The sequence below is a fragment of the Heptranchias perlo genome, chromosome 5 (assembly GCF_035084215.1).
Source record: "Heptranchias perlo isolate sHepPer1 chromosome 5, sHepPer1.hap1, whole genome shotgun sequence".
NCBI lineage: Eukaryota > Metazoa > Chordata > Chondrichthyes > Hexanchiformes > Hexanchidae > Heptranchias > Heptranchias perlo.
This window is the reverse complement of record NC_090329.1, coordinates 14,518,773-14,590,861: the sequence shown is the minus strand read 5'-3', so window position 1 is coordinate 14,590,861 and position 72,089 is coordinate 14,518,773. Positions and strand designations below refer to the sequence as shown.

General features: G+C 45.5%; 1 protein-coding gene across 1 annotated transcript; it reads left to right on the top strand.

The window, feature by feature from the left end:
• The first annotated feature begins 27,158 nt into the window (after positions 1 to 27,158).
• Positions 27,159 to 64,981, top strand: LOC137321560 (collagen alpha-1(XIX) chain). The gene is made up of 6 exons (XM_067983957.1): positions 27,159 to 27,178; positions 59,457 to 59,580; positions 62,445 to 62,720; positions 62,914 to 62,994; positions 64,597 to 64,695; positions 64,787 to 64,981. The coding sequence occupies exons 1-6, from the start codon at positions 27,159 to 27,161 to the stop codon at positions 64,979 to 64,981; spliced, it is 795 nt and encodes a 264-aa protein (XP_067840058.1).
• Positions 64,982 to 72,089: the final 7,108 nt, after the last annotated feature.

The window sequence follows — 72,089 nt, the reverse complement described above, 5'->3', positions numbered from 1 at the left end:
ATGCCTGGGTACTTTTTAAACCTGGTTTGCACTACACTGAGTTATCGTCTATGTGATGTCAGGCCCGAGCAGTGTGAGATAAGGGAGTGCAAGTGACACTGCACAATCTAGCTCTGGAGTTATACTGTCACTTTGGGTGAAAGCCGAAACCATTTGCAGTGTCAATATAACTATATTTAAAAGGCACAAACTTTGGCACTTTCTTTTATTCTTAGTTTTTGTATGGTTTTGATTGTATGTGTATGTGTGTCCGTGTGTATGTGCGTGTGTGTATGTGTGTGTAAGTATGGGTATGTATGTGTGTGCGTGTGTATATGTATGTGTGTGTGTAAAACTTGTTATTCGCCCCTTCAAAACTGTGCTGATTTCTCTATTTCTTTGCAGATCTTTTGACCATTGCTCATATGAATTGAAGGAGAAATGAAGTACATGGCAATCTGGATCACCTTCCTTTGGATGACAATTGTGATTCGCTTATCCAGCGGGAAGATTGTTAACAAACGAGCAGGTATGACTCACAATATTACTGCCTCTACAATTAGAATTTGTCTGTCTTATTTTTCTATGTGTGTTGGTAACAATTATTATCCTCTATGGTTGCTAGTCCCCAACTAAACAGTGCAAAATCACAGCAGTTTTGAATAATCATAGGAACATAGGAACAGGAGTAGGCCATTCAGCCCCTCGTGCCTGCTCCGCCATTTGATAAGATCATGGCTGATCTGTGATCTAACTCCATATACCTGCCTTTGGCCCATATCCCTTAATACCTCAGTTACTAAGAAAGCAACATAAAGATAAAATCCTATTGTAATAAGGAATAGATTAGATAGGTTAGATTGTCCATTCATTCCAGGACCTGTTTAGAATCAAAGCTGGATTGATGGCGACAAGGTTTCCACTAAGCCAGTTACATCACGCAGCTTCCAAATGATGCACAGTGTTTTTGACCTCATATTGACGCAATGTAATTCAGGTACCAAGTCACCGTAACTACATTTAGACAAGAGATACAATAACACCTCTAGAAGGTAGCTTCACATTGCAATGACTTCATGCAACTTCATTAAAACTGAAAATGGTGCTGCACCAAGTTTAAATGGTCCCTAGTTTGCCTGGAAACCTTCTAAACTTAATTTGGAATCTAACCAATGTTAGCAGAGAGCTAACAGGATAGTTACATTCCTGTGCCACTCTCGTCCAGTAACTCTGGAACTCTGCTTGCGTGACTATGCAGAATTCAGTTTTCCCTAGCCAGAGAGCAATGCAGAACAAGCAGTATAGCTTGCATCTGGTGGTTCTGTGTCATTCTCAGCAAGTACCAGTCTCAAACTTGTAGGGTAACAGTACTGTTGTTTGGGTCAGTCTCTAAATGGTTAACAGGAGATGTGGAAACATGTTCCATTTCCCAGCACTGAATCCCTTACCTCGTGAACATAAAAATACAGATATATATATATATATATAAAGTCTGTGTATGTATATTTATAGATGTATATTTATAGATGGATGACAGACAGATAGACAGACAGACAGACACACAGATGGACAGACAGTCAGACAGACAGATAGATATAGATAACAATTTCTTCCAAGGAGTTGTTGAAATTGATTGATGATACAATCGTCCATTGTCATGGCTTTTTATATTTTTGTGATCAGCTCAAGCCCAAACTGTGTTTTGAACTTTCTTAATGATTTTAATTTGTTTAAGAGCTCAGCATCACTGGGCACTCCGAAACCCAAGCCCCAGAACCCAACCCTTCTGAACGCTCCTAGACAACAGGACCCTCCAAGACTCACGGATTCAATACCATAGTCTGCTCTTTCCCCTGCTAATTGACTTTGAGCCTCATGTATTCACCCCTAATGTCCCCAGACCCTTGCAGCTCTGAATGTCCCCTATCCTCAGAGGCTAGATTTCTCAGACCCTATGCTTTAATGATGATTCCCAGACCTTACTCTCCGACTTCTTCCATATCTTCAGTCTCCTATGTGCTGACCTCTCACTTCCTCCCAAACGCAGAGCCCCTTTTATCCTAACCACCACCACCCCCCCTCCCACAACCCCTCATTTCCTCTCCCACTGCACATGGTCCAGTGACTCATGAACAGACTTTCCCACCTGATTCCACAACCTGTCTCCAGCCCAAAATATATTGCACACCATCTTGTCGCATACTTACAAGGATATCTGTGTGAGCCATACAGAGATATTGGGAGATGTGCGGGACAGAGAGGAGACACAGAAAAGACTTGGACAACAACTGAAAGAGTGAGAAAATGAGATGGAGACAAGTAGAGGGATAAACAATAAAATAAGAAAAGTGAGTGGGGGCCATACAAAGATAGAGAGAAAAAAGAAACAGAAATAATTTGAGATTAGGAAAGAATAAAAGAGACATCTGCAGAAAGAGACAATTTTGTTCCATTTACTTTGTGAGATGAACTGGTGTAAATTAGACTCCATCAATGCTCAAAGAGTGTGGTGTGTAGTGTTCATTTGTCTAGGGCATCTATAACAAGGTATGTTTTTAACCTTTTTAACTTATAAACAAGGATTTTAACTGCAACTGGCTTTTAAACTCCTTATGTTTTGTGACTGGATTTAAAGAGTCAGCCACAAAGACAAAACTAGACAAAATACCTTATTTTAATCCCAATGAGATTTAAAACAAAAATACCACACATCAAAATTCACAAGTTCCATGGACTAATGCAGGCCTCCAATACCCAATTAACAGAACGGTAAAGTTAAAAATTTTGAGTAATGGAGAAGAAAGAAGGAAAGATGAGATTCATTTTCAACCAAACAAATGATTACATGGTGCTGCTTATGTATATTTAAACAGATGCCCAAGTACAACATTCTATTTTGAAAATTTTAATGCATCACCTGATCGTATGCCATGTGAAGCCTTAACCATTCCCCCTTCAAGTGATTTGTTGCTTAATATAACAAACACAAACATAGTATTTTTTCATCCGAGTTCATAAAGAATGCTTTGAATGTCCAGGCTTGTTGGAATAAGAATCAAATCTATTTGGCGGCTATTTTTGGGAGACACTTTTATCTGCAATATTCTATAATTTGCTGGACATACTTCATGCAGAACCCGGGTGGGCACATATTGAACCCAGCCTATGGTGAAACTAATTTCACTCATTTGTGCGAGCTCAGTGGTCTCTCAATTGAGGTTTGAGTCTGAATCAATATGTTGACACTGTTACAAGCTGGCCCCTGTGGACAGGCTGGCTTTCTCCACAAGGACGGTTTGGGAAGGGCTCTTTCTAATAAAGGAGGTGACTCCCCTCAGCATGAACAGGCACAGTGACAGTCCAAGCTTGAAAAACATAAACAGAAACGGCAGTGATTATTCATCAAGTAGTTATTTATGTAAAATGACTGTACTTAGAGCTGTCATGAGATGTAGTTGTTTAACGCACACACACAGACACAAAAAAATCTCATGAACAGAAGCAAGTTATAATTTGTATTTAGGATGAATTCTAGTATAAAAAGGAACAATTTTACTTTTCAAGTGAAAGTGGATATTATATTTAAAGAAAACGCTCGATTGTTAGTGACAGCATGATGTAGAGGGCGTTAGTTTGGATGTGGCTTTATGCCCAAGATCTTCCACAAGGCAAATTCCTGATTAAAGCCAAAAGGGGGGTATGGATGGGGAGAGCAAATTCGAAAGAGTTCAGGCTTTCTTCCATGAGGAAGAATTGGTCACCAGGAGTGCTCTGTGCATAACCTCTGGACGGTAGCTTAAGAGAAGATCAATGCCTGCACAGAAAAAGTGGAGTAAAATGCAGTAAATTGCTTACACTGTAACCTTACTTTCTTTGTTCATTAAGTCTTGGAAAGAGGCCTTGGCGTCAATTTTGACTTATGGGCGACTAACCAGCAGAGCCCGTACCCGCGGCGGAGAGGTGGCTGCAATTTTGAGGCCTTGGTCTCATTTGCATCAGGCCAGCGAGCAGCAGGGAACCAAACGGGCATCCTGTTGCAGCTAGCCAATATCGGACCGCACCAGCTGTCAGCTAGTTAGCTGCAGGGAGGGGGGTTGTGATCACGGAGGGGGCCCCAAGGCGGCAGGGGCCCAGATAATTTATGTGGAAACCCAGAGGTGCTTTCCTCTTTGCTTTTATCGTCTGTGGAACTGAACGGGGCGTGCTCGACGCACACTCCAATCAGTTCTCTCCTCTAATGGCAGTCGGGGTCCTACGTGTGTCATAGGACCTTCACTTGCATAATAAAAGGGGCCTTAAACAGGTAGGCCCCTTTCGGGCCGCATTGTCGGGGTTAATGGGACAATCAGGTTATCAACCCCATTTTGAGGCCATTACCTCCCCGTTAACGCCATGCAAAACAAGTTAATATAGACCTCTCTTGTGGGGGGCTTGGGCTATGGTAGATGAACAGCACCGGCACTAGCATTGCTACACAGGACCACATTATCAGCCCCAGTGTGTCACTCATCTTGTTCATCCTCCCTTCCCTTCAGCCCAACATTGGTGGCCATACCTTGAGCCACCTAGGCTCCATGTTCTGGAATTCCCTTCCCAATCCCCCCCCTTAAAATCCACCTCTTCGGCTAAGCTTTTGATCAACCTTCCTAATAGCTTATTCTTTTGCTCAGGGTCCATTTTTTTCCTTAGGCCTCGATGAATCGCCTTGGGACATTTTTCTACATGAAAACCTTTATATAAACAACGACCACAACTTGCATTTATATAGCACCTTTAATGTAGTAAAACGTCCCAAGGTGCTTCGCAGGAGCGTTATCAGAACAAATTTAGACACCGAGCCACATAAGGAGATACTAGGACAGGTGACCAAAAGCTTGGTCAAGGAGGTAGGTTTTAAAGAGCGTCTTAAAAGAAGAGAGAGAGGTAGAGAGATGGAGAGGTTTATGGAGGGAATTCCACTGCCTCGGGCCTAGGCAGCTGAAGGCATGGCCACCAATGGAGGGGTGGAGAAAAACAGAGATGCGCAAGAGGCCAGAATTGGAGGAGCGCAGAGATCTCGATGGGTTGTGGAGCTGGAGGAGGTTCCAGATATTGGGAGAGGTGAGGCCATGGAGGGATTTGAGCACAAGGATGAGAATTTCAAATTTGCGGCTTTGCCGGACCAGATGCCAATGTTGGTCAGCGAGCACGGGGGTGATTGGTGAATTTGGTGCGAGTCAGGATACAGGCAGCAGAGCTTTGGATGAGCTCAAGTTTACGGAGGGTAGAAGATGGCAGGTCAGCCAGCAGAGCTTTGAAATAGTTGAGTCTGCAGCTAACAAGGAATGGATGAAGGTTTCAGCAGTAGATTGGTTGAGGCAAGGGCGGAGACAGGTGATATTACGGAGATGGGAAGTAAGCGGTTTTTGTGATGGAGAGAATAAGAGGTTGGAAGCTCAGCTCGGCCAAATGGGATGCTGAGGTTGCGGACAGTCTGTTTCAGCCTCAGACAGGGAGGGGGATGGAATCAATGGCCAGGGAACGGAGTTTGTGGCGGGGATTGAAGACAATGGCTTCGGTTTGCCCAATATTTCATTGGAGGAAATTTCTGCTCATTCAATACTGGATGTTGGACGAGCAGCGTGACAAATAAGGTGCAGTGGAGGGATGAAGAGAGATGGTGGTGAGGTAGAGCGTATACAATCCGAGGTGTTCTTGGATGATGTCGCCGAGGGGCAGCACGTAGACAAGAAATAGGAGGGGGCCAAGGATAGATCCTTGGAGGACTCCAGAGGTAATGGTGCGCGGCTGGGAAGAGAAGCCATTGCAGGTGATTCTCTGCCAAAACTGGATAGATAAGAATGGAACCAGGCGAGCGCAGTCCCACCCAGTTGGATGACGGAGGAGAAGCATTGGAGGAGGATGGTGTGGTCAACCGTGTCAAAGGCTGAAGACAGGTCGAGAAGGATGAGGAGGGATAGTTTACCACAGTCACAGTTACATAGGATATCATTTGTGACTTTGATAAGGACCGTTTTAGTGCTATGGCGGGGCGGAAACCTGATTTGAGAGGTTCAAACATGGAGTTGCTGGAAAGATGGGCATGGATTTGGGAGGCGATAACATGTTAAAGTTGTTTCAATATCCATTCAAATAAGCTACTGAAAAGTTCTTTAAACACCAACACCACCTTCGCATTGAGAACTGCATCTGCTGAACTGATAGCCAGTTATGTAGGTTCCTCTAAAGGAACCTACAACTTTTCTTTATTCCTGGATTAGCAATCACAATTGAGAAGACATCTGCACTTAGAGAGGTTATCTAATGCCTCTTGAAAACACACCCAACACTAGTGCCCAAAGCATTCAAGTGTACATCCGAAATGTTAACCTGTCTTTCTCTTTCGGATGCTTCCGTGTATTTTCTATTTTTAATTCAGATTTCCACCATTTGCTGTTCTTTTCCTCTTTTATCTAAAGCATTAATAGTGACTTCCTTTGTAACTTCAGCTAGCTCAACCACAGGACTATGATTCCAGCCTTGACAGATGCTGAAGTTGATATCTGGCACCCAAAACCCTTAAGTATATGAGAGTAAAGCTATACCTATGGTCTTTTACTCCTTGACTCTAGACCAACCTGGCTCTCAGCCCCAAAACTGCCTGCTACCCATAGCCCCTGCTCTATCTCAGAGCCAGACTCACCAGTTCACGATTATGATCCACGACGTCCAAGAGGAGGTGAGAAAATGGGGAAGAGGCAAAGTTAGAAGGAGTTCAGGTTTCAAAATAAAGTGAGATGGAAAATGCTATGCCAGACTGAGGGTTTTTTCCTTAAATCCTGGGATCCCTGGATGACGCGGAGCATTACTGCATTGCTGTTATCCTAATTCTTGTGCTGCACAAACCTGCCATGAGAGGAGTTCTTATAAACATAAACAAACTGGCAGATCGAATACAACTTTGATAAGACAAGGTCAGTTCACGTGAATGTTTTTCTTCTGCTTTCAGTCCATCACTTATGATGCGCCAAGAGTGGGGGAGGGGTGTAATTTTGGGGCCAGCAGCCAGTAAAGGGCTGCTGACAGCCAGTTGAGCACTCACATTATTTTTCATGTGGGATTGGGGGCGGACAGGACAGAAATTTAAATTTTTTAACAGGGCTCCCCTTCAGCATGGGCTATGTACAACTGGAGTGCTGCTTGGGTGATCCAGTCAGATTACGGGGAGGCTCCTAATTTAAATTCTTTACAGGGCATTAATGAGTCTTACATGTGGCGTGTGTGCAGGTTCGCAGCATCTCTCATGGTGGCATTGGGGATGCGCTGAGCACCTCAGACCCAGTGAAGGCCTCAGGCTTCCACAGCTGGGAATAGGGAGGATGGCACTCGGTCCGTTACAGTGCATCAGACTGAAATCAGCTTGGGCTAATTAATGTACTAAATGAATATCGCTATAAATCAATTAAATTTTCTAGTGTCTATTGATTTTTATCACTCACTTAAAGGCAGAAAATATCTCCGACAGTTCCTAATAGAACTGGTAACACCATAACATAGCATACAGGATGTAAGAAAGGGTGAGCAGAGCAAGAGATCCACTCGTGCTGATGGACAGTTCTTGTAGCAAAGCCATGAAAGACTTTGTTATCTAGGGTGGCAAAGAAGAATTTCTTATTTCTGAATTTACTTACTTTCCTATTTATCAGCCTCTTTTTGTTTCCTTTCATTGCTTTCCAGCTTTCATCGCTCAGGTCTTGGCCACATGCATCTACACATTGACAGGAGGCAGTAGGTCAGCTAGTTTCCTTTAACCAATGACATTACTATTTCCATGCAGCTTGCTGTTACACAGAAATTGCAACATGGAAACAGGCCGTTTGGCCTAACCAGTCCACGTTGGTGTTTCTGAGCAGTAATCCTAATCCCATGTGCTTGCACTGTTCCCATATCCTATTACCATCCTTTCCTTCAACCGCCTATCTAACCTATTCTTAAACACTGATCTGGTTCCTGATTCTATCACCAACACTGGTAGTGCAATCCATAGTCTCACAGCCCTCTGTGTAAAAAAGCTTCTCCTGCTCTCTTTCCTAAAGCACTTGCATTTAATCTCATATCTAGGAACCTTCATTCTAGACCCTTCAACCACTGGAAATTGTCTGGGGGTAATTTTGACTTTGGGCAATACTATAAAATGGGTGAAATCAGATCAGGACTACCTGTTGGAGGACACCTGGAAACAGGTTATGCATCTCTCCCGGTGAAAATGAAAATGGGGAGAGATGTTTAATGGGCGGCTGATCTGATATCGCCTATTTTACACTGACACGCAAAATCAAAATTACTCCCTCTGTTTCTAGCTACCCTGTCCCATCCCTTCATAATTTTAAACACCTTTATCAAATCACTCCGTAATCTCCTCTGTTCTGAGGATAACAGCCCCAGCACAGTCACCATAACAATGATGGAATAACTAAAGAACCAGCACCAGTCTCATGCACTACCTGTTGGAGGATACCTGGAAAGCAGGTGTTCTGCTTATCCTTTTGGTCGTAGATTGTATGGAGAGGCTGCAAAGGGGAAGGGGAGGAAATAGCTTACAAAAATTGTGAGTTAAGGATGAGATTTGCAGATGCTGGTTCCTCGTATAATCAGTTAGTAAAATCAGGGGAAAGTGAGGATTGGGAGCAAGATGTTACCTTACAAGCAGAGGGTGAGACTTAGGGCTACTGCCCTGCACCAGCTCCTTGAATGAGATTGCCAATATGTGCCGAATTACAGGCACCTTTGTGCTGTGCTTTTCTGACCACGTTGCAGTGCGTTCTATGCATACTCATTTCACAGAAGACACTTGCAGCCAGCAGAGAGGGGAGACTTTCATCCCTCCAACATGAGCTCGATGTGAACCCAGCATCCCAGAGATAAAAGGACAATGCTAGCCCACCGTGCCACCCAGTTCCACTGTGGGGACTGTAAGGGTGCATTTATCACTCAACGTTTAGTGTCATGGGATAACTCTGGAATTTTGAGCTGACTTCAAAGAGAAGCAATTGAGATTCCCGAGAAAGAAAGAAAGAACTTGCATTTATATAGCGCCTTTCATGACCTCAGTACATCCCAAAGCGCTTTACAGCCAATGAAGTGCTTTTGAATTGTAGTTACCGTTGTAATGTAGGAAAGGCGAAAGCCAATTTGTGCACAGCAAGCTCCCACAATCAGCAGTGTGATAAATGACTAGATAATCTTATTTTTAGTGATGTTGGTTGAGGGATAAATATTGGCAAGGACACCGGGGAGAACTCCCCTGCTCTTCGTCTGAATAGTGCTGTGGGATCTTTTACATCCACCTGAGAGGGCAGACGGGGCCTCGGTTTAACGTCTCATCCAAAAGTCCCTGGAGGAGGCGGTCTTATCTTGCACAGGGTTTGACACGGTATGAGTATGAGTGGTGGCACGCCAGATTTTAAAAAGTGCTCAGTGGGTCCTTCTGGGCAGTTTTTAAAACTTTACCGAGAGTGTTATGAACCAACATTGGTAGATTTGAGGCAACTCTCATTTCAAACAGACACGTCTGTCAATGCCATCAGCTCAGATTCAACAGCTGCAGAATGTGGCTTGATTTTTTTTCCCAGTCGCTTGGTGGGGGGGTGGGGAGGGGGTGAGGTTTCCTCTGTGCGCTGGGTGGAGTGACACTGTAAACCTGTTGATTTAAATGTTTAGAAACTGCAGATGCTCACGCCTGGGCTCTGTAAAGTTTAACCCTTGTGAGACAAGCTCTGCTCTTGGGTTGTAAGCTCACATGTGGGTCATGCTCTGTTCTGGATAGCAGAACTACAGTCTGAGCTACGCACTATGAATAAGTTTCTGCCTGGCTGGAACCAATGCTTAGACCCATAGCTGCCATGTAAACCCAGCACCAGTTTACAGCTGTTTTACTACAGGCAAAATTTTAATTAAAAAATTACCTGCAGATAAAAATTAGAAGAAGTTGTGAATACCACGTATGATAGCTTCTAGAACTTGGCAGTTTCTTTGTTGGGTTGGGGGGGGTGGAGTTTATCACTAGGACACACAGCCTATCAAGCACAACACAAGAAATGTATCAGCTTGTGGTGTGTAAATAAGTTTTGTAAAATCTGTGTAAAGTACCTATGTATGGTACCCATGTACAGTACCTGTGCACAGTACCCACGTACAGTACCTGTATACAGTAACCATGTACAGTACCTATGTACAATACCCATTTGCAGTATTTACAGTACTTGTGTACCGTAACTGTATACAGTCCCTGTGTATAGTACTCATGTGCAGTACTGTGCATAGTACCTATTTACAGTACTGTGTGCAGTACTTGTGTACAGTGCCTGTGTACAGTACTCATGTGCAGTACTGTGTTTAGTACCTATTACAGTACTGTGTATAGCACCTATTTGCAGTACCTGTGTACAGTACTGTGTATAATACCTATTTACAGTACCGTGTGCAGTACCTGTGTACAGTACCCATGTGCAGTGATAGTGGGGAAGAATTGCTGAGGTCACTATAAATGCATTCGACAATGAATACAAAGAAGCTTGCTGTGCTTGGACTTCTGCTGCTGGCTCTTTCTCACCTTCTTTCTGTTGCTCCCTCCCTTTCTGCTGTCCTTCATGCCAGACTTCTGTCTCACCAAGTCCTGTTCACCCATTACCCCTGTGCTCACTGACCAACATTGGCTCCCGGTCCGGCAACATCTCGATTTTTAAAATTCTCATCCTTGTTTTCGAATCCCTCCACGCCCTTGCCCCCTCCCTATCTCTGTAACCTCCTCCAGCTGTACAACCCTCCTAGATCTCTGCGCTCCTTCAATTCTTGCCTCTTGTGCGTCCCCGATTTTAATCGCTCCACCATTGGCGGCCGTGCCTTCAGCTGCCTCGGCCCTAAGCTCTGGAATTCCCTCCCTAAACATCTCCACCTCTCTACCTCTCTCTCCTCCTTTAAGGTGCTCCTTAAAACCTACATCTTTGACCAAGCTTTTGGTCACCTTTCCTTATATCTCCTTATGTGATTTGGTTTTCTTTGATAACACTTCTGTGAAGTGCCCTGGGACGTTTTACTATGTTAAAGGCACGACATAAATGTACGTTGTTGTTGTTATATCTGAGTATGTCAATGTGAACGGGGCAGATCTGTAAGAATTAATGCTGCACATCTGTGAGATGAAAACTGTCAATTAATGTTAAAGATTCTCTGCTGTTGAGTTGGACAACAGAGAAAAGTTGAAGGTGAAAAGTTAATCTTATTTTACTGAATATAGCTGGGTCAGGGGAGCAGAAGATGAGGTGAAGTGAAATTATTGGAAACAAAAAACAGAAAATGTCTGAAACACTCAGCAGGTCAGTCAGCACCTGTGAAGAGAACAGACAAGTTAATGTTTCAGTTGTGGATCCTTCTTCAGAACTTGGAAAACTGTGTTTAATAAGGGTCTCCACCCAAAACGTGAACTTGTTCGTGATTGGAGCTGGGGCTAATAGCCATCCTTGTGGGGCCTGGAGGAACATTCTTGCTCCTCCTGGCCCACAAGGAACCTCAAAACATCTTTAAAAAGAAATCTTACCTGGGCCTCCTGCAGCCAGGATCCTGGAGGGTTTGAGAACCTGCAGGCCTTAGTCGAGCCTGCAGTTAAAATGGCGTGATTGTCACAATGACATCATCAGGACACTCACGCCATTGGAATTAGGCTCCCACTCTTTTGGAGCATGCCTGAATTCAGGCAAGTTAAAATGGAGGGGGACGGAAATGTGTCGGGAGCCCCTCCCTGCCATTTTAGCCTCCGGCCACATTGTTCCCGCTTGGGGTGGGGGGGTTAAAATTCCCCCTTTTAATGTGAGTGATAGGATCCATGATAGGATATACATGGTTGGCAGAAGGAGTGAACTGGATCAGGCAAGTGGCCTCTTATTCTATGCTTCTTATTATATATGTTCTTATGACTGAAGCCAGTACTCTTCGTTTATCTGCAAGACACAGATCATTGCCATTTATGTGCTAAACATTGGATATTATTGCTGAGATTCTCATTATAAATTGGTAATGATTTCATTACAACGGGGACGTTATTTTATTCTTTGTCAGCCATGGCTCAGTTGGTAGCACTCTTGTCTCTGAGTCAGAAGGTCATGGGTTCAAGTTCCCAGAGACTTAAGCACAATATCTAGACTGACACTCCAATACAGTACTGAAGGAGTGCAGCACTGTTGGAGGTGCCGTCTTTTGGATGAGACGTCAAACCGAGACCCCGTTTGCCTTCTCAGGTGGATGTGAAAGATCCCATGGCACTAATCGAAGTAGAGCAGGGCAGTCCTGACCAATATTTATCCCTCAACCAACATCATTAAAACAGATTATCTGGTCATTTATCTCATTGCTGTTTGTGGGACCTTGCTGTGTGCAAATTGGCTGCTGAGGTTCCTACATTACAACAGTGACTACATTTTAAAAATACTTCATTTGTTGTAAAGCATTTTCGGACTTCCTGAGGTCTTGAAAGATGTTATATAAATGCAAGTTCTTTCTTTTCTTTTTTATTTAGCTGAGTTGCAGAGGGCGTGCACTGGGGCTTTGGAATACTGTATCAACTGAGTTTACTCAAATTAATAGGTAGATGGACAGGTAGATTCTTCTTATTTTTTAAAACTATTTATGAAGTACAATGGCTGCAGGATATTTTGATTTGGCATCATGGTCCTCCTTCAGATGTACACTGGCATGTTGCTGGTTGAATCCCTCTTTATGCCAAATTCAACTCCTAAGAGTATTCAGTTAATCCTTTGATTAACAGGAGGAGACGTTCACCCTGCTTCATATAGTATTCCATTGAAGTTTAATTTGTACTCGGAGATCTTTGATTGTGGTGTTAATCTGATTCTGAACCTAGCTGATTTGGTGCCATGTGCTTTAGCGACTCTGTAGATGCTTCGGCTAGTCTGTTTACTTGAAGGAAAGTGGTATGAAAGGTTATTTGTAGACTGAGATCTAACTATGATTTTGTCTTATCTTGCCTTCAGTATGTCAATGCAGTATAATTATTTCGTGACCTTTTGAATCTTCCTCAGCTACAGCAAAATCCAACTGTCATGTTGCTAGGAATCCATATTTATGCTTAAAAAAGGGATTAACTCAACGACCCAGATTTTGCTGAAAAAGTAACACCGTGTGAACGACGCACGCTGTTATTAATGTGCAAATCAGCCAGCAACTTGCGGCAAGGAAGAGATATCCCACGAATTGTGAATCGCCACAAGTTGCTAGCCGATTCACGCCGCTCCACCATTAGCTTCGCGAAAACGGCATCTCACCCTCTTAACCTCCTCGTGAGTTTCATGAAGTTGCTGTATTTGCACATCAATTGCCCATTAAACACGCCATAGAAAGTGAAGTCTAGTAATTAACAGCGCAAGTGCCCTTTTAATGATGTGATAATTGTTAATGATTGCCAATCAACCACTCTTACCCAGAAAGTAAACAATTATAAGTGTGGAGTCTCATTCCTTCAGGTTGTGAATTGTTGTTGGAGATTTTAAAAATGTCAAATTTAAAATTTTTTAAAAAATTCTTACTATTCCTTTCGGTCTCTTTTTTTTCTCTCTCTCTTAATCCAATCTTTCTTTCCCTCTCTTTATTTCTCTTTCTGTAAGATTTGACATTGAATTCACCCACTCTAATTTACCCTCCTTCTCATTCCTGCCTCTGTTTATTTCTCAATCCTTAAATCTCATGGGTTAAGGAGATACACTGTTGGTCCCGTCGTTCACCAAGGTCCCAGATGCCCCTTTGCCCTCGCCATGCCGTTACCAGCTCGCACTTCCAGCAACTTTGTGGGCAAACAGTATTTGAACTGAAGGGTGCATGAACAAGTCTAACTAACAGGGCATGCTGTGAGATGCCCCGCTCCAGCAAATTCTGGGCCAATGTGTTTTGTCTTATCTTGTCTTCATTATGTCAATGCAGTGTAATTATTTCATGACCTTCTAAACCTTCCTCAGCTATAGTAAAATTCAACTGTCATTCTGCTAGGAATCCAAAATTATAAGGATATAAAGGGATTAACTCAATATTACTTAGCAATGCATTTATTACAGAGATTGGGTTCCAAAGCACTGTTGCAATTAAATACTTTGAGCAACGTGTTCCCCTTGGGACCATTTGCAGTTGGAATCCTTGCGCACAATTGAGTCAGAAAGCAAACAGAACGTTTGTAAAATGTCTGTGTCCAGGTAGTGATAAACGGCCCTCAGCATGTTTGCTCACAGTGGGGAAGAATTCACACATCAAGGGACACAAATTAGGGAGTTAGAAATAAGAAAGGGGAGGTCAGATGAAACGTTTTCACTCAAAGTAAAGGAATAGTGGAGTATGCTACCAGGGAAAGGCATTGAAGTGGACAGGTTTAAGAGACAATTGGATGTGTTTCTGGAGACAGAAGGAATGAAGGGGTATGGTTAGAAAATAAGTGGGACTGACCAATCAAAAAAGGATAGATTTGTTGGGTCCAATCCAATTATTTGTCATCTCCTTTTCTTTATCTTATTTTCTAGTTGTGCAAACTTGTGACACCACATAGAAAATTCTGTTAGCCAGCGTACTGTTCAAATTGTATCATTTTCTCAGTAGGTTGAGTTCTTCTTTAAATCCTCCCCCCAGGCTCTGATTCGGTGCTCATTTTAAACAGGTACTTAATCCAACCAGCCCTAAGTTGCCAGCTGGGAGACAAGGGGCATTTCAGGATACTTCCCATATCAGGTGAAAGAGTCCGCCCTGCAGAAATAATCTTCAAGTACCAGAGGCGATTAGCTGCTGGAAAGCCTGTTGATCTATGGAACCCGAAACAACTGCAGCTTTGTGCCAGCTGCACAAACGTCATTTAGGAACATTAGGAACATGAGTAGGCCATTCAGCCCCTCGGGCCTACTCCACCATTCAATTAGATCATGGCTGATCTGCACGTCAATTCCATTTTTCCACCATTGCTCCATATCCAATGATATCCTTACCTAAACAAAAATCTATCGATCTCTTGTTTTTTATTTAACCTGTTTTTACACTTGGAAAGTGCATGCATAGAAATTATAAGCAGTCCTCAGTTCAATTTTTTAATGCTGGGGTAATTTCAAGAGTCAGGACCCTAGAATCAGAATCTTTTTCTAAGGGAGTTGTTACCAACAGCATGCAAACTAACACAGCCTTTCTTTTCCTTATGCTCACAGATGCCTTATGCCCTACCATTCAATCAGAGGGACTGCACTCCAAACAGACACAAAGGCACCATGTTGAAGCTTCAGGTAACTTATACTAAATTGTTAACACTGCCCTCGATATCCATTTCAATTAAGAAAAATCCTTGTTTATTTTATTTGTATAACAATTTAATACTATTAAGGACTGTAGTCTACTCCTAACAATTCAATTGTTTTTCTGTACTAAAAAAAAATTATCCAGTAATTTGAAATAAGCCTTGTAACACAGGAAAGTGGGAATTTATTACTAAAAACTTATTGTATCAGTTGAATCAAGAGTAGACTGTAGTTTGAAGTCATTGGGCTATAAAAATATCTTACTTTGCTGTAGCTAAGTCATAATCATGTCGAATAGAAAAATGTAGTTGCACAATTGCATGCTTGAGAACATTAAGATTTAAAGTGGAGGGGTCGAGAGAGGTGTTGGTGGTGAGGTAGAGCTGGGTGTTGCCAGAGTACATGTGGAACCTAACGTCATGATTTCGGATGATGTCGCCAAGAGGCAGCATGTTGTTGAGAAATTGGAGGGGGCCAAGGATAGATCCTTGGAGGATTCCAGAGGTAATGGTGCTGACCTTAAGGAGCAACAATCAACTGTTAGTTCATCCATTTTTGGAGGCGTAGAAATAGAGGGGATCATTCTACCTCCATTCCTCCAACTTTCTGCTCGTGTCTGCTTTCTCGCTGTAATTAAGTGTAGGGGTCAAAAGGAGAAAAATTCAAAAACTCGTTGGCCCATTTTCTGTGTTTGAATTGTCCCTTAATGCCCAGCCATCCAATGCGTAACAGGGTCACAGACCACTAAGGGGTTCATTTTAACCCAACCCGCCCGTCTGGAAACTGACGGGATTGGATGCTACGCTGGTTTTACTCTCCATCAAAGTCAATATAGAGTAATATTGAGTGGGATGTAATACCGGCATTCCACTAGATCCCATTGGTTCCCCACTCGGCGAGTTAGATTAAAGTTACCCCCAAAGTTCTTCTTCCTACAAACCTGTTCGCCAGTCGCAGGTCAGCTCTGTAAATACAAATGCAATCAACCTTTCATCCTCTGTGTACTGAAGAGAATTATTTTTCTTACACTGCTTGTTCCCTAGCAAATCGAATGGAAGTAATTACAGCAATTTATACCAGAGGTAAAGTACATTTAACTCTCTGATTGTTGGCACTTTATTCCAAAGATTGTTGAAACTGCGTTTGAGGGCTGAAAGATATTTTCTGCTTGCCAAATCTGTGTGTTTCCTTTGGGGAATCAGTGAGTTATTTTCTAAAAATTTATAAAGGCTCAACATTGAAAAGTAGAATCATAAAGAACATGAACATTTTAGAAAAAGATGTAAGTATAGTCTTGGTAGATTTATTTCATTTTGATACGTTCATGTACTCCTCAAAAAAGGTTAATAAAATATTCATACAAATTAATCTATCACATATGGCACTACATTTAGGTTTCTAGGTTAAGTGTGTGTCCTGTATCTTCCACAGTGATCAGAGCTGTCAACACCGGGCAACTCCTACATGAGGGATTTTCAATTGTGCTTCAACCTCATCCTCAACACATCACTTCATGGCAAAAGCAAAAGCAATCCTCAATCTGTAATCAAAACAGAAAATGCAGTAAACACTCAGCAGATCACCTATATGCCCATCAGTGGTATTATAGGAAATAAAACTGAATGACACCAATTTTTGCAAGATGCAGGTCTTCAGTTACGTGGAGAAGCTGGGATTGTTCTCTTTAGAACAGAGAAGGTTAAGGGGAGATTTAATAGAGGTGTTCAAAATCATGAAGGGTTTGATAGAGTAAATAAGAAGAAACTGTTCCCAGTGGCAGAAGGGTTGATAACCAGAGGACACAGATTTAAGATAATTGGTAAAAGAACCAGAGGCGAGATAAGGAGAAATGTTTTACACAGTGATTTGGAATGGACTGCCTGAACAGATGGTGGAAGCAGATTCAATAATAATTTTCAAAAGGAAATTGGATAAGTACTCGAAGGGGAAAAATTTGCAGAGCTATGGGGAAAGAGCAGGAGAATGGGACTAATTGGATAGGTCTTTCAGAGAGCTGGCACAGGCACAATGGGATGAATGGCCTCCTCCTATGCTGTATCATTCTATGATTTTACGATTCTCTATGGTCGATTTAGAAATTTTTGAAGGGGGAAGTGAGTTTTTACAGTGTAAAATTTAATTCCCACGAGGCACCACCTCCCCCAGAGAAATTTTGATTTTGACACCTTTTTGATGCATTTTGAAGTGCCCTGTGATTCAGTGCCTGAAGCCAAAATGTAATTTATTCTGGAATGGTTTTATTCAAATAAAAGTAGTTGTTACTAATCGTAATTGACTCTTTGCACCATCAGAAGGTAAAAATCAGTGAGTGTAGTACAGGAGCCCAACATGTATGCAGTGCCATAACTGAATGAGATAATAATGCAAATAATAACAAAGTTGCCAATCATCTGCTTTTGGAGCAGACATTCAGAGTTTCCAGCTCCCATTCCCAGTGTTCATGCTGCATTTTGCGATCGCTTATAGATTTGAATTATTCCCTATGCACAATTGCTTCCAAGGGAGGAATCCAGTTTGCACTGTCTCTGCATGAAGTCCTGCAACAAAATAGCTTTACAATTAGAAAATGTTTGTGTCAGTAAGTTGTACACTATCTCGTGGGTGTTCTTGGGATTCAAAAATACTCAGTAAAATCGATTTTGCAGCAAGTATTCAACTGGCAATGAAGTAGATTAACCGCCACATCACCAGTTATATTATATAGAATTATATAGAATTTTACAGCACAGAAACAGGCCACTCAGCTCAACAGGTCAATGCACCCGGTGTTTATGCTCCACACAAGCCTCCTCCCACCGATCAGCATTTCCTTCTATTCCTTTCTGCCTCATGTACTTATCTAGCTTCTCCTTAAATGCATCTATAGAACATGAGTAGCTCATCGTGTCATCCAGTCAGCTTTACTTGTAGAAACCATTCATCACATGTCATAGCTGGCCACATCCCCTGTCATGGGTGGAAAGAATTTCGAAGAATGATTTTGAAATCAAACAACCCCATTTTCCTATGTTAGGGCTCATTACAGATGCACTGTGGCTCCTGGCGGAATTCCAGCCACTAAGATGGAGCTCGCCACTGGGGAGAGCAGAATCCCACCGTTGCAGCGTCAAAAGATCTGACGAGGGACCTTAAGGGGACAGAAGCGCCCCAAAGATTGGAATGAAGTCTCGCACTGAAGGTCTTGGCGGAGACTGAGACCTCCAACAGATGCGTCTGGCGCCATCTAACATGTAACTAGTAGAATAGATAGGGGAGAACCAGTGGATGTGGTGTATTTGGATTTGCAGAAGGCTTTTGATAAGGTCCCACACAAGAGGTTAGTGTGCAAAATTAAAGCACATGGGATTGGGAGGAATATACTAGCATGGATTGAGAATTGGTTGACAGACAGGAAACAGAGAGTAGGAATAAATAGGTCTTTTTCCGGGTGGCAGGCAGTGACTAGTGGGGTACCGCAGGGATCAATGCTTGGGCCCCAGCTATTCACAATATATCTCAATGATTTGGATGAGGGAACTAAATGTAACATTTCCAAGTTTGCAGACAACACAAAGCTGTGGTGGAATGTGAGCTGTGAGGAGGATGCAAAGAGGCTCCAATGTGATTTAGACAAGTTGGGTGAGTGGGCAAGAACATGGCAAATGCAGTATAACATGGATAAATGTGAGGTTATCCACTTTGGTTGTAAAAACAGAAAGGCAGATTATTATCTGAATGGTGATAGATTGGGAAAAGAGGAGGCGCAACGAGACCTGGGTGTCCTTGCACACCAGTCACTGAAAGCGAGCATTCAGGTGCAGCAAGCAGTTAGGAAGGCGAATGTTGGCCTACATTGCAAGAGGATTTGAGTACAGGAGCAGGGATGTCTTACTGCAGTTATACAGGGCCTTGGTGAGACCACATCTGGAGTATTGTGTGCAGTTTTGGTCTCCTTATCTGAGGAAGGATGTTCTTGCCATGGAGGGAGTGCAACGAAGGTTTACCAGACTGATTCCTGGGATGGCAGGACTGACGTATGAGGATAGATTGAGTCGACTAGGCCTATATTCACTAGAGTTTAGAAGAATGAGAGGGGATCTCATCGAAACATATAAAATTCTAACAGGACTAGACGGACTAGATGCAGGGAGGATGTTCCCGATGGCTGGGGAGTCCAGAACCAGGGGTCACAGTCTCAGGATACGGGGTTTGCCATTTAGAACCGAGATGAGGAGAAATTTCTTCATTCAGAGGGTGGTGAACCTGTGGAATTCTCTATCACAGAAGGCAGTGGAGGCCAAGTCATTAGATGTATTCAAGAAGGAGATAGATATATTTCTTAATGCTAAAGGGATCAAGGGATATGGGGAAAAAGCGGGAACAGGGTACTGAGTTAGACGATCAGCCATGATCACTTTGAATGGCGGAGCAGACCCGAAGGGCCGAATGGCCTACTCTTGCTCCTATTTTCTATGTTTTCTATATTTTCATCTGGAGGGAGAGGAGGCTGTTACAAAGCCCTCTTCGTCCATCTGGGTATTTTATCACTGCCTCTCGGGGCCTACTGATACTCCTCACATGCTGGCCCCAAAAAGTGTGCAGGACAATCAGCCAGAACGTCAGGCTCCACTCCTGCCGCCATTTGCATGTGGCGGGTGGGGCGAATCAGCAGGCAGTGGCAGTCCTGACGGGGGCAGAGGGAGGGAAAGCCCATTGGAACAGTGAGCCAGCGATAGACCTCAACGCCTGAAGTTTCAAACATTCTCTGCCACAATTCCACCCAATTTTGGTCGTCATTGTAGAGGAGAATTTCTCCCCCCAGGATCTTAGGACATGTCCAGCCAAAGCACAGCAGCAATCAACAAAGCCAATAGAACGTTGAGTTATATAGGAAAAACAGTATTCAGGTCAGAAGAAGTCATGATCAAACCGTACAGTGCTTAGACCACACCTTGAGAATTGTGTCCAGTTCTGGTTACTGAAACATGGGAAAAATATTCAAGTGCTGGAGGCAATGCAGAGAAGAGCCACAAGGTTGATTTCCAGGGTCAGAGGCCTGAGACATGAGAAAAAACTGGAGAAACTTGGAGTTTTCAGCCTTGAATGGAGACATCCAAGAAGTAATGTTACAGAGATATATACAAGATTTAGTTAATCGCGTGAGTGGGACAAGGGGCCATAGAATCAAACTAGTAAAAGGCTAGTATTGGAAAATTCTCCTTCACACAAAAAGTGTTCAATATGTGGAATGGACCTCCAGAAAGAATAACGGAGGCAAAAATCCTGGAATCAATTGGATGCTGCAATGGGGAGATATTTTGGGATATTTCTGGATGGGCAAAATGGACTCCCTCATCTTTAGTTACCTTATGATGTTGTGAGAAAGATGACAAAACAACAGCATGCAAATACTGTGTAAGCAATGTTAATGTACACTGATTTGAATGGACTTATGATTTTTCTTTCAGGGTTCGATCTAGTGGAGAGATTTTCACTGAAACGATCGGTGGCAGGAAGCAAAACTTCTCAAAGCCTCCCGCTTATCAGAATGGGAAGGAAACTGTTGATCAGACCCACACAGTAGGCACTACGATTTTTTTACTCTTCATTCAATTTTGTATTTGTTTGAAATAAGATTTCTAAATCCCATGGAATTCCAGACTTTAGGTCACAGGTTAGAATGAAGTTTGTAGATTTTACAGATGTCGAGCTTGTTTCTAGCACAGAGCAGAAATGTAGCTTGTAGGAAAGTAATATATGGTTCATGAATCCAATAAAGTGACTATAATTGACTTTGACTAGAGTAATGCAACCATTTTCTCCTTTCAGGGGGTAGCATTAGGCTCATGAGCTATTGTTGCGTGAGGCTTGGGTGCTCAACTTCATAGAGACTAGAACAGTTTAACAAAATAGATGATTAACAATACCTCTGAAAAACAAGGGAGAGGCCTGCAACAGCATTGATGTAACTAGGCTTTTCTTAAGTGGTTTTACTGTCAGTCCTCTAGTGAGAATCGAGTGAAGTGAAAGGACCTGGCTGAGTGCAAACTGAACATACTTTTGTAAAAGTCTGACCATGTACCTCCATTTTTTCTCTGTTTTCTCTTTTTCTTTTGCTCATTAGTTGGTTATTAGATTAAGGGGTGATCTAATTGAGGTGTTTAAGATGATTAAAGGATTTGACAGAGTAGAGGATTTGCAGCAAGACCTGGACAACATCCAGGCTTGGGCTCATAAGTGGCAAGTAACATTCGCGCCAGATAAGTGCCAGGCAATGACCATCTCCAACAAGAGAGAGTCTAACCACCTCCCCTTGACATTCAACGGCATTACCATCGCCGAATCCCCCACCATCAACATCCTGGGGGTCACCATTGACCAGAAACTTAACTGGACCAGCCATATAAATACTGTGGCTACAAGAGCAGGTCAGAGGCTGGGTATTCTGCGGCGAGTGACTCACCTCCTGACTCCCCAAAGCCTTTCCACCATCTACAAGGCACAAGTCAGGAGTGTGATGGAATACTCTCCACTTGTTGGAGCTGCACTCATCCAAGCAACACTCAAGAAGCTCGACACCATCCAAGATAAAGCAGCCCGCTTGATTGGCACCCCATCCACCACCCTAAACATTCACTCCCTTCACCACCGGCGCACTGTGGCTACAGTGTGTACCATCCACAGGATGCACTGCAGCAACTCGCCAAGGCTTCTTCGACAGCACCTCCCAAACCCGCGACCTCTACCACCTAGAAGGACAAGAGCAGCAGGTACATGGGAACAACACCACCTGCACGTTCCCCTCCAAGTCACACACCATCCCGACTTGGAAATATATCGCCGTTCCTTCATCGTCACTGGGTCAAAATCCTGGAACTCCCTTCCTAACAGCACTGTGGGAGAACCGTCACCACACGGACTGCAGCGGTTCAAGAAGGAGGCTCACCACCACCTTCTCGAGGGCAATTAGGGATGGGCAATAAATGCTGGCCTTGCCAGCGACGCCCACATCCCGTGAACTAATAAAAAAAGATAGAGAGAAATTATTACCTTTGGTGGGGGGAGTCCGGAACAAGGGGGCAAAAACCTTTAAATTAGAGCTAGGCTGTTCAGGAGTGATGACAGGAAGCACTTCTTCAAACAAAGGGGGTAGTGGAAATCTGGAACTCTCTCCCCCAAAAAGCTGTTGAGGCTGGTAGTCAATTGAAAATTTCAAAACTGAGATTGATAGAGAGACAGGCAGGGGTTCAGGTCTAAATTAAATGCTTGGGCACTCATGTTTTGATATGTTAATACCTGTGAACTTGCAATCTCTTTATCACATCCAAGCAATCTGTTTGAGGACAGCCAGGCTATTTGATATTCTAATTAGGTGCTAAAAACAACCAACTCACCAGAAGTCTGAGATCCAGCAGAATGATAAAATGAATATTATGATCACCTGCCCAGTGGAAAAGAACTGCTTTGATCTGGGCTGTAAAGAACTACCTGGAGTATTTTACTTATGGCCGGGTTTCCTTATTTTACAGCCCCTTGCTTCAACCATCATTTCCATGTCATGGTGGTGAGACAGGGTTCCATGGACTGAAGAGGCTCCCATGTTACAATTATCAAAATCTCAGACAAAAGGTTTTGTAAAGACTCTAAAATTTTAGACAGTTGAAGTATCTTGTAAGGTAGTTCAGGGGTGATGTCAGGAAGCATTTCTTCACACAAAGGGTAGTGGAAATCTGGAACTTTCTCCTTTAAAAAGCTGTTGAGGCTGGGGGTCAATTGAAAATTTCAAAACTGAGATTGATAGATTTTTGTTAGGCTAGGGTTATGGAACCAAGGCAAGTAAATGGAGTTAAGATACAGATCAGCCATGATCTGATTGAATGGTGAAACAGGCTCAAGGGGTTGAATGGCCTACTGCTGTTCCTAAGTATCTATGTTTATGTTCATCTGTTGATCTGCTCCACCACCTGATTTTCTTCGCTCCACCATTGATGGCCGTGTCTTCTGTTGCCTAGGCCTTAAGCTCTGGAATTCCCTCCTTAAACCTCTCCACCTCTCTAATGCTTTCTCCTCCTTTAGGATAACCCTAACCCTAACCCTAACGTGATAGTTACCATGGAGAGGGAAATCCACGCCTGGTAGTTTTGGTATAGGTTTTTGATGATGGTGATACATCATGTGGGTACAGTATGGTTATTTTCTGCAGTGTTAAATGCTCCTGACAGAGGCTAGTGGAGAATCCCTGAGCCTTTAGTTATGGACTGAGAGTTGGGAAACTTAGGTTTAAAGGCAGTGGAAATTCGAGAAGGATATAACACAGAAAATCGATAGGAAGGAAAGGCCAGAATCTGTGTGAAAGACAAAAATAAAAGCAAATATAAGACAATGGTCAGAAAACTAATAAAAAGGAAATCTACAGAGAAACATAGTGGGTACAATAGCCTAGTTGTTATGGTGCTGTACTAGCCCTCACAAATGTTAGTTCAAATCCCACCTTGGCAAGTTGTGACAATGAATTGAATAAATCTGGTCATTTGTGGGCCAATGCCAGAAAATAACAATGAAATCTGCTGAATTGTCCTAAAAATCTGGTCCACTAATGTCCTTCAAAGGATCAGACTTGATACTCTTACTTGGTCCGGCCTACATGTGAGTCCATTTCCACACTATTAATGCTGTCAGGGCCGCTAGGGATGGGCAGTACATACTGGATTGCTGGTGTTACCCATGTCCCAAGAGCAAATAAAGGGGAGAAAAATGAAATCAAGGAAATCAGATGATGGAAACAACAATGGAGTAAAGGATGCAATGGACTGCATTTCCCAAACTCTCTACAAAACAACAACTTGCATTTGTATAGTGCCTATAACGTAGTAAAAACGTCCCAAGGTGCTTCACAGGAGGGCTATCAGACAAAATTTGACACCGAGCCACATAAGGAGGTATTAGGACAGGTGACCAAAAGGTTTGTCAAAGAGGTAGGTTTTAAGGAGCGACAAAGGAGGAGAGAGAGGTAGAGAGGTTTAGGGAGGGAATTCCAGAGCATAGTACCTAGGCAGCTGATGGCACGGCCGCCAACGGTGGAGCGATGAAAATCGGGGATGCGCGCATGGCCAGAATTGGAGGAGCGCAGAGATCGCGGAGGATGTAGGCCTGCAGGAGGTTACAGAGGGGCGAGGCTATGGAGGGATTTGAACACAACGATGAGGATTTTAAAATAGAGGTGTTGCTGGCCTGGGAGCCAATGTAGGTCAGTGAGCACAGGAGTGATGGGTGAATGGGACTTGGTGCAAGTTAGGATACGGGCAGCAGAGTTTTGGGTGAGCTCAAGTTTACGGAGGTTGCAAGGTGGGAGGCCGGCCAGCAGAGCATTGGAATCATCGAATTGTTGTGGAACCCATAACCTCCTGACTCAGAGGGGAGAATGCTACCCGCTGAGCCATGGCTGACACTTCAAGTAAATAAAGAAAAGTACATTGCTTAAACCTAACAGGCAGAAGGTACTTTTTTGTTAGTCTGTTTGTGATAAGAGAGAATGGTGGGGTGAAGGGAAGAAATGGTTTTTGAGGAAAATACTCCCCCATCCCCTTCCCTTCATCTTTAGTTGAGTAGTTTGTTCCTTTAACATTTGATGGATATAAAAAGGTCATCGGGGTTGTTTTATAGGTGCTGATATGTGAGTGTGTAAACATTAAGTGCTATATGTTTTCCTGCATTCCTGGTTTACGCACCTAACACATGATCACTTGGCAAGGAAGCGCATTTTTGAATGTTTCTTCCAAAGCAAGTTGATAGCTTCTAACCCACAAGCAGCTGCCAGCCCTGATAGATGACACCGCCTGTCAGCTGGGTAGGAAACCGTGTCTAGGAACTCTGCATGTGCTTCACCTTAATCTCAGGAAATGAAAGGGGATCATCTTTCCTCCTCTGGGCGGTATTCAACAAGCTGTGAATCCGCTGGTGCATATTAAATTAGACGCTTACACTGAAAGCCCTGCAAAACCAGCTTCTTCCTTTATTTAAACCCGGAAACCTCAGAGATCAGTTTGTGATTCAGAAGCAGAATCCACTCGTGGGGGTTTTACCTCAGCATTTTTCCTTTGAATGGAAAGAATCATCGTCCTGCTGCATGTGAAGACTCCCAACTGTAACCTATCTTGTTTTTTACAACATACCGTCAAGGAATCTCGAGGATTGTTGCAGTAGGTAGTGAGCAACTGCACCAAGAAAGCTCGGGGGGGCCAAAGTACAGGTATATTCTTCAAGAGAATATTTTAATTACCGTCAATCTCCATAGATGCACACCCAATTCTCTTCAACACGTTCCAATTATAAAAATTGAGAATGCTTGTCAGGAAAACATCCATGATAAGTGGGCTTGCAATTTTTTTTCAGCACACTGTTTTTCTTTATGATTTAAAGACGTTTGTGGCATCTGAAAGGTTGTTTCTGATCAATAACTGGGTCTTTGTGATTGACGTGTAGGCTTTGAATTTCCACAGAGCTTCTCCGAATCTCCCACCATAACTTGGGCGGGAGATCAGCAGATGCCCAGAGCAACAGTGGGAGATTGGGAGAACTCCCTACAGAAATTCCGGGCTGTAATCACGGAAAAACCTGTTGCCTTAATTCACTGATCAGTTGCGGTGCCGATAATTGGAAAAGAAAAACTTTGGAAAGTTTGTGTGCTCTGGAGAGCCACAAAAAAGACTATAGAATCATAGAATGATGCAGCACAGAAGGAGGCCATTCAGCCCATTGTACCTGTACCGGCTCTTTTTTTTTCTTTGACTAGCGCCAAGAATTTCCTCGGGATGGGGGTGGGGTTCGTGCTGCCGTAACTTTGGCAGACGAACCGCAGAATAACTGGGATTTCCGCTGAAGTTACAGCATCAATTGGGAGAACAACCAAAAGAACGTCCCAGTAAAGATCTGCACAAGAGCATTTAGAAATACAGAACAACTTCACTGTGTAACTGGCAGCTTAGGTCCAAAGTGACTTCAGCACTCAGGTATCCAGTAAATGTTGCTGCTACGCACTCACTGTGCTGACTTCCCCTTTACTTCACATCAACCTAGTTAGGGACTTTCCGAGATTTAGTCAGACGTACAAATCAGTAAACAACACAGTTATATTTAAGGAATGCTTATTTGGGTATCCACTATTGCACTTTCACCTACAAAACTATTAATTATTGACATGTGTCCAGTTTTGGTCCCCTCACATTGTGTATGATATTGAAGCTTTGGAAAAGGGTGCAGAGGAGGGCCACAAGAATGATTCCCAGTTGAAAACACCTTAGCTACCCAGATAGACTTAAAAAGCTGGGTTTATATACTTTAGAGAAGTGTAGACTCATGAGCGATTTGATTGAGGTCTATAAACATAAGAACATAAGAAATAGGAGCAGGAGTAGGCCATACGGCCCCTCGAGCCTGCACTGCCGTTCAATAAGATTATGGCTGAACTTCTACCTCAATTCCACTTTCCCACCCTATCCCCCTATCCCTTGATTCCAAATATCGATCAATCTCAGTCTTGAATATATTCAACGACTGAGCATCCACAGCCCTCAGGGGTAGAGAATTCCAAAGATTCACAACCCTCTGAGTGAAGAAATTTTTCCTCATCTTGGTCCTAAATGGCCGACCCCTTATCTTGAGACTATGACCCCTAGTTTTAGACTCTCCAGCCAGGGGAAACAGCCTCTCAGCGTCCACCCTGTCAAGCCCTCTAAGAATTTTAATCGTTTCAATGACATCACCTCTCATTCTCCTAAACTCCAGAAGATATAAAATAATGAAGGCACTTAGATTGTGTGCACGCTGGCAAATTATTTCAATTAGATATGTTGGGGAGGAGCAGGGGTCATGCTTATAAATTACGCAAGGTAAGAAATAGATTTGATGTTGGGCGGTTCTTGTTTTCAAAGAGAATAGTAGACCTATGGAACAAGTTGCTGGCTTCTGCGGTGAGTGTTGATTCACTGTGTAGTGAGAGAGAGCTGGTCCGGTTCCTGGCTGGGGCAGAGATCGCATCATACAAGAGGTAGGTACCAAATAATTTAAGCCTCGGTCAATGTGGTCCTGCACTAGTTTCAATCGCCTAGAGGGATCAGAGAGAAATTTTCCTGATTGTATTACCCTAATTGGCCGTGGGTTTTTGATCTGGTTTTTCGCCTCTCCCTGGAGACTACATGGCACCTAGGATTAAGGAGTCTCTTAACGTGATGCACATCTATATGGAACAGGCTAGATGGACTAGCTCGTCTTTTACTGTCCGATGTACTCCTATGTTCGTATATTTGTATTTAGACCATCAGAACTCAAAGCTATACTTAACTTGAACATTGTGTAGCTGAAGAAAATGTCAAACCAGTTTTTACCAGATCAGCTGTTATTGTTTCTCTCAACTGAAGTACTGGAGTACATCTTGCGATTTACTGCTACCTAGCAAAGCTTCATACAACAGGAGCACATGGAATTACATAGAATTTTACAGCACGGAAACAGGCCATTCGGCCCAACAGGTCTATGCTGGTGTTTATGCTCCACACAAGCCTTCTCCCACCTTACTTCATCTCGCCCTATCAATATATCCTTCTATTCCTTTCTCCCTCATGCACTTATCTAGCTTCCCCTTAAATGCACCAATGCTATTCGCCTCAACCACTCCATGTGGTAGCGAGTTCCACATTCTTACCACTCTCATAGTGGGAATTTGGGCACAGACATCAACCTGACTGAATCACAGCCCACACAATTCCTGACTAATGATCTGCACGAATAACCCCAACAAATCGACTGAAGTCGGCTTAATTACAAATGCACTGTGAGCTCTCGGTGTGGATGTGCCTTCACTAGGAGCTTCCATGAATGGGGCGGGGTCGGGGGGGGGGGTGGGGGTAGTAAGTTAAGTTCCTTTGCTGCTGCAATTACGTAAAGGTTCGCAGCAGTCATTTAGTGATAAGTGGCAGAATAAGTGGAGGGCACTAAATATTTGACTGGCAAACGCCTCTGGGTGGCACTAAATTTTCAGTTGGCAAGTTTCTGGCTGGCAGAAAGGAATGAAAGCAGGAAAAAAGGGTTTCAGTGTAAGTGATGAAGCAGGAAAAATGCCAAGTCCCCTTTTGACAGATGCTGTATAAGATGGGTGCAAGAAGGGTTACTCTGTTTGACACTCCAGGAGGAGAGCAATGCCTTGCAAAAAGTGATGGGCAGAGTCACAGTGCCTGGGAACAGATGTGAAACTAAATGGCAATCCTTTAAAAAGGCTGCGAAAGTAAAGCTATCCTGCAGTACTGCCGACAAGGTAGATGTATAAATTCTGTGCAATTTGTCACTGTTCTCTTTCATTGATTAACATACTTCAGCAGGGTACAGATTCAAGCTGAAACTTACAACTGAAACCTCTAGCATACCGACATCTCAAAAGGGCAGTTGGTGGGATTAACGCCGCACTTCCGGCAAAGTTACAGCAGCGGAGCAGAAACAGCTCAGAGGAAACTCTTGACCATTGTAACACAACCTAGCTGCATGATGCTTGGTTACCTACTGACACGCAGGAGAGGCTGCAGGTTAGACACATATCAGTTGCTGTGTTCGTGCTTCTAGTGAGAAATGAGATCACTATACTAGCCTGGAAGGAGGCAAAGGCATAGCAATTGAGGAAGGAGGTGACCTTGATTACCATTGGCAGTGCCACCCCGATGGTAGAGATTGGCTGTAGATTTCCTAACACCAGGTGGCAGAGCTGCCTCTGAAGCCTGCAAAGGCAGGACCTCTTGGTTGCTGTCAGAAAGAAATGCCAGGGCCTGGACATACAGATGGTGGAATAATGGTGGATGTGGGAAATCTGGTGCTGATGCCTGCTGATCACCTTGGCATGGCTTCTTCTTCAAGAATGACAACTTGTGGTGGGGGTGCTTTAAAAGCAAAGCCCATATTTACAGAAAATTCCTGTTTTTGAAAATTGCTGTGTATCTTTAAGACCACATGATAATGCTGCTCGTCTTTGAAGCCCAGTTTCAACGGGTGAACTTAATGTTGGCGGGACTTCCATCTAAATCTCAGAACATCGAAGGCTGCATTGAAATGCCTTCATTCACATCAATTATTCATGCATAATGAAGCAAATGCCAGAAGGAAATGTGAATAGGAAAACAGAGCAGAGCACATTACAAGCAGGGGCCTGATGAGATCAGTAATTGTTGATTTCTTGGTCTCTGCCCAAGCATTTCCTGCCACCCGAATCATTGCTGCCAATCAGAAAAAGAGCTTTGGGGCCCTTCATGGAGCCAGTAAGGCCTCTCATTGTCTAGTCCAAATGGGCAAAGTGAGTGTGACACATGCACTGCCCATTTGTACTTCAAAATTGCAATCAAGGTCCTACAATGGTGGACCCTCCCTCCCCATTTTCCTCTGCCAGTCACCTGTTTTTCAGGTGAGAAACAGGCAGGCATCAATTAAAAATCACCCCCGACATGTTTAACTCGTGCCTACTTTGGCTTTTAATCAGCTTCTCTTATTCCAGTTTCATGCAAATATTTAACTTCATTATTTTTAAATCTTTGATCTTGTACTTTAAATTTTTTTTCCCCTTGTCACTCTATTCAGGTTTTGTAGCCGCTCTTCATGGACTTAAGATCTGGAGCCATGTTTGCTGCCATTCTCTAAACCCTTTCTGCTAGCTCTATAGGATAAATTCACTGATCTCGTGCTGCCAGCAGAGTGGGAGAGTGGGTTGGAGAATTGGCGCTTCCTTGGGTGCAGCTCCCCACCGGGAGCTCAGTATTAGTAAATTTACAAATGTATCTTTTCACAAGCGCAACAACAACAACAACTTGCATTTATATAGCGCCTTTAATGTAGCAAAACATCCCAAGGCATTTCACAGGAGCGTTATTAAACAAAATTTGACATCAAGCCACATAAGGAGATATTAGGACAGGTGACCAAAAGCTTGATCAAAGAGGTAGGTTTTAAGGAGCGTCTTAGAGAAGAGAGAGGGCGGAGAAGTTAAGGGAGGGAATTCCAGAGCATAGGGCCTTATCAGCTGAAGACATGGCCGCTAATGGTGGATTGACCATACAATGACCATAACTGGACACAGTGCTCCACATGTAGTCACTATTGCTTTACAGCATGTCTGTATCAGTGCCATTGCCTGGTAATTATATTTTATAGATCTGTTTCTGCTCGCCAATATTTTAATTGGCTTCTAAGCTTCTATCACACGCTCTGATAATAATTTCACTGTTCAACTATTACAGCTAGATACTTTACGCAACTCATCCTTTATTTTATAATTACATTTACTATTTTACTACTAGGGCCATGGCTCTCCTGGTCTCACGTCATAACTTTGGCAGGGGTCTGGTAGTGTGGTGGTTATGTTACTGGACTAGTAATCTAGAGACTAGGGGTAATAGTCTAGCGAACATGAGTTCAAATCTCACCATGGTTTGATAATTTGGATTCAGTTTTAAGCTGGTATCAGTAAAAATGTAGCTGTTGTAAAACCCAACTTGTTCACTAATATCCTTTAGTGAAGGAAGCCTGCCGTTCTTACCCGATCTGGCCTATTTGTGACTCCAGTCCCTCACAAATGTGGTTCACTCTTAACTGCCCCCTGAAGAGGCCTTGCAAGCTACTCAGTTGTATTAAACCACTCCGCGGTTCAAGAAGAAGGCTCATCACCACCTTCTCGGGGCAACGAGGGATGGGCAATAAATGCCAGCCCTGCAAGTGATGCTCACATCCCGAGAATGAATGAAAAATAAAAGACCAGCTGACCCCCCCCCCCCCCCCAGGAAATAATGCAAACAGCTAGCCATTTACACCATTCCCCTGGGGGTTCTGACAGTCTCAGCTGAAGTTTTGATGGGAGACTGGAGAACTCCCACAGAACTTTAAGGCCCAGTACTTCACAGATTATAATGTTAAATTTCATTTGTGATTCATTTCTTCATTTAATGAGTAGTTTTAAATGTCTTTGGGTATTGCCTCTCCTCGTTCCCATAATTGGTATCATCTGCAAAATTAGGCATTCTGCTTTTAATATTCACTTACGGATAATTTCTGAATATCATGAAAAGCAGAGGTTCTAGAATTGGAACAACCTACTTTCCGGTATGAGCTATCACTACTGATTACTACCTTTTGGCTTCCTATTATTTAGCCAAATTTACAAGTATATCTGACAAAGCTTTTGCAAGGTGCAGAACCTAATTCAAGACCTTCTGAAAGTCAAAGTGTCCAACATCCACCAAATTAATATCATCGACCTGTTGTCTTTCATCCATAAGGAATTCCAATACCTTTGTCAGACAGGACCTACTGCTCATAAACCATTGCGAGTGTTTGTGAACAGTAAGCCTTGTCTGAAAAATGTATTGGAATTCTCATCCTTGTGTTTAAATCCCTGCATGGCCTCACTCTTCCCTACCTCTTTACCCTACAACCCCACTCCCTGAACTTTCTATTCCTCTGATTTTGGCCTCTTATACATTTCCCCTCCCTTCACCTCAGCACTGACCTGTCATGCCCTCAGCCACCTATGCCCTGCGGTCTGGAATTCCCTTCCTAAACTCCTCCGCCTCTCCACCTCCCTCTCCTCCTTTCAGGCTGTCCCTAAAACCCACCTCTTTGACCAAACTTTTGGGTCACCCCTGCTAATATCTCCTTCTTTGGCTCGGTGCCCATTTTTGGATTATGCCGCTGCGAAGTACTTTGAGATATTTTTCCACATGAAAGGTGCTTTATAAATACAAACTGTTGAGGAATTATCTTCCCTCTTGTTCAATGAGCTGATTGGTCACTTTCCAACAGCTTCCAATATTTACCTACATAAATATCATGGATAATGGGGTAAATTTTAACTCCCAAGAACGAGTGGGTTGGGTACGAGTGGGCAGTGAAAATGCTAAGTTTTCGGAGCAGGACCGCATCCCAACAGGCTCCAACAGGCCTACTCCTGGGCTTAATCCAGGCAGATTCATTTGCCTGTGGAGTGCAGACACCAGCAAGTCCCGCCCCCACTTAAGGCCGGAGGGCCGATACTTAAAAGGGCAATGTCCCTCATTGAGATATTTAAGGTACTTAATATTTTCTGTTTTGGAAAATTAAAACAAATTTAACCTTACCTGTTTGGGTTTCCCACTGCCTCCGAACCACATCAGATAAAAGCAGGCGGGAAGGGCCGGATCCAGGAGGTGAGTGTCTTTATTGCACTGCTTGTACGCCTGGAGGAGCAGGACTGCTTCACCCTGGCCGACAGGAACCCCACAATAGGTCAACTCCCCCCTCACTCGATGCTGGACACCCCCCCCCCCCACCCTCGATCCCCGATGCCAGCTGACCCTCCCAATCCACAATGCTTGCTGACCCCCCCCAATCTCTAATGCTAGCTGATCACCCACCCCCCCACGATCCTCAATGTTTGCTGACCCTCCCAATTCATGATGCTTGCTGACTCCCCTTATCCGCAGTGTTTGCTGACCCTCCCAATCCACAATGCTTGCTGACCCCCCCGATCTCTGATGCGAGCTGATCACCCACCCCCCCACGATCCGCAATGCTTGCTGACTCCCCCTATCCGCAATGTTTGCTGACCCTCCCAATCCACAATGCTTGCTGACTCCCCCTATCCACAATGCTTGCTGACCCTCCCAATCCGCAATGCTTGCTGACCCTCCCAATCCACGATGCTTGCTGACTCCTCCTATCCACAATGCTTGCTGACCCTCCCAATCCACGATGCTTGCTGACCCTCCCAATCCACGATGCTTGCTGACCCTCCCAATCCACGATGCTTGCTGACCCTCCCAATCCACGATGCTTGCTGACTCCCCCTATCCACAATGCTTGCTGACCCTCCCAATCCACAATGCTTGCTGACTCCCCCTATCCACAATGCTTGCTGACCCTCCCAATCCACAATGCTTGCTGACTCCCCCTATCCACAATGCTTGCTGACCCTCCCAATCCACAATGCTTGCTGACTCCCCCTATCCACAATGCTTGCTGACCCTCCCAATCCACAATGCTTGCTGACTCCCCCTATCCACAATGCTTGCTGACCCTCCCAATCCACAATGCTTGCTGACTCCCCCGATCCACAATGCTTGCTGACCCCCCTCCCCGACCCAGATTCTGGCTGACGCCACCCCCCTCAACCCCGATCCACGATGCTGGCTGACCTCCCCGATCCACGATGCTGGCTGACCCCCCCCCACCCCCAAAGTCCCCCCACCTCCTCTGATTTTTTCCAAGCCCGATGATCTCTCTCTCCCACCCGCCCTGCTCTCTGATGTGCGGCTCCTTTCACGGTCGGGCCCGAAACCCGGAAGTGCCACTGCGATCGCAACCCATCCACATACCTTCCAGGTTTCGCACCCGGAAATCTTCCCCCCCCCCCCCAGCTCCCTTTCTGGGTGGAAGTTAAAATTTACCCCAATGTGTCTGACTTTTTGAAGAAGGTGAAACTTTTGCTATTTTCACATTTTCCAGTACTGCCCATGTATTTAAAAAGCTGTGAAAAAATTCCCATCTTCTGCCTTTATTTACTTCAGGATTCCCTGATGCCTTCCATCCAGCTCTATTTGCCTTGTGAATATTAAAACATTTTGGTTTCCAATGGCCATTTTATAGGTGACCTCAATTTTTTTCTGCCAACTCCTATCTCTCCACCTACTAGAGTGAAACATAAGGGGATCAATTTTAAACTTAAATTGGGGGTGGAGGGGCTGCAAATGCAGAGTGGGTTCGGAAGCCGGCTCCAATCCACCGACTTCCAAGTTCCCCAGAGATGCGCCTGTGTGCGCGCAGGCGTCCCGAATCCGGAAGTCCCGCTGGCAATTAAAGCCGGCGTGATGATAGTTAAAGAACCAAATGTACATAGAAACATAGAAAATGGAAGCAAGAGTAGGCCATTTGGCCCTTTGGGCCTGCTCCGCCATTCAAAATGATCACAGCTGATCGTCTAACTCAGTACCCTGTTCCTGCTTTTTCCCATATCCCTTGATCCCTTTAGCATTAAGAAATATATCTATCTCCTTCTTGAATACATCTAATGACTTGGCCTCCACTGCCTTCTGTGGTAGAGAATTCCACAGGTTCACCACCCTCTGAGTGAAGAAATTTCTCCTCATCTCGGTTCTAAATGGCATACCCCGTATCCTGAGACTGTGACCCCTGGTTCCGGACTCCCCAGCCATTGGGAATATCCTGCCTGCATCTAGTCTGTCTAGTCCTGTTAGAATTTTATATGTTTCGATGAGATTACCTCTCATTCTTCTAAACTAAAAGTGAATATAGGCCTAGTCGACCCAATCGCTCCTCATACGTCAATCCTGCCATCCCAGGAATCAGTCTGGTAAACCTTCGTTGCACTCCCTCCATGGCAAGGACATCCTTCCTCAGATAAGGAGACCAAAACTGCACACAATACTCCAGATGTGGTCTCACCAAGGCCCTGTATAACTGCAGTAAGACATCCCTGCTCCTGTACTCAAATCCCCTTGCAATGAAGGCCAACATACCATTCGCCTTCCTAACTGCTTGCTGCACCTGAATGCTCGCTTTCAGTGACTGGTGTACAAGGACACCCAGGTCTCGTTGCACCTCCCCTTTTCCCAATCTATCACCATTCAGATAATAATCTGCCTTTCTATTTTTACAACCAAAGTGGATAACCTCACATTTATCCATGTTATACTGCATTTGCCATGTTCTTGCCCACTCACCCAACTTGTCTCAATCACATTGGAGCCTCTTTGCATCCTCCTCACAGCTCACATTCCACCCCAGCTTTGTGTCTTCTGCAAATTTGGAAATGTTACATTTAGTTCCCTCATCCAAATCATTGATATATATTGTGAATAGTTGGGGCCCAAGCACTGATCCCTGCGGTACCCCACTAGTCACTGCCTGCCACCCGAAAAAAGACCCATTTATTTCTGTCTGTCAACCAATTCTCAATCCATGCCAGTATATTCCCCCCAATCCCATGTGCTTTAATTTTGCACACTAAGCTCTTGTGTGGGACTTTATCAAAAGCCTTCTGCAAATCCAAATACACCACATCCACTGGTTCTCCCCAATCTATTCTACTAGTTACATCCTCAAAAAACTCCAGTAGATTTGTTAAGCATGATTTCCCTTTCATAAATCCATGCTGACTTTGTCCAATCCCGTTAATGCCCTCCAATTGTTCTGTTATCACATCTTTTATGATAGACTCTAGCATTTTCCCCACTACTGATGTTCGGCTAACTGGTCTGTAATTCCCTGTTTTTTCTCTCCCTCCTTTTTTAAATAGTGGGGTTACATTTGCCACCCTCCAATCTGTAGGAACTGTTCCAGAATCTATAGAATTTTGGAAGATGATCACCAATGCATCCACTATTTCCAGGGCCACTTCCTTTAGTACTCAGGGATGTAGATTATCAGGCCCTGGGGAATTGTCAGCCTTTAGCCCCATTAATTTCCCTAGCACTATTTTTTTTTTACTAATACTGGTTTCCTTCAGTTCCTCCCTCTCACTAGACCCTTGGTTCCCGAACATTTCTGGGAGGTTATTTGTGTCCTCCTTTGTGAAGACAGAACCAAAGTATGTGTTTAATTGTTCTGCCATTTCTTTGTTCCCCATTATAATTTCCCCCATTTCTGACTGTAAGGGACCTACATTTGTCTTCACTAATCTTTTTCTCTTGACATATTTATAGAAGCTTTTACAGTCAGTTTTTATGTTCCCATGTACGTCATTGAGGTAATTGAGGCACTTTACTGGTGACATTTTTTTTTATTCGTTCATGGGATGTGGGTGTCGCTGGCAAGGCCAGCATTTATTGCCCATCCCTAATTGCCCTCGAGAAGGTGGTGGTGAGCCGCCTTCTTGAACCACTGCAGTCCATGCGGTGAAGGTTCTCCCACAGTGCTATTAGGAAGGGAGTTCCAGGATTTTGACCCAGCGACGATGAAGGAACGGCGATATATTTCCAAGTCGGGATGGTGTGACTTGGAGGGGAACGTGCAGGTGATGGTGTTCCCATGCGCCTGCTGCCCTTGTCCTTCTAAGTGGTAGAGGCCGCGGGTTTGGGAGGTGCTGTCGAAGAAGCCTTAGCGAGTTGCTGCAGTGCAACCTATAGATGGTGCACACTGCAGCCACAGTGCGCCGGTGGTGATGGGAGTGAATGTTTAAGGTGGTGGATGGGGTGCCAATCGAGCGGGCTGCTTTGTCCTGGATGGTGTCGAGCTTCTTGAGTGTTGTTAGAGCTCATCTAGGCAAGTGGAGAGTATTCCATCACATTTCTGATTTGTGCCTTGTAGATGGTGGAAAGGCTTTGGGGAGTCAGGAGTTGAGTCACTCGCCGCAGAATACCCAGCCTCTGACCTGCTCTTGTAGCCACAGTATTTATATGGCTGGTCCAGTTAAGTTTCTGGTCAATGATGATCCCCAGGATGTTGATGGTGGGGGATTCGGTGATGGTATTGCTGTTGAATGTCAAGGGGAGGTGGTTAGACTCTGTCTTGTTGGAGATGGTCATTGCCTGGCATTTGTCTGGTGCGAATGTTACTTGCCACTTATCAGCCCAAGCCCAAGGTCTTGCTGCATGTGGGCACGGACTGCTTCATTATCTGAGGGGTTTCGAATGGAACTGCAATCATCAGCGACCATCCCCATTTCTGACCTTATGATGGAGGGAAGGTCATTGATGAAGCAGCTGAAGATAGTTGGGCCTAAGACACTGCTCTGAGGAACTCCTGCAGCAATGTCCTGGAGCTGAGATGATTGGCCTCCAACAACCACTACCATCTTCCTTTGTGTTCGGTATGACTGGAGAGTTTTCCCTCTAATTCCCATTGACTTCAATTTTACTCGGGCTCTTGGTGCCACACTCGGTCAAATGCTGCCTTGATATCATGGGCAGTCACTCTCACCTCACCTCTGAAATTCAGCTCTTTTGTCCATGTTTGAACTAAGCTATAATGAGGTCTGGAGCCGAGCGATCCTGGCAGAACTCAAACTGAGCATCAGTGAGCAGGTTATTGGTGAGTAAGTGCCGCTTGATAGCACTGTCGACGACACCTTTCATCACTTTGCTGATGATTGAGAGTAGACTGATGGGGCGGTAATTGGCCGGATTGGATTTGTCCTGCTTTTTGTGGACAAGACATACCTGGGCAATTTTCCACATTGTCGGGTAGATGCCAGTGTTGTAGCTGTACTGGAACAGCTTGGCTAGAGGCATGGCTCGTTCTGGAGCACAAGCCTTCAGCACTACAGTCGAGATGTTGTCGGGGCCCATATCCTTTGCTTTATTAGGTAGTTAGAATGGTTTTTAACGTACCTGGGCGGCTTTCCCTTGGCTTCTGATTCACACCTGGTGAAACCAGGTGTGAAGGGCCGGATCAGGCAAAAATAATCGAAATAAATTAAATAAAAAACCATTGCACAAAGTTAAAAAACAAAATAAACCCACCTATACATCATGCTCCGATGTCCGATGTCTCCCTCTCTGAGGTCCCTCTCTTCCTCCAATGTCTCCCTCTCCGATGTCCCTCTCAGCCCCCAATGTCTCCCTCTCGATCTCCCCCTCTCCCCCCGACGTCTCCCTCTCCGATGTCCCTCTCAGCCCCCGATGTCTCCCTCTCCGATCTCCCCCTCTCCCCCCGATGTCTCCCTCTCTGATGTCCCTCTCAGCCCCCCGATGTCTCCCTCTCCAATGTCCCTCTCAGCCCCGATGTCTCCCTCTCCGATGTCCCTCTCAGCCCCGATGTCTCCCTTTCCGATCTCCCCCTCTCCCCCCGACGTCTCCCTCTCCGATGTCCCTCTCAGCCCCCGATGTCTCCCTCTCCGATCTCCCCCTCTCCCCCCGATGTCTCCCTCTCTGATGTCCCTCTCAGCCCCCCGATGTCTCCCTCTCCGATGTCCCTCTCAGCCCCAATGTCTCCCTCTCCGATGTCCCTCTCAGCCCCGATGTCTCCCTTTCCGATCTCCCTCTCTCCCCCCGACGTCTCCCTCTCCGATGTCCCTCTCAGCCCCCGATGTCTCCCTCTCCGATCTCCCCCTCTCCCCCCGACGTCTCCCTCTCCGATGTCCCTCTCAGCCCCCGATGTCTCCCTCTCCGATCTCCCCCTCTCCCCCCGACGTCTCCCTCTCCGATGTCCCTCTCAGCCCCCCGACGTCTCCCTCTTCGATGTCCCTCTCAGCCCCGATGTCTCCCTTTCCGATCTCCCCCTCTTCCCCTGACATACCCCTCTCCGTTGTCTCTCTCAGCCCCCGAAGTCCCTCTCCGATCTTTCCCTCTCCCCCCACCTTGATGTACCCCCGATCTTCCCTTCTCTCCCCCCGATCTGCCCCTCTTCCGTCCTGATCTTCCATTCTCCCGCCCCCGATCTTCCATTCTCCCGCCCCCGATCTTCCACTCTCCCTCCTGATCTCCCGCTCTCCCCCCCGATCTTCCACTCCCCCCCCCCCCCCACGATCTTCCACTCTTCCCCCCCCACCCCCACCGATCTTCCACCCCCCCGACCCGATCTTCAATTCCAGTGCCAGATGACGTCTCGCTCTCTCTCTTTCTTCCCCCCCCCCCCCACCCCCGACGTTGCAGCTCCTGTCGGCTGGCTGCCGGGTGTGAAACCCGGAAAGAACTTTAATCGCCATCAATCACATTGCGATCGGAAACGGTAAGTTTTTTAAATTCGGGTTTGCCACGCGAAACTTCACCCCCTGCTGCCAACCCGCCACCATTTCAAAATTGAGCCCAAGGTTAAGCTGGCTGAGGCAAAATTTAAAAACCTTTAATCACTATACTGGTGACAGTGATTCACTGCTTCTGCAATGTTAACATGCAATTAAAACATTGAAGCAGTTCCCACTTCTACACATCATTACTGCAAAACAAGTTCACGTAAATGCTCACGGAGAGATTTTATTGCCGCTTATCAACATAGTATATGTGTCAGCCTTGGCTCAGCTCTCTCACCCCTGCATCAAACGGTGGCGGCTTCATTCCCCACGCCAGAGATTAGAGCGCGTAATCTAGGCTGACACTTCAGTGCAGTACAAAGGAATAGCTGAAGATGCTGTCTTTAGTTAAACCAAGTCCCCACCTGCCAACTCAGATGGATGTTAAACATCCCGTTTGAAGAGAAGGAGATTTTTCCTGATGTCCTGGCAATCAATCCCTCAATCAATGCCATTAAAAACAGATTATCTGCTCATTTATCTCATTGCTGTTTGTGGGATCTTGCTGTTCACAAATTGGCTACCGTGTTTCCCTACATTACAACAGTGAATGCACTTCCAACAGTACTTAATGGGCTGTGAAGCACTTTGGGACATCCTAATGTCATGGAAGGCGCGACATAAATAAGTTCTTTCTTTTTTAAAGCCAAGCAGCGATGATGGTTGCGCATGTAAGTGTGTAGGTTCAGTCTATGCTGAGTTAGCTGGTCCCCACTTAACAACAGATGGCGTCATTAGGAAGGGAAAAAATCAGCGAGGGTTCCTGCTCCTGATCACTGTCCAGTGCGTCCTGCTGCAAAATGCACATATGTGGACATGGGTTGACAACATGAAGAATGTCTACTTGGACAAGGTACCAAGGGACTGCTGATGACTGTGGAACTGGACAACTGTCCTCCAGCATGAGTCAGCATGTTCGGTGGAGGAGAAAGGGAGAGCAGTAATAAGCAATTAAAAAACTTAAATCAAATATTAATCACTGGCCTCTGCGTAACTTCTACAGATTGATGCAAAGTTACCTTGCTAGAGTAGATAGGGAGAAACTGTTTCCACTGGCAAGAAGGTCGGTAATCAGAGGATACGGATTTAAAATAGTTGGCAAAAGAACCAGAGGATGATATGAGGAGAATTTTTTTTTAACGCAACGAGTTGTTATGATCTGGAAAGGGTGATGGAAGCAGATTCAATTGTAACTTTCAAAAGGGAATTGGATGAATACTTGAAGGGGAAAAGATTGCAGGGCTATAGGGAAAGAACAGTGGAGTGAGACTAATTTGATAGCTCTTTCAAAGAGCCGGCACAGGCTCAATGGGCCGAATGACCTCCTTCGGTGCTGTACAGATCTATGATTCTACATTGACTTTAAAATAAAGCCTTAAAGTACGTATAAACTTAAGGGGCTGAAATTCCACTGGCGTTACAGGGACTAGTGGAACCCCTGTTGAATTTCATCCCCTGTTTCACACCAATCAGTAATTATGGGGTAATTTTCCATTTTGCACTCCTGATTCAAGGCATGCCGGGAGCAGATATCAAAATATGGCGAATGGATGATAACGTGTCTGTTGAACATTGTGATCCATTAATATTAATAGGCAGAAAATCAGGGGCTGCGGTTTCCAGATACACACTCCTGCCATGCGAGGCTCCATGCTGGGAGTGTGCAAATGGAAAATTGACCCTCTCTTCCCCATCAGGAAAATTTCAGTGCCAGTCAGAAATAGGTAGATTGCACTGCAGGCATGCATTGGAGTATGCATGCACAGAGCATTGCAATTGCCACCCTGCACCGCCCCCCCCCCCGTACCCCTCCCCCAACCACAAACCCTCCCCGCCCCCCCGACCATGCACAAACACTGTTGGTGGGTTCTTAGCATGTGCAGGGCAACAGCAACAACATTAGAAGCTGAGCACATTTGTAAAGTGATCGGAGCATTGACTGGAGCAGATGTCACAGTCCTCAGGAGAATCAAGTCATCCCCGCTCTGCCAACAGGTGTGTGTCAGAGCCCTGGGAGTTTTACCCAATTACTTTTAATTAATCATGAACTGACCCACTGTTACAACAAATGTGACCTTTGGCCCACAGAAGGAGCTGTGAAAGCAACAAATCTTCCTGGATTTGCAACAGAAGGTCACAGTCAGTTACAGTACCCGCCTGCATTGTCCATTCAGTATAGTATGTTACACAGGAGCAAAGGCCACCTCATCAATATCTTGAAGACTGCACTTGTACTTTTGTACAAAATTAAATGTAACAAAGTATAAATTATGGGTTTGCTCAGAAAATACAGCACTGTGAATTGGGAAATAGTCTGTACCTCAATACACTTCATTATTTTTAATGAGGGCCTTCAACTAATTGCAGCTAACTTTTGCTCGTTCATATTTTTCGTGATTAACTTTTTTTAACATGTTAACTGTGGAACGTGCGCTGAGGCAGCAGAGCGAGACCAGGATACAGGGAGAGACAGCCTGAGAGAGGAGGGAGCAGGGCGAGGGTGGGAATGGGATACGGGGAGAAAAAGCCTGAGAGAGGAGGGAGCAGGACGAGGGTGGAATGGGATACAGGGAGAGAAAGCCTGAGAGAGGAGGGAGCAGGGCGAGGGTGGGAATGGGATAGCGGGAGGGAAAGCCTGAGAGAGGAGGGAGCAGGCTGAGGGTGGGAATGGGATAGTGGGAGGGAAAGCCTGAGAGAGGAGGGAGCAGGGCGAGGGTGGGAATGGGATAGTGGGAGGGAAAGCCTGAGAGAGGAGGGAGCAGGGCGAGGGTGGGAATGGGATAGTGGGAGGGAAAGCCTGAGAGAGGAGGGAGCAGGGCGAGGGTGGGAATGGGATACAGGGAGAGAAAGCCTGAGAGAGGAGGGAGCAGGATGAGGGTGGAATGGGATACGGGGAGAGAAAGTCTAAGAGAGGAGGGAGCAGGGCGAGGGTGGGAATGGGATAGTGGGAGGGAAAGCCTGAGAGAGGAGGGAGCAGGGCGAGGGTGGAATGGGATACAGGGGGAGAAAGCCTGAGAGAGGAGGGAGCAGGGCGATGGTGGGAATGGGATAGTGGGAGGGAAAGCCTGAGAGAGGACGGAATAGAGCAAGGGTGGGAATGGGATACAGGGTGAGAAAGCCTGAGAGAGGAGGGAGCAGGGCGAGGATGGGAAACGGGGAGAGAAAGCCTGAGAGAGGAGGGAGCAGGGCGATGGTGGGAATGGGATACAGGGAGAGAAAGCCTTAGAGAGGAGGGAGCAGGGCGATGGTGGGAATGGGATAGTGGGAGAGAAAACCTGAGAGAGGAGGGAGCAGGGCGAGGGTGGGAATGAGATAGTGGGAGGGAAAGCCTTAGAGAGGAGGGAGCAGGGCGAGGGTGGGAATGGGATACAGGGAGAGAAAGCCTGAGAGAGGAGGGAGCAGGGCGAGGGTGGGAATGGGATACGGGGAGAGAAAGCCTGAGAGAGGAGGGAGCAGGATGAGGGTGGAATGGGATACGGGGAGAGAAAGTCTAAGAGAGGAGGGAGCAGGGCGAGGGTGGGAATGGGATACAGGGGGAGAAAGCCTGAGAGAGGAGGGAGCAGGGCGATGGTGGGAATGGGATAGTGGGAGGGAAAGCCTGAGAGAGGACGGAACGGAGCGAGGGTGGGAATGGGATAAAGGGAGAGAAAGCCTGAGAGAGGAGGGAGCAGGGCGAGGATGGGATACGGGGAGAGAAAGCCTGAGAGAGGAGGGAGCAGGGCGACGGTGGGAATGGGATACAGGGAGAGAAAGCCTTAGAGAGGAGGGAGCAGGGCAATGGTGGGAATGGGATAGTGGGAGAGAAAGCCTGAGAGAGGAGGGAGCAGGGCGAGGGTGGGAATGGGATACAGGGAGAGAAAGCCTGAGAGAGGAGGGAGCAGGATGAGGGTGGAATGGGATACGGGGAGAGAAAGCCTGAGAGAGGTGGGAGCAGGATGAGGGTGGAATGGGATACAGGGAGAGAAAGTCTGAGACAGGAGGGAGCAGGGCGAGAGTGGAATTGGATACATGGAGAGAAAGCCTGAGAGAGGAGGGAGCAAGGCGAGAGTGGGAATGGGATGCAGGGAGGGAAAGCCTGACAGAGGAGGGAGCAGAGCAAGGGTGGGAATGGGATGTGGAGAGGAAAAGCCTGCAAGAGGAGGGAGCACGGCGAGGGTGAGAATGGGAAAGCCTGAGCCTTTTGGAAGCAGAGTTCAGGGTTGAGCAGGATTCCTTTCAGTCGGTTACGCAGAACATTCCACTCAGGAACTCATTACCTTTACCAAAGGCTGGGAATGACTTGAAAAGTAACGTTCCCTTCCTTACCCTTTAGTTTTAAGGTAAAAGATTTTTGAGTGCCTCTGACTGTCTCTGTATTATGCTGTTAATTTCAACATGTCTAACCACCAATGCTCCTTGTACTAATTTATCCATCTTATAATCAACCTTTGTCCCAAAAGACGAATCACCCGCTGCCTACAATAAAGACAAGGTTTAGCCAGGGGATCAACCCTGGTTCAATGAGGAGTGTAGAAGAGCATGCCAGGAGCAGCACCAGGCGTACCTAAAAATGAGGTGCCAACCTGGTGAAGCTGCAACTCAGGACTACATGCACGCTAAAGAGCGGAAGCAACATGCTAAAGACAGAGCTAAGCGATTCTACAACCAACGGATCAGATCAAAGCTCTGCAGTCCTGCCACATCCAGTCGTGAATGGTGGTGGACAATTAAACAACTAACGGGAGGAGGAGGCTCTGTAAACATCCCCATCCTCAATGATGGCAGAGTCCAGCACGTGAGTGCAAAAGACAAGGCTGAAGCATTTGCAACCATCTTCAGCCAGAAGTGCCGAGTGGATGATCCATCTCGGTCTCCTCCCGATATCCCCACCATCACAGGAGCCAGTCTTCAGCCAATTCGATTCAATCCACGTGATATCAAGAAACGGCTGAGTGTACTGGATACAGCAAAGGCTATGGGCCCCGACAACATCCCGGCTGTAGTGCTGAAGACTTGCGCTCCAGAACTAGCCGCGCCTCTAGCCAAACTGTTCCAGTACAGCTACAACACTGGCATCTACCCGACAATGTGGAAAATTGCCCATGTATGTCCTGACCACAAAAAGCAGGACAAATCCAATCCGGCCAATTACCGCCCCATCAGTCTACTCTCAATCATCAGCAAAGTGATGGAAGGTGTCGCTGACACTGCTATCAAGCGGCACTTACTCACCAATAACCTGCTCACCGATGCTCAGTTTGGGTTCCGCCAGAACCACTCGGCTACAGACCTCATTACAGCCTTGGTCCAAACATGGACAAAAGAGCTGAATTCCAGAGGTGAGGTGAAAGTGACTGCCCTTGACATCAAGACAGCATTTGACCGAGTGTGGCACCAAGGAGCCCTAGTAAAATTGAAGTCAATGGGAATCAGGGGGAAAACTCTCCAGTGGCTGGATTCATACCTAGCACAAAGGAAGATGGTAGTGGTTGTTGGAAGCCAATCATCTCAGCCCCAGGGCATTGCTGCAGGAGTTCCTCAGGGCAGTGTGCTAGGCCCAACCATCTTCAGCTGCTTCATCAATGACCTTCCCTCCATCATAAGGTCAGAAATGGGGATGTTCACTGATGATTGCACAGTGTTCAGTTCCATTCGCAACCCCATAGATAATGAAGCAGTCCGTGCCCACATGCAGCAAGCCCTGGACAACACCCAGGCTTAGGCTCATAAGTGGCAAGTGACATTCGCACCAGGCAAGTGAGAGTCTAACCATCTCCCCTTGACATTCACCGGCATTACCATCGCCGAATCGACCACCATCAACATCCTGGGGGTCACCATTGACCAGAAACTTAACTGGATCAGCCCCATAAATACTGTGACTACAAGAGCAGGTCAGAGGCTGGGTATTCTGCGGCGAGTGACTCTCCTCCTGATTCCCCAAAGCCTTTCCACCATCTACAAGGCACAAGTCAGGAGAGTGATGAAATACTCTCCACTTGCCTGGATGAGTGTAGGTCCAACAACACTCAAGAAGCTCGACACCATCGAAGACAAAGCAGCCCGCTTGATTGGCACCCCATCCACCACCCTAAACATTCACTCCCTTCACCACCGGCTTATTGTGGCTGCAGTGTGTACCATACACAGGATGCACTGCAGCAACTCGCCAAGGCTTATTTGACAGCACCTCCCAAATCCGCGACCTCTACCAGCTAGAAGGACAAGGGCAGCAGCACCATCTGCACGTTTCCCTCCAAGTCACACACCATTCTGACTTGGAAATATATCACTGTTCCTTCATCGTCGCTGGGTCAAAATCCTGGAACTCCCTACCTAACAGCACTGTGGGAGAACCTTCACCACACGGACTGCAGCAGTTCAAGAAGGCGGCTCACCACCACCTTCTCGAGGGCAATTCGGGATGGGCAATAAATGCTGGCCTCACGAACGACGCCCACATGCCATGAACGAATTTAAAAAAACTCATTGGCACACAGGCCAAGACAGACACCAATATAATATACATGGCAGCCAGAAACGATAATCGTAGAGCTGGCACGTAAGTACTTAGCAACGCTAGTCACAATTATATCAATTAAATATGCTATTAAAACCAAGATTAACTGAGATTAAAATTTGTAATCACGAGACAAATTGCGATTATTTTTTTAATAGGTTGTCAACCTTGGTTTTAATTTAAAATATCCAGAACAAGAATTGTACAGTGTTTGTTTTGTTTTTTTATGCATAATGAACCCAAATCTTTATCTGTCAAAGTTTGCATTCTACAACAACCACTTATATAGCGCCTTTAATGTGGAAAAACGTCCCAAGGCGCTTCATAGAGGCGTAATCAGTCAAAAATGGACGCCAAGCCAAAGTGATGGATGTGATTGAGGGGTGTACTGTGTTATTGTATCACATTGAGCCGGATTTTGCTGTGAGCGGCGAACGAACGCGCCTGCCATTCGTTAGACTTGCACTTGCCCATAGACTTTCTATGAGTTTTTACACGGCAAGTTCCTGTAAGTTGGAGATCCATTCAGCGCGCCGCCCTCCACAGGGCATCTGGGACCCGTGTGAACAGGGCAAGTGGCTGTCTGTCTCCTTAACCAGTCAGATTGAAGAATCGCTAATTAGCAGGGCAGATACTCAACCAGGAAGTGTGAGTTAGAATAGTGAATTCAGTATCAAATCAGGCACAGAAAGCGAAATAAAGAGAGGGAAAGCAAGATTGGATTAAGAATTAGAGATAAAAGAGACAGAAAGAAAAAATAAGAAAAAGAAAGTATAGAACATTTTTTTAAATGTCCAACAATAATTAAAAACTGAAGGAATGAGACTCTACTCTTGTTTGGCAGTAATTAAGACTTACCACGCCGTTAAAAGGGTATCTACACTGGAATGGTCAAGCCCTAACTTTTTTCGCCGCATTTAGCCCATATCTATGAGGTAAGTACAGGAACTTCATGCCGTTTAATACATTTGAATGATGAGTCAAACGGTGAGATGCCATTTTTGTGCAGCTTTTGGAGGAGCAGTGCATCTCGGCCAGCAGCTTCCGGATTTCCGCGTTTAACTACGCATGTGCAGTCGCCGGAAGTTGCTGTCCAATTTGCGCATAAATAACAGTGAGCTCTGTTAGCCTCACCGTTAGTTTTGCAGCAAAATCCGGCCCATTGTGTATAGATGGTTAGGGATGCCTATAGTAAGGCTGGAATCTTTCTAGCCTCTCCTCCCAGCTTTAATATCATTTTTCAATTTATTTTAAAAATGTTAAAAGTTGAGGAGCTCTTCTGGCTATTTGGCGTCAAGGATTCTTTTGTGGGCGTATTTATTCTTTCTTCACGAGGCATAGCTGTAGTGCAAAGTTGGTGCTTGCTCCATACTGCTACCCCAGTGGCTATAATAGTCATCAGTTGGAACTTCACCCCATGATGATCAGAGATTTATAGAATCCTGTTAGTGCGGTTTGGTGTGCTATGCAGAGGCTGATCCATTTATTCCTCCTCAATACATACGAACAATGACGGACAGGAAAAGACCCTTCTGGTCCATCCAGCCTGTAACAATTTGTGACACCTTGTGTATCACAATATATACAGTCCTCACCCCACCCAAAAGCCACGTGATCTCCTGGGAGAGGCAAAAAAACAGATAAAAATTCAGGTCAATTTGGGGGAAAAAATCTGGGAAATTCCTCTCCGACCTCCAGTGGCGATCGAAACTAGTCCAGGTGATCACACTGGTCCTGATAATTCTATGCAGTACATCACCTACATTTTGTACAAGATGATCTCCTCCCCAGCCAGAAACAGGCCCAGCTCTTGCTTGAAGGAACTCAGCGAATCTTTGCGCTCCTCCAATTCTGGCCTCTTGCGCATCCTTGATTTTAATTGCTCCACCACTGTCGGCCATGCCTTCATCTGCTTAGGCCCTAAGCTCTGGAATTCCCTCCCTAAACCTCTCCGCCTCTCTACCTCTCTCTCCTCCTTTAAGTCGCTCCTTAAAACCTACCTCTTTGATCAAGCTTTTTGTGCAGCTTTTGGAGGAGCAGTGCATCTCGGCCAGCAGCTTCCGGATTTCCGCGTTTAACTACGCATACCTGTCCTAATATCATCTTATGTCGCTCGATGTCAAATTTTGGTTGAAAATCGCTCCTGTGAAGCGCCTTGATACGTCTTACTACGTTAAAGGCACTAATTAAATGCTGCTTGTTGTTGTTGTTGTTGTTGAATCAGTGTCTACTGCATGACCCTGTTCCAGAGGTCCACTGGGAAAAGAACCACCTCCCGACATCTAACCTAGATCTGGCCTTGTACAACTTACAATTGTGACCCCTAACCTATTTAATTGGAACAAACTGTCAACTCGAATACAATCTATTCCCTTCATCATCTTATAAACCTCGATCAGAGCACCCCCTAAGTTAACGCTTCTCTGAAGTGCAGAGTGTAAGTGTAAGAGAGCTCCTTGCTTCAAACAGTAAAATTGCTTTATTAGAACTTTTCCATTTTAGATTGGTCAATATGTTATGAATTTAAAATGGAACTCTGTCAGCTGCCTTCTGAAAAGAATTTTTAAAATGTTTGTGCGGGAAAAGGGCGACAATACACAAATCCGCCCAGAGATTGCACTGGGTTTCAGCAGGAGTTTGCGAACCAGTTTTCCACACTGGAACCAAAGAAAGAAAGAAAAAACTTGCATTTAAATAGCGCCTTTCATGTCATCCCAAAGCGATTTTACAGCCAATGGAGTGCTTTTGAAGTGTAATCACTGTTGTAATGTAGAAAACATGGCAGCCAATTTGCACACAGCAAGGTCTCACAAATAGCAATGTGATAATCACCAGATAATCTGTTTTAGTGATGTTGGTTGAGGGATAAATGTTGGTCAGGTCACCAGAGAGAACTCCCGTGCTCTTCTTCAGAGAGTGCCATGGGATCATTTACGTCCACTTGACAGGGCAGACTGGGCCTCGGTTTAATGTCTTATCCGAAAGACAGCACCTCCGACAGTGCAGCACTCCCTCAGTACTGCACTGGAGTGTCAACCTAGATTTTGTGCTCAAACCTCTGGAGTGAGACTTGAACCCACAACCTTCTGACTCAATGAGCCACGGCTGACAAGGCTGGATATGAAAGGAGAGGGGTTCGAGGACCATGGTGGGTTGACCATGTTGAAGGCTGCAGACAGGTCAAGGATGGCAAAGAGGGATAAGGCATTATGGTCATAGACACAGAGACTTGTTACGGTCAATTTGGTGTTGTGGAAGGAATGGAAACCTGATTGGAAGGATTAAAACAAGGATTTGCAGGAGTGATGGATTTGGGATTGACAATGCACTCATAGATTTTGGAGAGGAATAGGAGATTGGCAGTAGTTAGCGAAGACAGACAAGTCGAGGGCAGGGGGTGATGACCAGAATTTTGAAAAGGTGGGGGAAAGTAACTGAGTAGAGGGAACCATTTACAATGTCAGCTAGCATGGGAGCCAGGAAGCGAAGTTGGTGGTCAGGAGTTCAGTGAGAATGGAATGCATAGAATCATAGAATCTTGCAGCACAGATGGAAGCCATTCGGCCCATCGTGTCTGTGCCGACTCTTTGAAAGAGCTATCCAATTAGTCCCTCTTCCCTGCTCTTTCCCCATAACCCTGTAAACATGTACCCTTCAAGTATTTATTCAATTCCCTTTTGAAAGTTATTATTGAATCTGCTTCCACCGCCCTTTCAGGCAGTGCATTCCAGATCATAATAACTCGCTGCATAAAAAAATGTTTCATCATGTTGCTTCTGGTTTTTTTCCCAATTACTTTAAATCTGTGTCCTCTGGTTACCGACCCCTCTGCCCTGGAAATAGTTTCTCCTTATTTACTCTATCAAAACCCTTCATGATTTTGAACACCTCTATCAAATCTCCCCTTAACCTTCTCTGCTCCAAGGAGAACAACACCAGCTTTTCCAGTCACTGCATGTAACTGAACTCTTTCATCCCTGGAACCATTCTAGTAAATCCTCTAACGGCATCCTCTCCAAGGCCTTGACAAACTTCCTAAAGTGTGGCCACAATACTCCAGCTTGAGTCTAACCTGTGATTTACAAATGTTTTTTTTTTATTCGTGCATGGGATGTGGGCATCGCTGGCAAGGCCAGCATTTATTGCCCATCCCTAATTGCCTTTGAGAAGGTGGTGGTGAGCCGCCTTCTTGAACCACTGCAGTCCGTATGGTGAAGGTTCTCCCACAGTGCTGTTAGGTAGCGAGTTCCAAGATTTTGACCCAGCGACGATGAAGGAACGGCGATATATTTCCAAGCTGGAATGGTGTGTGACTTGGAGAGGAGCGTGCAGGTAGTGTTCCCATGTGCCTGCTGCCCTTGTTCTTCTAGGTGGTTGAGGTCGTGGGTTTGGGAGGTACTGTTGAAGAAGCCTCGGTGAGTTGCTGCAGTGCATCCTGTAGATGGTACACACTGCAGCCACGGCGCGCCGGTGGTGAAGGGAGTGAATGTTTAGGGTGGTGGATGGGGTGCTAATCAAGAGGGCTGCTTTGTCTTGGATCATGTTGAGCTTCTTGAGTGTTATTGGAGCTGCACTCATCCAGGCAATTGGAGAGTATTCCGTCACACTCCTGACTTGTGCCTTATAGATGGTGGAAAGGCTTTGGGGAATCAGGAGGTGAGTCACTCGCCGCAGAATACCCAGCCTCTGACCTGCTCTTGTAGTCACAGTATTTATGGGGCTGGTCCAGTTAAGTTTCTGGTCAATGGTGACCCCCAGGATGTTGATGGTGGGGGATTCGGTGATGGTAATGCCGTTGAATGTCAAGGGTGGTTAGACTCTTATTGTTGATAGTCATTACCTGGCACTTGTCTGTGCGAATGTTACTTGCCACTTATCAGCCCAAGCCTGGATGTTGTCCTGGTCTTGCTGCATGCAGGCACGGACTGCTTCATTATCTGAGATGTTGCGAATGAAACTGAAAACTGTGCAACCATCAGCAAACATTCTCATTTCTGACCTGATGATGGAGGGAAGGTCAATGACGAGGCAGCCGAAGATGGTTGGGCCAAGGACACTGCCCTGAGGAACTCCTGCAGCAATGTCCTGGGGCTGAGATGATTGGCCTCCAACAATCACTACCATCTTCCTTTGTGCTAGGTATGACTCCAGCCACTGGAGAGTTTTCCCCCTGATTCCCATTGACTTCAATTTTACTAGGCCTCCTTGGCGCCACACTCGGTCAAATGCTGCCTTGATGTCAAGGGCAGTCACTCTCACCTCACCTCTCGAATTCAGCTCTTTTGTCCATTTTTGGACCAAGGCTGTAATGAGGTCTGTAGCTGAGTAGTCCTGGCAGAACCCAAACTGAGCATCAGTGAGCAGGTTATTGGTGATTAAGTGCCGCTTGCTAGCACTGTGGACGGCACCTTTCATCACTTTGCTGATGATGTGGAGATGCCGGTGATGGACTGGGGTTGACAATTGTAAACAATTTTACAACACCAAGTTATAGTCCAGCAATTTTATTTTAAATTCACAAACCTTTGGAGGCTTCCTCCTTCCTCAGGTGAACGTTTGTTGGAAATGAAATCCTCGAAATGAAACCGCATTTATAATTCACAGAACAATGCTTGGTGATTACAGACAGTTTTTTCAACTGCCCGTTGCCAAGACAATCAGTGTGCAGACAGACAGGTGTTACCTGCAAGGTCTCCGAATATACAAATCACCAAAAAAAAAACAACAAACAAAAAAAAAACCGAGATAGAGAGGTAGAAACATAGAAAAGACAGCAACTGACCCGTTATATTAAAAACAGATAACATTTGTTCGCTGGTGGGGTAACGTGTAGCGTGACATGAACCCAAGATCCCGGTTGAGGCCGTCCTCATGGGTGCGGAACTTGGCTATCAATTTCTGCTCGACGATTTTGTGTTGTCGTGTGTCTCGAAGGCCGCCTTGGAGTACGCTTACCCGAAGGTCGGTGGCTGATTGTCCTTGACTGCTGAAGTGTTCCCCGACTGGGAGGGAACTCTCCTGTCTGGCGATTTAAAAACATTTTTTTTTATTCGTTCACGGGATGTGGGCGTCGCTGGCAAGGCCGGCATTTATTGCCCATCCCTAATTGCCCTCGAGAAGGTGGTGGTGAGCCGCCTTCTTGAACCGCTGCAGTCCGTGTGGTGACGGTTCTCCCACAGTGCTGTTAGGAAGGGAGTTCCAGGATTTTGACCCAGCGACAATGAAGGAACGGCGATATATTTCCAAGTCGGGATGGTGTGTGACTTGGAGGGGAACGTGCAGGTGGTGTTGTTCCCATGCGCCTGCTGCCCTTGTCCTTCAAGGTGGTAGAGGTCGCGGGTTTGGGAGGTGCTGTCGAAGAAGCCTTGGCGAGTTGCTGCAGTGCATCCTGTGGATGGTGCACACTGCAGCCACAGTGCGCCGGTGGTGAAGGGAGTGAATGTTTAGGGTGGTGGATGGGGTGCCAATCAAGCGGGCTGCTTTATCTTGGATGGTGTCGAGCTTCTTGAGTGTTGTTGGAGCTGCACTCATCCAGGCAAGTGGAGAGTATTCCATCACACTCCTGACTTGTGCCTTGTAGATGGTGGAAAGGCTTTGGGGAGTCAGGAGGTGAGTCACTCGCCGCAGAATACCCAGCCTCTGACCTGCTCTCGTAGCCACAGTATTTATATGGCTGGTCCAGTTAAGTTTCTGGTCAATGGTGACCCCCAGGATGTTGATGGTGGGGGATTCGGCGATGGTAATGCCGTTGAATGTCAAGGGGAGGTGGTTGGACTCTCTCTTGTTGGAGATGGTCATTGCCTGGCACTTATCTGGCGCGAATGTTACTTGCCACTTATCAGCCCAAGCCTGGATGTTGTCCAGGTCTTGCTGCATGCAGGCTCGGACTGCTTCATTATCTGAGGGGTTGCGAATGGAACTGAACACTGTGCAGTCATCAGCGAACATCCCCATTTCTGACCTTATGATGGAGGGAAGGTCATTGATGAAGCAGCTGAAGATGGTTGGGCCTAGGACACTGCCCTGGGGAACTCCTGCAGCAATGCCCTGGGGCCGAGATGATTGGCCTCCAACAACCACTACCATCTTCCTTTGTGCTAGGTATGACTCCAGCCACTGGAGAGTTTTCCCCCTGATTCCCATTTACTTCAATTTTACTCGGGCTCCTTGGTGCCACACTCGGTCAAATGCTGCCTTGATGTCAAGGGCAGTCACTCTCACCTCACCTCTGGAATTCAGCTCTTTTGTCCATGTTTGGACCAAGGCTGTAATGAGGTCTGGAGCCGAGTGGTCCTGGCGGAACCCAAACTGAGCATCGGTGAGCAGGTTATTGGTGAGTAAGTGCCGCTTGATAGCACTGTCGACGACACCTTCCATCAGTTTGCTAATGATTGAGAGTAGACTGATGGGGCGGTAATTGGCCGGATTGGATTTGTCCTGCTTTTTGTGGACAGGACATACCTGGGCAATTTTCCACATTGTCGGGTAGATGCCAGTGTTGTAGCTGTACTGGAACAGCTTGGCTAGAGGCGCAGCTAGTTCTGGAGCACAAGTCTTCAGCACTACAGCTGGGATGTTGTCGGGGCCCATAGCCTTTGCTGTATCCAGTGCACTCAGCCGTTTCTTGATATCACGTGGAGTGAATCGAATTGGCCGAAGACTGGCTTCCGTGATGGTGGGGATATCGGGAGGAGGCTGAGATGGATTATCCACTCGGCACTTTTGGCTGAAGATGGTTGCAAACGCTTCAGCCTTGTCTTTTGCACTCACGTGCTGGACTCCGCCATCATTGAGAATGGGGATGTTTGCAGAGCCTCCTCCTCCCGTTAGTTGTTTAATTGTCCACCACCATTCACGACTGGATGTGGCAGGACTGCAGAGCTTTGATCTGATCCGTTGGTTGTGGAATCGCTTAGCTCTGTCTATAGCATGTTGCTTCCACTGTTTAGAATACATGCAGTCCTGAGTTGTAGCTTCACCAGGTTGGCACCTCATTTTTAGGTACGCCTGGTGCTGCTCCTGGCATGCACTTCTACACTCCTCATTGAACCAGGGTTGATCCCCTGGCTTGTTGGTAATGGTAGAGTGAGGAATATGCCGGGCCATGAGGTTACAGATTGTGCTGGAATACAATTCTGCTGCTGCTGATGGCCCACAGCGCCTCATGGATGCCCAGTTTTGAGCTGCCAGATCTGTTCTGAATCTTTCCCATTTAGCACGGTGGTAGTGCCACACAACACGTTGGATGGTGTCCTCAGTGCGAAGACGGGATTTCATCTCCACGAGGACTGTGCGGTGGTCACTCCTACCAATACTGTCATGGACAGATGCATTTGCGACAGGTAGATTGGTGAGGACAAGGTCAAGTAAGTTTTTCCCTCATGTTGGTTCGCTCACCACCTGCCGCAGGCCCAGTCTAGCAGCTATGTCCTTCAGGACTCGGCCAGCTCGGTCAGTAGTGGTGCTACCGAGCCACTCTTGGTGATGGACATTGAAGTCCCCCACCCAGAGTACATTTTGTGCCCTTGCTACCCTCAGTGCTTCCTCCAAGTGGTGTTCAACATGGAGGAGGACTGATTCATCAGCTGAGGGAGGACGGTAGGTGGTAATCAGCAGGAGGTTTCCTTGCCCATGTTTGACCTGATGCCATGAGATTTCATGGGGTCCAGAGTCAATGTTGAGGACTCCCAGGGCCACTCCCTCCTGACTGTAAAGCACTGTACCGCCACCTCTGGTGGGTCTGTCCTGCCGGTGGGACAGGACATACCCAGGGATGGTGATGGAAGAGTCTGGGACGTTGGCTGAAAGATATGATTCTGTGAGTATGGCTATGTCAGGCTGTTGCTTGACTAGTCTGTGGGACAGCTCTCCCAATTTTGGCACAAGTCCCCAGATGTTAGTAAGGAGGACCTTGCAGGGTCGACTGGGCTTGGTGTTTTGCCGTTGTCGTGTCCGGTGCCTAGTGGTCCGATGCCGGGTGGTCTGTCCGGTTTTATTCTTATTATGACTTTTCGTAGCGAGATTTTACAACTGAGTGGCTTGCTAGGCCATTTCAGAGGGCAATTAAGAATCAACCACATTGCTGTGGGTCTGGAGTCACATCTCGGCCAGACTGGGTAAGGGCGGCAGGCTTCCTTCCCTCAAGGACATTAGTGAACCAGATGGGTTTTTACGACAATCCGGTAGTTTCATGGCCATCATTACTGATACTAGTATTTTAATTCCAGATTTTTATTTAATTAATTGAATTTAATTAATTAATTAATTGAATTTAAATTCGCCAGCTGCCGTGGCGGGATTTGAACTCATGACTCTGGATTTTTAGTCCAGGCCTCTGGATTACTAGCCCAGTAACATAACCACTATGCTACCGTACCCGGTTGCGCGGCGTCCGTTCATCCGTTGTCGCAGCGTCTGTATGGTCTCGCCAATGTACCATGCTCTGGGGCATCCTTTCCTGCAACGTATGAGGTAGACAACGTTGGCCGAGTCACAGGAGTATGAACCATGCACCTGGTGGGTGGTGTCCTCTCGTGTGATGGTAGTATCTGTGTCGATGATCTGGCATGTCTTGCAGAGGTTACCGTGGCAGGGTTGTGTGGTGTCGTGGACGCTGTTCTCTTGAAAGCTCGGTGATGATTTTGCTGATGATTGAGAGTAGACTGAGTGGGTGGTAATTGGCCGGATTGGATTTGTCCTGCTTTTTTTTGTGGACAGGACATACTTGGCCAATTTTTCACATTGTCAGGTAGATGCCAGTGTTATAGCTGTACTGGAACAGCTTGGCTGGAGGCGTGGCTAGTTCTGGAGCACAAATCCTCAGCATTACAGCCGGGTTGTTGTCGAGGCCCATAGCCTTTGTTGTATCCAGTGCACTCAGCTGTTTTTTGATTTCACGTGGAGTGAATCGAATTGGCTGAAGACTGGTTTCTGCGATGGTGGGGATATCCGGGGAGGCCAAGATGGATCTTCTGGCTGAAGATGGTTACAAATGCTTCAGCCTTATCTTTTGCACTCACGTGCTGGACTCTGCCATCATTGAGGAGGGGGATGTTTACAGAGCCCCCTCCTCCCGTTAGTTGTTTGATTGTCCACCACCATTCACGACTGGGGTTGTGGAATCGCTTAGCTCTGTCTATAGCATGTTGCTTCCACTGTTTAGCATGCATGTAATCCTGTGTTGTGGCTTCACCAGGTTGGCACCTCATTTTTAGGTACGCCTGGTGCTGCTCCTGGCATGTTCTTCTACACTCATTGAACCAGGGTTGATCCCCTGGCTTGTTGGTAATGGTAGAGTGAGAAATATGCCGGGCCATGAGGTTACAGATTGTGCTGGAATACAATTCTGCTGCTGCTGATGGCCCAGAGCGCCTCGTGGATGCCCAGTTTTGAGCTGCTAGATCTGTTCTAAATCTACTCCATTTGCCACGGTGGTAGTGCCACACAACACGTTGGATGGTGTCCTCAATGTGAAGATGGGACTTCGCCTCCACCAGGACTGTGCGGTGGTCACTTCTACCAACATTGTCATGGACAGATGCATCTGTGACAGGCAGATTGGTGAGGACGAGATCTAGGAGGTTTTTCCCTGGCGTAACTTCCTTGCTTTTGTACTCTATGCCTCTATTTATAAAGCCTAGGATCCCATATGCCCTTTTAACAGCCATCTCAACTTCCCCTGCCATCTTCAAAGACTTGTGTACGTACACCCCGGGCTTTCTCTTTTCCTGCATCCCCTTTATAATTGTACCATTTAGTTTATATTGTCCCTCCTCATTCATTGTACCAAAATGAATCACTTCACACTTCTCTGCATTAAATTTCATCTGCCATGTGTCTGCCTATTTCACCAGTCTGTCCATGTCCTCCTGAAGCCTGTTACTATCCTTCTCACTGTTTACTACATTTCTGAGTTTTGTGTTATCTGCAAACTTTGAAATTATGCCCCCTATGCCCAAGTCCAGGTCATTAATATATATCAAAAAGAGCAGTGATCCCAACACCACTGTATACGTCCCTCCAGTCTGAAAAACAACCCGTTCACCACCACCACTCTGCTTTCTGTCCCTTAGCCATTTTCATATTCACGCAGCAACTGAGGGAACACAAGGTAGGTCTCATGGATGAGATCAGCTTGGACATGGCATGGGGGCAGTGGGGGGCGGGTAGGGGTTGTGGGGGTCAGTGGCAAAGAAAATAGAGTCAGGCAAGGGTTCAGGTCTAAATTAAGTTCTTGGGCACTTATCTCATGTTTTGATATGTTAATACCTGTGAACTTGTGATCTCTTTATCACACCCAAGCAATCTGTTTGAGGACAGCCAGGCTATTTGACATTCTAATTAGGTGCTAAAAACAACCAACCCACCAGAAGTCTGCAGAATGATAAAATGAATATTATGATCACCTGCCCAGTGGAAAAGAACTGCTTTGATCCAGGGCTGTAAAGAACTACCTGGAGTATTTTACTTATGGCCGAGTTTCCTTATTTTACAGCCCCATGCTTCAACCATCATTTCCATGTCACGGTGGTGAGACAGGGTTCCATGGAGTGAAGAGGCTCCCATGTTACAATTATCAAAATCTCAGACAAAAGGTTTTGCAAAGACTTTAACATTTCAGACAATTCAAGTATCTTGTAAGGCCATTTAGGAGTGATATCAGGAAGCATTTCTTCACGCAAAGGGTAGTGGAAATCTGGAATTCTCTCCCCATAAAAGCTGTTGAGGCTGGGGGTCAATTGAAAATTTCGAAACTGTGATTGATAGATTTTTGTTAGGCTAGGGTTACAGAACCAAGGCAAGTAAATGGAGTTAAGATACAGATCAGCCATGATCTAATTGAATGGAGAAGCAGGCTCGAGGGGCTGAATAGTCTACTCCTGTTCCTATGTTCAAGCACTGTTTTGCTAATTATCTGCGGCATTCCTTTTGCTTCTGCGTAACTATGAATTTTATAATTAAATTTTGGTAATTCTCCTCTGCACCCTCTCCGAGGCCTTGACATTTTCCTAAAGTGTGGTTTCCAGAATTGGACACAATACTCCAGCTGAGGCCTAACCAGTGGTTTATAAAGGTTCAGCATAACTTCCTTGCTTTTGTACTCAATGGTTCTATTAATAAAGCCCAGGATCCCATATGCTTTTTTAACAGCCTTCACAAATTGTCCTGCCACCTTCAAAGATTTGTTAAAAAAAAATGAAAATATTGCCTCAGCACCAGGTTGCCTTCTCAGGTGCACCTTTTTCTTGAAAATACATGGTGTCTTTTTGTTTATGTCATGAGAGGAAACGTTTGAAATGAAGTTATCTTGTATCAGGTCCTTGAAACAAAAATGTAACTGTAGTGAAAACCAACTATGGGATAAATTTTCGGTCTGTAGCTCTCCCAGTGCACAGCTTCGCATGCCAGGAGCAAAATTCCAGAGCTGGATTAAGAATTCATGGGGCCCTAGGCACCAAGAACATTCGGGGGGGCCCTCTGCACCACCCCCCACCCCCCACACAGCCCCCACTCTCGATCCATTAAAATGCAATCATGTAGTAAAATGCATGAAGAAATAGACCTGTAGAATCTTGACACATTGTATTAACAATAAAGCAAATCATATTACAATATACTGTGCTTAAATGAAACCATCCCCCTGGCAAAGACCCCATATTTGGCTAGGCCCCCTGGGCACAGTAGGCCCATAGGCTAGGTTTGCCAACCCTGCTTGGACATATTCTGGAGGTTTCACATGACCTTCTGCCTCCAACCGTCCCGCCCCCACATTCCCGCCATTGGTCGTCCAACATTTCAATTCTCACGGTGTACTGCCTTCCTACACCAATCGGAAAGTGAATAGACTTTTCGTTACTCGATTGGGTGATTCTTCACTGGCGGTCAACAGACTTTTTGTCAACCATGTCTGATATTTTTAAACTAATAAAGAAAAGTGTTCAAAGAACATTTTTCTCTTGGGTTGCTCGCAGCTTTGTCCTGGAGATCAGTCGTTAATTCTGGAGGGTTGGCAACCCTACCATAGGCTCGTGCGTTAATCCGCCCCTGCAGATTTAAGGAATTCAGGCATCCACAATTTTCCATCCATCATGATGAAAATGTGTCCCTATACATTCATTCAATAATTCTGCTTAAAATGTATCTATATGTTTCTTCCCTCTTTGAGAGACTGATTGCTTTGGCTTCTGATGACAAGCCCAACAGTCATTGGAACATAGGAACAGGAGTAAACCATTCAGCCCCTTGAACCTGTTCTGCCATTCAATTGGACCCCCCAAAAATGCACTGCCAGAGTGGGTGGAGGCAGATTCAATCATGGTTTTCAAAAGGGAACTGGATAAGTACTTGAAAGGAAAAAAATTGCAGGGCTATGGCAATAGTGCAGGGGTGTGGGACTAGCTGGATTGCTCTTGCATTGAGCCGGCACGGACTTGTTGGGCCGAATGGTCCCCTTCTGTTCTGTAACTGTGAAAAAGCTGGGTGTTAATTGAAAATTTAAAAACCGAGATTGATAGATTTTTATTTGGTGAGGGTATTAAGGATAACGCAACCAAAGTGGGTGGATGGAGTTAAAATACAGATCAGGCATGATCTATTTAAATGGCAAAACAGGCTCGAGGGGCTGAATGGCCTCCTCCTGTTCCTATGTTCCCATGATCATGACTGCTCTATATCTTAATTCCATTTACCCACCTTGGTTCCATATCCCTTAATATCCTTACCTAACACAAATCTATCAATCTCAGTCTTGCAATTTTCAATTGACCTAGCCATTAATTAAAAAACACAGTCCATTACACACTGTGTTGGAACTCCAATAGAGCTGTGCCAAGCTGCCATTTTTCACACGCAAGCTCTTTTCAGGAGTTACCTGTTGAATCGTCGACAGCTCCAATTGAGTCTTTGTGATTCGTTCCAGGCAGGTCTTTCCGAAAGGATTGCCGGAAGAATTTTCTTTCGTCGCCACATTCCGCCTGAAGAGAACCACCAAAAAGGAACGCTGGTGCATCTGGCAGATTACTGATCAGTCTGGCAATGTGAAGGTAGGCAGTCAGCTTCCATCAATCTTGTCTTCAGCAAATAAAACTGCAGAGGCTAGCGATCTGAAACAAAACCAGAAAATACTGGAGACACTCAGCAGGCTAGTGAGCATCTGTGGAGAGAAACAGATGAGTTTAAGTTCCGCATGCGGGCCCTTCTTCAAAACTCTGTTCGGAGTGAGTTGTACATGACTGGGAGGGGGAGAGTTTTATCTGGGACTGATGCAGAAGATAGTGGGGTTAGAAGGGGGTAGGGGAATGTAGATATTGAGGGATACAAGGAAGTGGTAGGAGATGGACTCGTCATTGATAAAGATCATGGGAGTAGAGAGGAAGATGGCAAGGTCAGGGGAGTAGGAGCGTTTGAATTGAGGGAGAAGTTTAGAGAAGACAAGAGGACAGTGAATTCAGAGGAGAGGGTGAGGGGAACTGAGATGGAGATTGAAAACACCGAGGATGAGGAGTCGTTTAGTGCAGAGGCTGAGGAAAGAAAGGCGGGAGGACATCTCCGGGAGAACCTTTGGGTGGCGCTTCAGGAGGTGGCAGACAATGACGATTTTAAAGGAGAGGTCAAAGGGTGGAACAAGGTGAGGTACTTAAAGGAGGAGGTCGGGGAGTCACGCCTCACCACCACTGCAGCGCTTTGGGCAGGTCAGGAGGTGTAAAGTATAGCCAGGTGGGGAGACTTCGCTAAGGGGCAAGGTGTCGCAGCCCATGAGCTGAGTTTGTCAATCATCCAATAGTTGGGATTGCTGCTTCTAAGGAGTCAACAATGGGTGCCTCGATGGTCCCTTCGGAGAATACCAAGAAAGTCATAAAGGGTACTTGCAGGCTTATTCAAGGGAGATTCAGACCTGGGAGGGTGGCAGGAGAGTTGGAAAGCTGAGGAGTAGTGATGGGATGGGGAAGGGATTAAGGAATGCAAAGTACCTAAGAAGGGAGAAATGAAAGGTGGCATAGCTGAGTGACGGAAGGGGAGGAGAAAGGAGAGAAGGGCATGAGATGGGCCAAGAGGAAATCAAAGGAGATCGAAATAATGTCCTTGGGTCCAGAGTGGTAACCAAAATGTGCATGTGAATGAGGAGTTGGGTTACACAGACAGGGCAAAGATTAGAAGAGGATCTTCTCCCTTACTCCAGGTGCTTTCTACCTGTTGAATCAAGAGTTGTAACACTTGGTACCTTAATGTTGTAATAAATGTTCCAATATTTAATTAACCAACTGTCAGCCCCCACTGGATTAATAACCTCACATAGCACTAAAGCATTCCACAAAGCAAGGCTCATAAATTCAACAGAGCTTTGTAATAAGTCTACCTCTGTTCCTGATTCTTCAGTCAGTCTCTCCCTTCAGTGTGTTTCTCTCTCTAACTCTTTCATAGCCAAAAAATTACTGTTGGAGATATTAGAGGCCTATATTACTACGAGTTTATGTAACAGTTTCCATTTGCAATTTTAGCACCAGGCGTTAACCTGTTTATTTTAAATGAGTTAACACCTCCACTAAAATATCAGACAGAGGAACGTCATATAAACGCATTTTAAAGCATTCATCTGCTAATACTGGCAACTGTAATTTCTAGGCTTGTGAGGATAAGTTGCCCGAGTGTGTGCTCTCAGCACGAAGTCTCACTCACTGGGAGCATATATTGAGAAATTGCCATCCATGGCTCAGAATTCTCAGTCCATTATTTTAATGCGTGCAAATTCATGGCTATGCAAGCACAATATATGCTCCCGACAAGTGAGGATCTGCGTCAGGAGCACACAATTGGAAAATGTAACCTTTTTTTGTATCGGACAGGCATTGTCACTGTAAACAATCTAGTGCAGCAAAGGTAGTTCTTTCCTGCTCTCCTAATAGCGCTGAGGATGGGCAATAAACGCTGGCCTCGCCAGTGACACCCACATCCCATGAACTTATTAAAAAAAAGAATCATACTGCTTTACCATAACCCTCTGGTGCCCACTCAGATAGCCATTCTTTATATACGGGCCTGGAAAGTAAGTATCTTCTGTCTGCCCATTGGGAGACACCACAAACCGAATCCTGTCCACACCTAGAGTCCACACATTTTCCAGCAGGATTTAGTAAATAGTGATCAGGAATGGGAAGCTGATTTCCCCCACACCCTCCCTAGCCCACTGGCTTGGAGACCACTTGTAATACCCCCATTGCCTTCTTATCTAAGATCTGATAACTCAGCAAACACCGATCTAAACTGACAAAAATGCGACATTAGACATTGGCTCCCGGTCCGGCAACACCTCAAATTTAAAATTCTCATCCTTGTTTTCAAATCCCCCCATGGCCTCGCCACCTCCCTATCTCTGTAACCTCCTCCAGCCCTACAACTCTCCGAGATCGCTGCCCTCTTCCAGTTCCTGCCTTTTGCACACCCCCGATTTTCTTCACTTCACCATTGGCGGCCGTGCCTTCAGCGGCCTAGGCCGTAAGCTCTGGAATTCCCTCCCTAAACCTCTCCGCCTCTTTACCTCTCTCTCCTCATTTAAGACGCTCATTAAAACCTACTTCTTTGACCAAGTTTTCGGTCATTTGTCCTAATATCTCCTTATGTGGTTCGGTGTCAAATAACGCTCCCGTGAAGAGCCTTGGGACATCTTACCACATTAAAGGCGCTATATAAATGCAGGTTGTTGTTGTTGAGTAAATTGATGACTCGACATTAATATTCAAAGAAATAAAATTCAAATATCTTTTTCACAGACTTAAGGTGAAATTCCCTCCCATTCCTGGCCAATGGATGTAAACACTAGCCTTCGATTGCTTAACATGGGACCTCATACGGCCCAGAGATTGATTATCGGTGCGTCCTCAGACTAACATCTTTCCTATTCTTCCTTCAGGTCTCCATCATTGTCGATGGAAGTAGAAAAACAGTGGAATACAGCGCCAAGGGGCGCTCTGGAAATACTCTGCATTTGACATTCAAGAAGCGGGAACTGGGCTCTCTGTTTGACCGGCAGTGGCACAAGCTGGCGATTATAGTGAAGTCCGGCTTGGTGTCCCTTTACAAGGACTGTAAACTGGTCGACACCAAGCGAAGTGAAGAGATAGAGAGCATTGATGTCCATGGGAAGACTGTCATTGGTGTCCGTGTCAGTGATGGGACGCCTGTTGACGTAAGTAATTGGTAAACCCACCAAAGGGCATTAATTTTTGGATTGAAGTTAAATTATGTACTGTTTTCTATTAACTAGCTCAGGTTTAATTGGTATTAAAATGGAGAATCCATGATAACTTTTTAAATTGAATGGCTGAGACAGGAGATGAAAGGAAAATCTACAATGATCTGTTTCTGACATCTTTGTGTAGTTTGACCTTCAACGGATAATGATTTACTGCAACCCTCAATTGACAGAACTGGAGACCTGCTGTGAAATACCAGGTGCCCTGGTAAGACATTCAGTTTTATTCTCCAAACAAAGTTATTAAGGAAGAGCTTACACCTGAATAGTCAGCTATGAGTGCTAAACTCACCAGAAATGGAATGTGCTGCTTGCACTTAATTCTTTGTTGTCAACTCGTTATCGTAATTACGATGCAGATTTAGACATGTGTAAGGTGCACACTAGTAGTGGAAACATTGTAGGTGTATTTAAAGGATGAGGACAATTAAAGGAAGTGGCTGAATAGGGGGATAAAAATCCTTTTAACCCTCAGAAAAGCTCAAAAGCAACTTCAAGGGGGAAGAGGACAGAAATGAATTACAAGAAATTCACTGTGATGGCATTGGGTCTGTAGGCAAGAGCCCAATATCCATTTCCTTGTTTGGTGGCTGCTGAATTGGAGGTGGTGCTGCATGAGGTGGTTGCAAGGAGGGTGATCTTGTTTGCCACTCCATGGCATCATTCCCAGCACTGCAGAATTCCTGGGAAAGAGGTAGAGGCAAGTTGGAGGCCACAATTGATCGGAACCATCTCTGGCTTTGCCAACCTCTGCTGCCATAGGCGTCTAACCATTCTTTATAAAGGGTTGAGCACATAGAATCCCAGTGAAGAATTGGCCATTGGAGTCCGAAGGAAGTTGGAAAATTGGGCAGGGTATAAAAGGGGCTGTCAATTCGCTATCACCCATTTCGACCTACCACCGAAGATCAATATCTACCACCCCCCATTATTTTTGTGTCTGCGCGAAATGGTGTGATTAGTAGTCCTCTTTATTCTGTTTTAACCTACACATGCTTTCAGTAATAATGCTGTGCTTCTAAACTCCGCTTTCAACACAGCATTTATAGTTAAGACTGTTTAATGGGAAGATCTGGTTCATAGGGAGGATGAAACAATGGGCCTAGTAACTCATGGGTAATGCAGATACAAGTGAGTTATCGGTCCCATTCAAGAGATGCTTTCTTTCCACAAGCCACTGCCTCTAATTGTCTTAACACATTTGTATTACATAATGAGGATGATCCTGTGCTTCCATTGGGAAGCCAGGCGTGCAGGGAGTATGGGCTGGACACGGGCATCAAGATTGCAGCCCCGATTCTCTGACCTACGCTCCTTGCGAGCCAGGCTTCCCACTGGGAACACGGGGATTGCACAGTTATGGCCCGGGCTTTCCCCGGATCTGTTCCCGCTCTACTGTTGTAACTTCTCCGGATGTGCAAAGGAAACCCCCTTTACCCGCGTAAAAACGGGGGTTTCCAACACACCTCCGGTGAAGTGATGGCGGCGGAGCAGGAACAGTTCCGAGGAAGTTCTGGGCCTATGCTTCAAGTAACATTTGTACATTAAAAAACACAGTAAAACTATCGGATGAGCACGTTTACCTGGCCGGTGACGATACCTTTAAAGGGGCTGTGTGATGTGGCACATTGATAGTGATGTAGAGAGAAGCGTATCACAAGGAAAAGTAATGTCAGCAGAAGCTTAAACCAGTGGGATTAAAGCTGTGTTGATAAAGCCATATGGGTAGCTTGAAGAAACCATTTTATTATATAACTGCTGATTGCTGTAATTGTTGTATAACTGAAGGGTGAAATCTTTATGTCCCCAGTGCTCAACCGAGGATGGCTTCCATCTAGCTGTGGTGGCATCAAAGGACCACACGAGGCAGACGTCTCTTCAATCAAACCCAAAAAGTGACAGTCAGAAGGTGAGGACTACAACATTTTGGCTCAGGACCAGAACTTGCTAACTGCTTGGCATAAGTCTGTAACCCAAGTTGCATTCCTTTCAAATTTTAGCATTCCAAGAACTTTACTGGAAACAGCTTGAGAGCAGAGCAGTCTAAACAGCTCCTCCAAACCAATGGATACAATTACCGATGTCATGCATTGAGTTTGGCAAAACAGTGGAACAACAGGGGAAGCTTATGCATACGTGCCAACCATCGGCATCTCACGCTGACGCTTATGTCAGCATTTGCAGACAATGTTTAATGCTTTCCCCGCTACCATGTCCCTCTTCTGAGGCCGACCAAGAATGCACTGCAGTTCTCTGTTGCACAAGCATGGAGTTTATGTGCCTGCGCAGTCACATGACTCATGCGCTGCCCGATGATAACATGGCAGCTTTTGATGTGCAAGTACTTTGAACCTTCAATTGATTAGGTAAATTGTACTTGAAGGACTAAATAATGTAAATGTATCAGGGAAGCTACGCAGCAGATATTCATTCTTGGCATGTGGGTGTCATTGGCAAAGCCGGCATTCATAGCCCATCCTTAGTTGCTTTCTAGGCCATTTCAGAGGGCAGTTAAGAGTCAACCATGTTGGTGGGGCATTAGGGTCACATAAAGGCTGGGTAAGGACTGTAGGTTTCCTTCCCTAGTGAACCAGTTGGATTTTTATGACAATCCCACAGCTTCCCGGTCAGTTTTACTGATCAAATTTTTTTATTTTTAATTTCCAGATTTTTTTAAAACTCAAATTGCCATGGTGGGATTTGAGCTCTAAATGATCAGCCCAGGTCTCGGGATTACTAGTCCAGTAACAGAACCACTACACTACTAGTGATTTAAATATACTGGAAGGAGTGATTTCTAATGTACAATCAGGGTGGTGATACATACATGTCAAGCATCAGTGTTTGAGTGCTGCTCTTGGTGAGAAGACAATGACAATGGTGTTGGAGAACACTGCCAGGAACTGCCAATCCGCCTTGCAAATAGTCTCTTCTGGTGCTGGCGAATAGGATTCTGTTTAAGAAAGAAAGAAGAAGAACTTGCCTTTATATAGAGTTTTTCATGACCTTAGGACGTCCCAAAGCACTTTACACCCAATGAAGTACTTTTTGAAGTGTTAGCCACTGTTGTAGTGTAGGAAATGCAGCAGCCAATTTGCGCACAGCAAGGTCCCACAAACAGCAATGAGGTAATGACCAGATGACCTGTTTTAGTGATGTTGGTTGAGGGATAAATACTGTCCAGAATTCCCCTGCTCTTACTTTGAAATAGTGCCATATGATCTTTCATATGCACCTGAGGGGTTTAAGGTCTCATCTGAAAGACGGCACTTTCAATAGTGTAGCACTCCCTCAGTAGTGCAATGGGAGTGTCAGCCTAGATTATGGGCTCAAGTCTCTGGAGTGGGACTTGAAGCCACAACCTTCTGACTCAGAGGCTACCCACTGAGCCACAGCTGACACCTGTTTAAGGTATGCATATCCCTGTTATTCCAAAGCACCCTTGTGATTTCTAGCCGTAAAAGGAGGATCCTAGTGAGAGAAACCTTCTGAAAATTTGCTGCTCTCTTATGTTGGATCTTTGGTTAGTCATTGCCATGAGGATGCTTTTGGGGCCCACGGAGTAATCAGAAAGGAAGACGCAGCATTTTGCTCTCATGAGGAATGCGTAGGGTGGGTTGAGGCTTTGTACCAGGTCAAGAGCATCATAAGGTTTGGAGGAAACCCGCGTAACACATCGGGCTATAAATTGGGCCGCGTAGCGCCCGTTTTTTAGGCGCTATGTGACTTCCTAAGGTCCCAAAATGGCGTCCGGAATGCGTATGCACGCTTCTAGCGTGACGTGCACCAGACGCCATCTTGGTAAAGTGGTTTGCACGGGCACAGATGTCGAACGCCGGTAGCATGTAAAATAAGGAGACTATGCGTTAGATCAGTGTGCAATGCTGGCTTAAAGGGATAGATACCATTTTGGCACTCAATGCTTCAGCCAACGCACTGTCTTAACCATAAACAGCTGAACATAGACAGCCTGGAGGACCCCCCACCAGTGCTATTTAAAGGAACCATGCAGGATTTACAGATTTGTTGCTGAGTTATTGCTCCTGGCTGCTGATGCACTTGTACCTGTTTTTGGAGGTCTCCTGTACTTGAATACTAGGACTAGGGGACATAGCCTAAAAGTTAGAGCCAGGATTTGCAGGGGTGAAGTTGGGAAATGCTTCTACATGCAAAGGGTGGTAGAAGTTTGGAATGCTCTTCTGTAAATAACAGTTGGCGCTAGCTCAATTGTTAATTTTAAATCTGAGATTGATAGATTTTTGTTAACCAAGGGTATTAAGGGATATGGGACTAAGGCAGGTATATGGAGTTAGGTCACAGATCAACCATAATCTCATTGAACGGCGGAACATGCTCGAGGGATTGTCCCTAGCAGCCACTGCCACTTGCTGCCTCCTGGCTGCTAGCGCTGGAATCAGGTAAGTGAGCAGGCAGCATGAATTTCACGTGCTGCCTGCATCTGAACAACCGGGCGCAGGTTAATCGCGCAACACGACCTCCGCGCCCGGATTCGGGGGTTATCAAATTTAATCCCCATCAAGTTCAGTAAGGCTTTTGACCTAGTACCTCATGCAGCTCTCGTGAAGAAGCAGAAAGCTTTGGGAGTACACGAGAGACTCACTAATCTTATCTGTTTTGAAAGAAGAGCAAGGCAAGGTTGTCCACAGTTGCCCGTGCTATTCAGTGTCTTCGTCAATGATGTGTTGGATGGCATTGAAATGTGTGTTTTGAATATTCCTGGAAGAATTACAGTGCTCCTTTTTGTAGACTATGTTCTTTCACCTAGGAACTGAATCTTGTACCTTCAGTGCTGAACCACTCTCTGGAAATTTCTAAATCCATCACAGCAAAGAATGCACTTTGGTATGCTTTAGTTTTCCTTTGCGTTACGAGGAATGGAATATTGGATGAAGTTTTCCAAGACCTCACCCCACTTACAGGGATTTGTGCGTAGTGGGAAGGTCGTTGGAAAATAGGGGGTGCAATTGCCCCACATTTTCCATCCATTGACTTCTATGGACAGAAAATCGTGAGAAGCACACCTGTAATTTTCTGATGCAAGGCCCTACTGACGGCATGGTGTCTCAGAAAATTTTGCCTGGAGCTTAGGTTACAACAAGCTCATGCCCCATTGCACTCAATGTAACTACTTGCTCCCTTCCACATGTCATAGCCAAAGGCCTTTGAGTTTTGGCTTTCACAGAAAAATGGACTGAATTGCAAAATATGATCCTAAACTGCTGGTAGAAGTCCTGGAATCCCATGCAATAGAAAATTTTACTTATTCAGCAGCCAGCCCTGGTCATAGACTTATATTCAGAAAGAAAGACTTACATTTATATAGCACCTTTCACAACCCCTGGATGTCCCAAAGCACTTTACACCAATGAAGTACTTTTGAGGTGTAGTCACTGTTGTCATGTAGGAAATGAGGAAGTCAATTTGCACACATCAAGGTCCCACAGACAGCAATGTGGTAATGACCATCTGAGTTTAGTGATGTTGGTTGAGAGATAAATATTGGCCAGGACACCAGGTTCAATTCCCCAGCTGTTCTTTAAATAGTGCCATGGGGTTGTTTATGTCCTCCTGAGAGGCTAGATAGGGTCTTAGTTTAATAAAACAACTGATAGATGGCACCTTCCAAAAAGTGCAGCACTCCCTCAGTACTGCACTGGAGTGTCAGCCTAGATTTTGTGCTCTGGAGTGGGACTTGAACCCATGACCTTCTGAGTCAGAGGTGAGAGTGCTACCATTGAGCCACAGCTGACAACACATTATTATTTTCAGGGCTTATTTTGAGTTGTCATGTGCTTTTATTAACACAGCTCCCAGTCTCATGTCGCTGGCTGCAACTTGATAGTAAACTTGCTGGGATTCACTTAGACTGAAAGATGAGGAGATCCAGTAAAATCCAATTTTTAGCCCTGTGTCCATAGTGAATTCCAAAAAGTTTAGTTTTGGGTTGCACCTTCATGAGGCCTGGGCATCTAGAAGCTGCTGCCACCAGCACGGGTCTTAGCAAAATAGAAAGACAGTTTTTGATGGGAAACTGATTAATAACAATGCACAATTAGGCGACTTATTTTATGTGTGCTATGTTATAATTTTCAAATGGCTGACAATCTTGCTCAAAATCTTCATTGCTGGTTTCATGTTAGCGAAGTGTGAGTTGGTGATTCTCATGACTTGACCTTCAGAGTATCATGAATTTTCCAGAAGTTTAGGGGGATTGAGAATTGCCACTCACAGGCTCCTATATTGTCACAATTACTGAGCATTGAACAAAAGAGCGAAGATGGTTTTCCTGCACTGCTTCTGGTTGGACTGCGAGATATGAAACACTTTGGCTACGTTTACAGTGCACAGCAGTCCCACTTCCCACCAATGCTACAGTCTAGCGGAAAAGGAGCCTAAATCCGGAGTCAAGGCCCAACCTGGCAACCGGAGCAAAGAAAAGTGAGAATCCTTGGAGGTGGACATTTAGTCCCACTTCACTCCCATGCCAGGCTGGGTCTTAACTCTGGATTTACACCACACGAGCTTAGTGTCAGTGCAAAACGGTTTGAGCTGCTTATCAATGCTAAACCTGCGAGGGGTGGTAATGTGCCCAGTCTGGCCGCTTCCTCCACCGGCAGCGCTTATTGGAAGTTCACAAAGCCGGAATTTCTGATGCGCGTTGCTGGTGGCGGAGGCTCCCTCGCAGTCAGCGCAGACTCATAAAGTAACCCCAGTATAGGAAATTCACCCTCACGGAATACACCGGGCCTCGATTCACAAGGAACTGGACAGTAGCCACCAGGTTTCTAATCTAGAAAAGCCCATCACAATATCACCATCTGATCAACCAGAGACAGTCGGGAAAAGCTGCAGCAGGGACTTGTGCAGCTCTAATCATACAAGGTGCAGCCCAGACTCTGCAGTAACCTGCTGAGGGGCTGAATTGACATCAAAAAACTATTTGATCAAAGTCATCGAATCATAGAATGATACAGCACAGAAAGAGGGTATTCGGCCCATCGTGCCTTTGCCGGCTCTCTGAATTAGTCCCACTCCCCTGCTCTTTCCCCGTAGCCCTGCATTTTTTTTCCTTTTTAAGTATATATCCAATTCCCTTTTGAAAGTTACAATTGAATTTGCTTTCACCGCCCCTTCAGGCAGTGCATTCCAGATCACAACAAGTCACTGTGTAAAAAATATTCTACTCATCTCCCCGCTGGCTTTCCTGCCAATTATCTTAAATTTGTGTCCTCTGGTTACCAACCCTCCTGCCAGTGGAAACAATTTCTCCCTATCTACTCTATCAAAACCCTCATAATTTTGAACATCTCTATTAAACCTCACCTTAACCTTCTCTGCTGTAAGGAGAACAATCCCAGCCTCTCTAGTCTCTCCATATAACTGAAGTTTTTTTTTCGGACAGTGGGGCTATGATGATAGACAGCAACAGACGGTCAGCTCTTGCTAATGTCCCGTGTAATTTGACTGGTAATAAGGTTGGGATTTATATTAATCGCAGTTACATAGCTTTTATGTGGTTCTATGAATTAACTGAATCCTACACCATTAGCTGGTAAGATAGACAATGATAATATGAAAGCAAGTTGAGCAGGAGTGAGATAAGTTACACAGTTGAGAAATGCGGACAATAGAAACCCCAAATACGGAGCTGACCCAAATTATAGATATCACCTGACCCCCTGAGAACTGAGTAAGTCCATTGCAGCTTCTCAGTATTTGCTCCAGTTATTTTTTGAGCCTTTACCTTAGATCACTGAAGATCATGTCACAAACTTTGTTCCTTTGCCTCTGTCTCCATTCCCGTTCCTAGCTGCTGTCACAGACTGAACCAGACGATTCACAACCTTGATGTCCTGTTTGATCCTGAGCTAAGTTTCTGATCCCATACTTCCACCTCTATAGCATCACCTGCCTCTGCTCCTACCTCAGCCTAACTACTGCTGAAACCCTCATAGATGCACTTGTCACCTTTACACCGAATGTTTCCAAAGGTCTGCTGGCTGGCCTCCAGACATCTTCCCTCAATAAATTCCAGCTCATCTAATATTCTGCTGCACATACCCTCTCTCGCACCAAGTTCCATTCACCCATCACCCCTGATCTTGCTGATTTAGATTGATTCTCGGTTGTCTAGCAGCTCAAATTTAAAATTCTTGTCCTTGTCTTTAAATCTCCATTGGCCTTGTCTCCCTACCTCAGTAACCTCTTACAGCTCTACAAAGCTGCCCAAACTCTCTATTCCTCTAACACCAGCTATTTGCTCATCCGCTTCCCTCTACTACACCATTGATGGTCGTGCTCTCAGTCACCTAGGTCCCATTCTCTTCCCTCCCCAAACTTCTTTCTCCACCTCCCTTGCCTCCTTTAAAACCCTCCTTAAAATCAATCCCATTGACTAAGCTTTTGGCCATCCCTACCACTCTCTCCTTCTTTGACTAAAGTAAATGGGTGAAGAAGTTAAGCAAATTGATCAGTTGATAACAAATGGAATAACTTTAAAGACATATCCCTGAGCATGCAGACAAATACACACCTGCAAACAGCAAACAGGGGCCCTGAATTTACTCAGGGCCCAGGGGAAATGTGAGGGTTAAGGGGGAGGAGCAAGTCTAGCATGGGCAGAAAACCAATAAATGTTGGGTCTTCACCCCGAAGGATATATCGGCCTTGAAGGGGGTGCGGCATCGATTCACCAGAATGATGCCAGAACTTAAAGGGTTACATTATGCATAGGCTAGGCTTGTATTCCCTCAAGTATAGAAGATTAAGAGGTTTGTCTAATTGAAGTGTTTAAGATGATTAAAGGAATTGATAGGGTAGACAGAGAGAAACTATTTCCTCTGGCCGGGGAGTCCAGAACAAGGTGGCATAACCTTAAAATTAGCGCTCAGCCATGCTGGTCAATGTGTGGTGGTCCTGACTTTCTGGCGATTAGTTTTGATGACCAAGAAATTGAGAACGCTGACCTCCACAAACGCTTCATTCTGCATCCCTGGCTTGAGCTGAGACAGGCTGAATGTCCTTGCTCACCTGTACGTATCTTGTGATTTTGCAATCTTGCACAGGCTCATCTACCGAGATCAGAGCCTCACAAAATTTACCCTATTATCTCTTTCATAAAAAGAGCAGAAGTGTTGCATTTTTTGTATCACTGTAATGATATTTATAGTGGCGCATACTATAGACCACCAAATAGTGGGAAGGAGATGGAGGAGCAAATCTGCAAGCATATTTCAGGAAAATGTAATCACAATAGAGTCGTGATAATGGGGGACTTCAATT

What these genes read in the sequence shown, in the direction of transcription:
- LOC137321560 (XM_067983957.1), top strand. Translation starts at nt 27,159, where the DNA reads ATGCTTATAAATTACGCAAG. An exon ending in GTGATGGGACGCCTGTTGAC is followed by an intron (nt 62,721 to 62,913) that starts GTAAGTAATTGG and finishes ATCTTTGTGTAG; the next exon opens with TTTGACCTTCAACGGATAAT. An exon ending in CAAAAAGTGACAGTCAGAAG is followed by an intron (nt 64,696 to 64,786) that starts GTGAGGACTACA and finishes TTCAAATTTTAG; the next exon opens with CATTCCAAGAACTTTACTGG.